Source organism: Malus domestica, chromosome 05 (assembly GCF_042453785.1).
Source record: "Malus domestica chromosome 05, GDT2T_hap1".
NCBI classification, from domain to species: domain Eukaryota; kingdom Viridiplantae; phylum Streptophyta; class Magnoliopsida; order Rosales; family Rosaceae; genus Malus; species Malus domestica.
The window spans coordinates 42,587,522-42,647,004 of record NC_091665.1 but is presented as its reverse complement, the minus strand read 5'-3'; the positions used below and the strand labels follow the sequence as shown (position 1 = coordinate 42,647,004).

At 39.6% G+C, this 59,483-nt stretch overlaps 7 protein-coding genes across 8 annotated transcripts; 4 read left to right on the top strand and 3 right to left on the bottom strand.

Moving 5' to 3' along the window:
• Positions 1 to 3,405: 3,405 nt before the first annotated feature.
• Positions 3,406 to 6,847, top strand: LOC103435090 (glutamate receptor 2.7-like). Its single transcript, XM_017332151.3, has 5 exons — positions 3,406 to 3,778; positions 3,919 to 5,177; positions 5,293 to 5,599; positions 5,860 to 6,254; positions 6,474 to 6,847. The coding sequence occupies exons 1-5, from the start codon at positions 3,484 to 3,486 to the stop codon at positions 6,741 to 6,743; spliced, it is 2,526 nt and encodes an 841-aa protein (XP_017187640.1). The 5' UTR covers positions 3,406 to 3,483; the 3' UTR covers positions 6,744 to 6,847.
• Positions 6,848 to 11,833: 4,986 nt separating this feature from the next.
• Positions 11,834 to 14,490, top strand: LOC103434854 (uncharacterized). Of its 2 annotated transcripts, none has more exons than XM_008373217.4 (4): positions 11,834 to 12,481; positions 13,378 to 13,457; positions 13,542 to 13,600; positions 14,013 to 14,490. In XM_008373217.4, the coding sequence occupies exons 1-4, from the start codon at positions 12,182 to 12,184 to the stop codon at positions 14,315 to 14,317; spliced, it is 744 nt and encodes a 247-aa protein (XP_008371439.1). In that variant the 5' UTR covers positions 11,834 to 12,181; the 3' UTR covers positions 14,318 to 14,490. The 2 variants fall into 2 exon arrangements, with proteins under 2 accessions (XP_008371439.1, XP_008371441.1); XM_008373219.4 differs by having other exon boundaries at positions 11,891 to 12,481; positions 14,018 to 14,490.
• Positions 14,491 to 15,842: 1,352 nt separating this feature from the next.
• LOC103408862 (apoptosis inhibitor 5-like protein API5) lies at positions 15,843 to 22,473 on the top strand. The gene is made up of 17 exons (XM_029103167.2): positions 15,843 to 16,032; positions 16,134 to 16,253; positions 16,368 to 16,529; positions 16,763 to 16,862; positions 16,958 to 17,023; positions 17,271 to 17,368; positions 17,457 to 17,531; positions 17,708 to 17,857; positions 18,743 to 18,808; positions 18,904 to 18,969; positions 19,643 to 19,753; positions 20,236 to 20,325; positions 20,411 to 20,517; positions 20,812 to 20,926; positions 21,012 to 21,077; positions 21,167 to 21,270; positions 21,822 to 22,473. Exons 2-17 carry the CDS (start codon positions 16,167 to 16,169, stop codon positions 22,024 to 22,026), a joined length of 1,668 nt encoding a protein of 555 aa, XP_028959000.1. The 5' UTR covers positions 15,843 to 16,032; positions 16,134 to 16,166; the 3' UTR covers positions 22,027 to 22,473.
• An 831-nt stretch (positions 22,474 to 23,304) lies between these two features.
• Positions 23,305 to 26,190, top strand: LOC103408861 (E3 ubiquitin-protein ligase At1g63170-like). Its single transcript, XM_008347679.4, has 5 exons — positions 23,305 to 24,061; positions 24,340 to 24,459; positions 24,564 to 24,696; positions 25,368 to 25,532; positions 25,750 to 26,190. The coding sequence occupies exons 1-5, from the start codon at positions 23,514 to 23,516 to the stop codon at positions 25,924 to 25,926; spliced, it is 1,143 nt and encodes a 380-aa protein (XP_008345901.1). The 5' UTR covers positions 23,305 to 23,513; the 3' UTR covers positions 25,927 to 26,190.
• Positions 26,191 to 27,172: 982 nt separating this feature from the next.
• Positions 27,173 to 30,948, bottom strand: LOC103408934 (glutamate receptor 2.7-like). Its single transcript, XM_008347748.4, has 5 exons — positions 30,526 to 30,948; positions 29,164 to 30,413; positions 28,762 to 29,068; positions 28,109 to 28,488; positions 27,173 to 27,932 (listed from the first exon to the last, which is right to left on the bottom strand). Exons 1-5 carry the CDS (start codon positions 30,809 to 30,811, stop codon positions 27,372 to 27,374), a joined length of 2,784 nt encoding a protein of 927 aa, XP_008345970.2. The 5' UTR covers positions 30,812 to 30,948; the 3' UTR covers positions 27,173 to 27,371.
• Positions 30,949 to 47,220: 16,272 nt separating this feature from the next.
• Positions 47,221 to 48,148, bottom strand: LOC103435091 (glutamate receptor 2.7-like). The gene is made up of 2 exons (XM_029103592.2): positions 47,776 to 48,148; positions 47,221 to 47,680 (listed from the first exon to the last, which is right to left on the bottom strand). Exons 1-2 carry the CDS (start codon positions 48,001 to 48,003, stop codon positions 47,327 to 47,329), a joined length of 582 nt encoding a protein of 193 aa, XP_028959425.2. The 5' UTR covers positions 48,004 to 48,148; the 3' UTR covers positions 47,221 to 47,326.
• A 2,280-nt stretch (positions 48,149 to 50,428) lies between these two features.
• Positions 50,429 to 54,120, bottom strand: LOC114825185 (glutamate receptor 2.7-like). Its single transcript, XM_070822794.1, has 5 exons — positions 53,741 to 54,120; positions 52,397 to 53,634; positions 51,995 to 52,301; positions 51,341 to 51,720; positions 50,429 to 51,166 (listed from the first exon to the last, which is right to left on the bottom strand). The coding sequence occupies exons 1-5, from the start codon at positions 54,093 to 54,095 to the stop codon at positions 50,651 to 50,653; spliced, it is 2,796 nt and encodes a 931-aa protein (XP_070678895.1). The 5' UTR covers positions 54,096 to 54,120; the 3' UTR covers positions 50,429 to 50,650.
• Between the last annotated feature and the right edge of the window lie 5,363 nt (positions 54,121 to 59,483).

Genomic DNA, 59,483 nt, shown 5'->3' with positions numbered 1-59,483 from the left:
AAACACTTGAATAGATCTCATGTCCATTGTTGTTCAAAGTGCAAGGCTTGGAGGGGAGTTGGTAATATCTAACTTGTGCAAGTTAGTTTCTGATTAATTTGTAACTCATTGAACATGGAGGGTCAATGGAATTTTTGTGGGAGTTGTATGGAAGCAGCTTAACCGCTCCAAACTTGGAACTCTTCTTACTCCAAGAAGAATATAATTGCAAAAGAGTTCATAAAGCAAATGAAAACTCCTATAAAATTCTTGAACATAACTGACTGGTCCGAATATAGAATCGATGGTCATCCATCCATATAAGTAGCAAATTACATTTAGAAGGGAAAAATTGCCTATTTGATAATATAATGCAAGTGACTAGATGATTTTTTTTTATGAACAACTCACATTCAACAATATTATTCCCAATCAACAACTCACATATCAAAGTCTATCAGATGATCTTTGTTTGTTGAATTATTTGTGTTTTCCTATATAGCTAGGCAATTGATACATCATAGACAAGCGTCTGCAAATTCTCATTGATCTCCATTTCATTGACTTTTTGTTGAGGTAAAGTACCATATTCTTTCATAGATAATAGGAATACACGTGTAAACATGAGGATAGGGTGTAATTACATGGGCCTTGATAAAAACCTTGTCAGGGATTTCAACCTGGACAAAGGGAAAAAGAGCGTCTGACACCAAAATTAAATATGAATTCTATCCTAAAAAAGAATGTCACAAATCATATCGGGTGATTCTTCAAACCATGCTCGTTCCGCCTCCAAAAGCAATCCGAACCGTGCTAATTGATGAGCCACCCAATTTGCCCCTCTCCATGTATGCAAAATCTTCAAAATTGGGAGTGATCGTAGATAATAATGCACCTCGTTAATTACTGTACCAAAATGGGAGTTATCATCACGGTCCTTCTGGTTTATGGCAGCAAGTACACTGGAAGAGTCCCCTTCAAATTAAATCGCCTCAACTCCCAGTTCCCTGGCCAATTCTGTCACTATACATGCAGCAAGCACCTCTGCGAGTGGTGGCGAAGTCACACCCTCCACCTTCTGAGTTCGAGCAGCAATAAATTCTTCCACATCATTTAAAAAAATCTACGTAGTTATGAAGAGGCAGCAGCTGAGAATTTTTTTCCGTTACACTACCAACTACATCCTTATGTTTATTTGGTTTTAATTTTGAGGATATTTAAGTCTATTTAAGTGGACTTTCTGTTATTTTTGAAAGATTTTATAAAAAGTGACATTTATGAAATTGAGCCATAAATTTTGGCTATTATTGATAAAACTTGTAGCGGCTGCCTAATAAGACTCTGAATTTCACATCAAAGTATAATATATCTAGGATTTGTTCGAGGAGTATTTATTCAACTTTCCATTGCGTACTCTTAAACTCTCGTACTTGTAGCTCGATCAATCGCATTTGCTCTCTCTCTCTCTCTCTCTCTCGTTAAGGATGGCTGATCATCAAGAGCTCATGCAGCAGTTCCACACCGTCAAGCTCAAACTGACTTTTGAGTACTGTGAATGTAAAGGCTGTGAAGGGAAAGTAAGGAAGCAGATGAAGAAAGTTGATGGTATCTATGAAAAAAGTCTAACCATAGATAAAGAGCAAGGAGCAGGGACGTTGATTGTGAGTGGCAGGTTTGACAAAGACAAACTCATCATGAAACTTTTGCGGTCAAAGAAATTACGGGAGGTAGACAACATGTCTGTTGAGAATGAAACTCATATTTTTGGTAAGTGTAACAAACGTAATGGGAAAAGTACTGAAAAGCGCAAAAAAGTTGTCGAGTCTAACTCGTCCGATGAGGGGGGAACTTGATGCAAGTGATGGTGACGACCAAGCCGGAGGAGTTGAACCGTCCGATGATGATGATCGTGGCCGTGGACGACCTGGGGCCTAGAGGAATGAAAGTAAAGGGACCGAATAAAAAACAAGATGGCAAAAAAGACAAGGGAGGAGAATATACATCTAATGCCAAAACAACAGGGGTGCCCATGGGTGGCTATCCAATGCATCCAACAGTACCAGAAACGATGGGGTTCGGGAATCCATATAACCAACAACAGCCGTACATGCCGGCGATGATGATGGGTGAACGTGTAGCATATTGGAATTGTATTTACCTGCCACCGCCACCGCCGCCACATTACATGTATGCTAGACCACCTCCGCCCATGAATATGTAACAAACAGTGATAATCACCTGCACCAATCGGTCAACTTAATTTAGTGTTATTTTAAGTAGGGTTTTTATTTTTTTATTTTTTTATTTTTTATTTTTTATGGTCGAAAAAATTGCATTTTTGTTAGGGTTCTTGTGTCCCCGTACGCATATTGTTGTTTGAATTATAGGATTTTTATTTTTTATTTTTTCAGCTCCAATGTTAACGGATTTTTGCTAATTATCTTATTAATTTGGTGGTTGGTGGTAAATTTGAATTATGTTACTTTTCTCTTTATCTTGTCACCCCTATACGATTGTGATGCAGCAGAGCTCTTGCGTTATTTTGACGTCTCTGCTATATTAGCCGGTTTTATGTATTCCTTTCATACCTAGAAGACTAGTAGCAACGTTGTTAAATTCTAAATACTTCCAAAAGCTAATGGGGTCATACTCAGAAAGATATGTGTAACTTAATAAATACCAATAGGTCAACTTTGTCTACACGGAAAGGATCTACGAAATTTTAAAAAAAATATAAGATGGGCCAGTTGATTAGATCGGTGTGTGTCCCTCCACATCCTAACTCAAATCTTCTTCCCGTAAATTAGAGTAGTTTAGAATCAATACCAAAAAATTGAGAGGCTATATGCATCATGATAGGTCTACATCCAAGTGAAATGTTCCATTACGGAAAGAATATTCCCACATCCAAGTGCTGTAATGTTTGACAAATCATATCCAAACAAGAGCTGCCATTTTTGTGAATAGTTATGTTGACTCATTCTGAAAGGCTCGTTCCCCCATATCTCAGTAGTCTTCTTTTCTAGCAGACCAATTCCGAAAACTCTTACTCTTGCCCCGTTTGAGGAAAACTCGTCCAGAGCCGGAATCTTCCTCTACAGATTGAGGCTGAGGTCTCTTGTCAAAAGCCTAGTCTTTGTGCAGTAAACCCTCCGGCCGAAGACCCACCTTCGTCAATATGAATAAGCATAGGAGAATGACCTGAAAGCTAAACACTCGAGTGACATCATTCAGCTCATAGTCATAGAGATTTCGACAAAAAATAAAAAATTGCAAGTTTGAAAAGTACAAAATAGTTCTGTTGATTCATTCTAAAAGACTTTGTTCCCCCATATCTCAATAGTCTTCTTTTCTGGCAGACCAATTCAAATATACAAATCCACACGCACATTTTCCGGGAATATACCGCGTTTTCTCTTACATACAATCGGAATTTTACCTAGCACAAAAGAAAAAAAAAATCTTGTGCAAGAGTGCAAGACAGAGATCGTATATAAACAAAACATGTGGGGAAGGTTAGATCAGAACAAAATGTCTTTTCCTTTCCCTAAACTTGGGACCTTCGCTCCTGTGCTCATCGTCTACTTGCTAATTGTTATCTCCCATGGAGTTGGAGCTAACAATAGTAGCAATGTCACCAACATTGGAGCAATCATTAATGCTAATGGCCGTATCGGGAAAGAACAGAAAACTGCCATGGAAATTGCAGCTGAAAACTTCAATAACCATTCGAAGACTCATAAGCTAATCCTTCATTTTCGAGACTCTGGCAGAGACCCCTTTCGTGCTGCTTATGCCGGTTAGTATACGCATGGGTCATTATAATATTCATCGTTATGCAATTAATTTGTACATATAAGTACTTAACTCTACATACATACATACATATATATATATATATATATATATATATATATATATTATTTTTTATGGTTGCAGCTAAAGAATTGATAAAGAAGAAGGTAGACGTGATAGTTGGCATGGAGACATGGCAGGAAGCAGCTCAAGTAGCTGATCATGGAAACCAATCGAATGTTACGGTGATTTCATTCGCATCGCCAACTATCACCCCGCCCCTAATCCAGCGCCGCTGGCCATATCTAATACGAATGGCAACAGACGGTTCTGCTCAATTAAAAGGCATAGCGGATATAGTTTCTGCGTACCATTGGAAAAGGGTGGTTGTAGTATACGAAGATGATGGTTACGGTGGAGCTGTTGGGATGCTAGCTGTTTTATCTGAGGCTCTTCGAGATGTTGGTTCGGTGATTGAGCACCGTTTGATTCTCCCGCGAGTTTCTTCGATACATAATCCAAACGGGGATGGGTTTGAAGAGATGCTGAACCTTACCACCATAAAATCCCGTGTGTTTATTGTTATTCAGTCATCTTTGCCTACAGTGACTCGTCTGTTTCAGGTAGCGAAGGAGACGGGACTTGTAGGAAGAGACTCAGCTTGGATAATCACAGAGGCTGTCATTAGTAATTTGCCTGACTCTCTTGACAACTCTGATATGGAAGGCACTCTCGGAATGAAGACTGACTATGCTAAAAATACTAGTTCTTATATGAAGTTCCTAAAGGAGTTCGAAAAAAAGTTTTCAGATGAAGATAACATTGTGCCAACGCCAGGAATTTATGCACTTCGAGCCTATGATATGATGACAATCATTACACAAGCCATAGAAAGAATGACTAGTAACAACAGTTCTACTACTACTAGTAGTAGCCTTCAGGTATTGTTAAACACATTGTTGAACAATTATACCGGTCTAAGTGGGGAAATGTACTGCAAAGGAGGTGAGGTACTTTTTCGTTCTCCGACATTCAGGATCATAAATGTTGTTGATGGGAAGAGACAAAGAGATGTAGGGTCTTTAGAAAGCATTGTCAGCCAAGGCACAGACGGAAGTAATGATGTTGGTATAATTTGGCCCGGGAAAGACATTAGTGCCCCGAAAGGTTGGGCTATGCCTACTAAAGAGAGCCCAATGAAAATTTTGGTTCCTGGTATAACACCCTTCAACGCATTTGTAAAGGTTGATTGGTCGCGGAACAATTCAGACGAGAAGAAATTCGATGGTTTCTGCATTGAACTTTTCAGATGGATACTACCAAATTTGACTTATACTCTGCATCATGAAATTGAAGCCTTAAATTGTACTTACGATTCTCTGATAGAACTGGTCCAAAACAAGGTAACAACTTAAATTTCTATTTCTTTTGCTATATATCTTTCTGCGGCATTTGATTTGTATCTGACAGAGAGAACGTATGCTTTTCATGTTCATCAAAACATTGGTAAAATGGAAGACATATGATGCTGTGATCGGTGATATGACTGTGCTAGCTGATCGGTTGGACAAGGTGGACTTCACTCAGCCATATATCGAGTCTGGTTTGTCGATGATTGTTCCTGAAAAAGATGAGGAGTCGACATGGCTATTTTTGAAGCCTTTCACTTGGCAAATGTGGGCGGTGTCTGGTGGCATTTTACTCTACACAACGCTAATAGTCTGGCTCCTCGAAGGCCCGTCAAATCCAGAATTTGGTGATGGGTTGAAGAATCAAATCAGGACAGCAACTTGGTTCACTTTCTCCTCTTTGTTCTTTGCTCAGAGTAAGTAAAAAAAATTCAAATAGGGAAGTGATTTCCGTACAACAATTTTATCCATTGCAAACCCTTGTTTTTTTATGACATTTATGTTCAGTATATCAGAGGAGAATCAAGGGGGATATAAATAAACAAGGCGTTTAGAAGGAGAAAAGGAGTTTGCAGAAATCATTTCTCTTTCAGACATTAGTACAAGACTAACTATGAAAAGGGTCAGTCCAAATTCTTAAACAAATAAGATTAATGCATGAATTTTCATCTTGCAGGAGAGAAAATCTCTAGCAACTTTACTAAAGTAGTTGTTATAGAGTGGCTGTTTGTTGTATTGATCCTAAGCTCAAGCTACACTGCTAATCTTTCCTCAATGCTTACCATCAAACGGCTGCAACCAAACGTAACGGACATTGAAATGCTGAAGAGAACCGAAGCAAAAGTTGGTTCGGATAAAGATACATTTGTCAGGAACTACATGCAGCGTGTTATTGGATTCAATGACTCGAACGTCATGGAAATAGGCCCCCTTTACAACGTGGACGAGTTCAAGAGCAAACGTATATCTGCTGCCTTTCTTGAACTCCCATATGCAAAAGTATTCATGAATCAGAACTGTAAAGGATATACTCAAACCGCGCCAACCTACAGATTCGGAGGATTCAGCTTTGTGAGTAGCAACTACATTAAATACAGCACACCATCTAACGATTCAACATAAGGGCACCAGTTTGTGCACACCGTTGGTTGTTTGTTCCTATTGATTCTCTTTTGATTTATTAAATCCAAAGGACAAAAAAACAAACAAATAAGGGTGTGCATAAATCACTTCCCTCAACTTAAGTAGTTTTTCGAAACTAACAGAATTGATTTCGTATTCACCATGCAGGCATTCCGGAAAGGTTCTCCAATAGCGAGGGATTTCACTAGGGTCATTCTAGAGCTATTGGAAAATGGAAAACTGAAGGAGCTAGAAAATAAGTGGTTGACTACAAGGGAAGAGTGTTCAAGAAATGCGACTTCAGATACCCCGAAGAGCTTGAACCTCAAGAATTTCACCGGCCTCTATATAATAACCGGCGTTACTTCTACATTTTGTTTTCTAATCTCTCTTTTTATCTTGCTGAGGAAGTTGTGTTGGCGTGAGTCAAACTTGTAGGTGGAATAATAATGTTTGTATTTCCTAGTTTGATTATAATTCTTTGTAATATTCCTTGTATCACAAGGTATAGATGTATATATATATATATATTTCCTCCTAAAGGAGAGGAATAATAGAAAAACAAATTGAAATCTAAAGATAATTTCAACTTGGTATCAGAGCAGGTTTCGCCTGTCTCTAAACCCTAACCCCCGTTCACTGCTGACTAGAGTGCTTCTCTGTTGGCTGCCTAACAACCGTTTGAAATCCCAAACCCAGGTCTTGAAACAAGAGTCCAGACATCTGTTAAAACCCAAACCCAGAAAAATAAAAAACTTAAAACACAACCTGCTTCTACTATGGCAGACGACAGACGTACGGCACAAGTAAAGGTCGCTGAGGCAACATCTGGGGTAGCGGCCCTAACTACCAACGCGGAAAGACTTGGGCCTGCCAAGTTTGGAGCCCACAATCTACTCGAGAAAGGTGATGATGCTGGTGCTGCCAACAAGGCTGTCACGGACTCAGTCGGTCCACCAGCTGATAGAAAACAGGAACGGAGCCCAAACCTGGAGCCCACGATCTGAATGTGCAGTACGCAGGTAAGGGCAGCAACTTGGGCATGGGCCCGCTAAGCTCACTAGCAGGCATCCATCATAATTTGGGCAGTACAAGTGATCCGGACCCAAACAGTTTGGGCCAACGACTTTCATTATTAAATTTCCTTGCTTCCCAAGAACAATATGATAATCCAAGTAACACGAGCAATGCTTTAATTGCATCTGTTAATTATGATATAGGTTAGATTATCGACTCCAAAGCTACTAATCATATGACTTTTGACCATACTCTTTTGACCTCCACTACAACACCTAACGGGATAGCATTATCACTGCAAATGGAGTTGAGGCCCCAGTCACAGCAGTGGGTTCAATAACACTCACTTCTATTCTCTCTTTACACAATTGCTTATTTGTTCCCACACTCTCTAGTCATTTATTATTTGTGAGACAAGTCACCGAGCAATTAAATTGTGCAATGCTAATGTTTCCGTCTTTTTATTTACTTCAGGATATCAGGACTCAGGTGATCATTGGGCGTGGTACTAAGAAGAGAGGGTTGTACTATGTTGATGATGTTGCACAAGGTCATGCTTGTCAAATTCAAAGTTCTGATAATGGCAAGTTGAAGACTGTTCAATCGTGGCATCGTCGACTAGGTCATGTTTCCTTTGTTTATCTTGGAAAATTACTTCTATTTTTATTTAGTATTGTCTCATATTCTTCATTAAAGTGTAAAGTTTGCCCTTTAGCTAAAATTTATCAAGCTTCTTATTCTCCGAGTTTGAATAAATAAACAGTTCCTTTTGAGTTAATCCACTCTGATGTGTGGGGCCATATCCAGTTACTACTAAGCATGAGGTGCGTTGGTATGTAACATTTGTTGATGACTGCACTAGAATGACTTGGTTGTACCTCATGAAAAATAAAAGCGATGTGGGTGAAATCTTCAAATTGTTTTATCACATGGTCTATACTCAATACTCACTCCCTATTAAAGTGCTTTGGTTCGACAACGGTTATGAATATCTTAAATTAAGATACTTTCTTAGTTTTTCACAGAAAAATGATGACTACACTAGAATGACTTGGTTGTACTTCATGAAAAATAAAAGCGATGTGGGTGGAATCTTCAAATTGTTTTATCACATGGTCTATACTTAATACTCACTCCCTATTAAAGTGCTTCAGTTCGACAACGGATATGAATATCTTAAATTAAGATACTTTCTTAGTTTTTCACAGAAAAAAAGATATTCTCCATGAAACTACGTCCCTCATTCACCACAACAAAACGGAGTCGAACGAAAAAATCGCTACATACTTGAGATTAATCGCGCCCTTCTTATTGGTAGTTGTGCACCCAAAACATACTGGGTTGATGTCGTGACCTATGCTATATATCTCATGAACTGATTGCCATCACGTGTTCTGTCTTTTAGAACACATTTGGATGTGCTAGTCGATCATGTTTCGCTCCCCTCTACTCTTCATTTAGAACCACGAGTCTTTGGTTGTGTGGCATACATTCCATCTTCACAAAAATCAAAGAAGCAAATTGGATCTATGTGTGTTGTGGTGTGTGTTTGTTGGCTTTAGTTCAGAACAAAAGGGTTATTGATGTTATCATCCATCCTTGCCGTACTCCTCAGGGGGAGATAACCTAATTGACGATTATTGCAGATTCGGTATAGATGAATTTGAACTTCCTTTTGCTAGCCCAAGTGGGCCCATTGATCATGCTGCACCACCGAGAGACAAAGCCCAAATGGGCAGAGCCCAAGAAGGTAGCCCCCATGCACTGAGAAATGGCATTCTTGGAATGACGTTTGAAAATCCTAACCACGAGCCATGTGAGTGCCCAAACATTGACATCCCAAGTTGGCGTGTAACTGTCCAGCTGTTAACAACCCAAGTAGGCATAACCAATCAACCACTGTTGCTGCACCGAATACCCAAGTGTCTGAAATTAATGTTGAGCCAAGTGGTCTTGATTTAATAATGGCAGTTGCAGGCCCAAGTGATTGGCATCCAGAAACATGTCAACAGATGAGCATCAACTTCAGTGAAAAAGAACACGTCAACCTCCATTATACTCCTCTAGTACGCGACCATGATCTAATGGGTATCCTTGAGGTAAGTTTTCACTTAGATATTATCAAACCATCTTATGTGTTGCCTCGTCGAAAAAATCGAGGAAAACCACCAGACATGTACTATTTAGAAGGAAAGGTGCGGTATCCCATTGCAAACTATGTATTCGATCATTGACTTTCATCGAAATACTGTGCACTTGTTCAACCAATAGAGACTATCAAAATACCTATCGATGGAATAAACTTTGAATGATCCGAAGTTGACAAAGGCAATGCAAATTGAGATGGAGGTGTTACAAAAGAACAAAACATGGAGTGTGGTTACACTCCCCAAGGGAAAGAAATTCGTGGGATACAAATGGGTATTTACCATTAAACATAAAGCGGATAGGACGATCAATAGATACAAGGCGAGATTGATAGCCAAAAGGTATACACAAACCTTTGGTGTTGACTATCAAGAAACATTTGATCCGGTTGCAAAATGAATAAATCAGAGTTCTACTCTCTCTTGTTGCTAACCTTGATTGGCCATTGAGACAGTTTGATGTGAAAATTGCGTTTTTACATGGGATTTAGGGGTGGTTTGGGAGTGAGGTGCTTAAAAAAAAAGCACCCATAAAAAAAAAGCTGTGAGGGTTTTAGGTGTTTGGTAAACTAAAAAAAAAAGGCTTATTTTGGAAGCTGCTGTGAGAATAAGCTGAAGTAGCTATTTGCAGCTTTGGAAAACTGTTTTTTTTTTTTTCAAAGCACACGGAGCTACAGTGCTCCTTTAATGAAAAGACCCACTATCAGACTGTTTTTTTTTTTTCCAAAAGCACTTTTACAAAAAAGTTTACCAAACACTCTGCTGATTTATTTCACAGCCGCTTATTCTCACAACACAACCGCTTATTCTCACAACAGTTTTTTTTCAAAGCACAGCAATACCAAACCAGCCTTTAGAGGAAGAGGTATATATAGATTTTCCACCAGGATATGGCATTGAGAATTCTAGTGGAAAAGTATGCAGACTTTGAAAGACATTGTATGGGCTGAAACGGTCGCCGAGAGCTTGGTTTGGGCGATTCACTCAAGCTATGAACAAGCATGGATACCGACAAGGGAACTCATATTATACATTGTTCATCAAGCGTATGGATGGTAAAATGACCTTACTCATTATATATGTGGATGGTATGATTGTCACTGGTGATGATACAATTGAGATTGAACGGTTGCAGGGATACTTGTCTTCCGAGTTTTAGATGAAAGATCTTGGGGGACTTAAATACTTCCTAGGGATTGAAGTTGTACTATGATAATCAAGCAGTGTAAGAGATAGCAAACAATCTGGTGCAGTATAATATGACTAAATATGTTGAGGTGGATACACACTTCATAAAAGAGAAACTGGATGTTAAGTTGGTTGACATTCCGTTTGTAAATACAGCTAAACAATTGGCATATATTTTGACCCATGCAGTCTCGACTAGATGGTTTCAGGACTCACTTGACAAATTGGGCCTAGGAGATATCTATGCTCCAACTCGAGAGGGAGTGTTGGCGTGAGTTAAGGTTGTAGGTGGAATGAGAATGTAATTGTATTCCTAGTTTGATTATAATTATCTTTAATATTCATTGTATCACAAGGTATAGATGTATATGTATATTTCCTCCTAAAGGAGAAGAATAATAGAGAAACATATTGAAATCCTAAAGATAATTTTGACTGTTTGAACACCAAAAACTGATGGGGGCAATGCAAGTCCAAGTCCGAGTGATGAAAGTATTTGGAAGAGAACAGTTAAAAGTAGCAGGATTCATTAATCAAAGTCTTGTTATTCCAAAGGAAGCTTCACCTTTTGCCAATACAGAAGAATGTAGTTCTTCGTTAAGGTGGAACTAAGCGATTGCTTCCAACACTCCCGATGATCATCCACATGCCTTGATGCCGCCACTGGAAATTGAATCCGTAACGCCGCGGGAAGCTGAATGCATTTCAGATTTTTGATAACACCTTTAGGCCAGATTTTGGATATGTCCATAGCATGGCTATTGTATCGTCCCGTTTCTTGTTTCTTAAGAAATGGGGAGTTTCTAAGTGCTTCTTTTTCATTGTAATATGCACATTAGTTCAATGGAAAAAAAAAAGTTATTTATAAAATCAAACGTGATTCATGAATAACTAGCCTAAGCTCCTCAACGAGTGAGCGAAAAATGACTTAAAATGCGTTTATCTAGTCATTTAGTGGAGAAAATTTTAGATAAAAACGTCTAATCACGTAGCATGCCTGACTACCTAATATGAAAAAACATATTAACATATTATCAGCTATTCACATATTGTCTCTACTATAAAACTATTAGTACTTTAAATAGATAATCGTCAAAATACTCAAGAAAAGTTAAACTAAAAATAAATAACAATGCGACAACATTTTATTAAACAATCTGACAAAACACGTAAAATGCAATTTCTTGAGCTTTAGTTGGGCTTACGCATAGAAACCATCCATTGCCACTTCGTTCAGCTTTAGCCCCTCCATACTCTTTGGGACTTTTGAAATCTCTTTATTTTCTGTGTAGGAAGAGATATTTTTTAATATAATCGAAATATGAGATGATACATTACTTATTTTTATATAAATAAAGAAATTTTTATGTTAAAATATTAATAATATAAAAATAAAATTTCGCAATACTTATGTTACGAAAATTTCCCGAAGGTGTTTGATAAAATTCCTGAATGTGTCCAGCTCTCCAGCAGCGATCACAATCCCATTAACCCTCCACTCCGAACACTTCAGAATCTTCTAAAATGCGAAGAGCCTCCAGAATCATTACGCTTCCAGCTTCGATCCTCATCGGCCATTCTTCTTCTGCTGGTGCTGTGCACAACCACTCCTTCACATCTCTGACCCTGCTACAAAATCGCCGCAACTCGCAACAACAATCGTTCCCGGGAGATTTTCTGAAATGGGGTTCGCTAGGTTTCTTCAGGGCTTCGAGCTTCGCTACTGGATTCAATCCCTTGAAGGCTAAGCCGTTGGATTCAATCATTGATGTTGAGAGGGTGAAAGATCGCTCGGCCGAGGACATCGCTTCCGCTTGGGACGATGTAAGCCTCAGTTTTCTTACTTTTCCTCTCCTCCAATTGCATACTTTTCCTCTCCTCCAATTGCACATTTCACTGTAGAATTTTATTTACCTGTGATTTTTTGAATTGGGTTTTGCTTTATTTTGCTTAATTTGATTAAATTGCTGCTTTTCTTTCGATTAATTTGATTGTTTCAGAAGCTTGTCTTATTTGCTATAGTATTCTGTGATTTGATCGAATTGGTAAAAAAATATATCGACTTTAAGCTGCGCAGTACTTGTTGCTGTAAAAGTTCTAGCTTTGTCATAGCTTTAAAGCTTCGTTCTTGAAAATTTGAAGCTCACATTTTTGTGCTGGTTGAGCCATTGTTTTTAATTTTTTCGGACAATGTGATATTTATTCTAAACTACTCTAACTTACGGAAGGGGGATCCGAAGACGGGTGCAAGGGAATTCTTGCCACTGCATTTTATCTACTTGTCCGGTAATATGAGTTCGCAATGTGTCAAATCTAAAGCTGTCTGCTGCTTGAGGCCACTGTGTAGAGTATTTTTCTAACCCAATTTTCATGATATCCTCATGAACTAAAATTTGTGTTTACCATGCATCATGCGAATGTAGGAGCCTTTTTAACTCCTCAGGCTAAAGTTTGAAACTTGTTTTGCGGAATGAGCCAAAAATTTCTTTACAGCAGATGGAATAAGTCCATGTGAAGACATTCTTTCCTCTGCCGGTCTCTATGATCCCTTTGAATATCTTTGGCCTGAACTGTCATTTAATCTGGAAATTTGTATCTGAAGCGTTTTTTCATGTGGATTGATCTTGCGTATCATTTCATTAGTGTCCCGCTAAATGAGGCTTCAGTTGCAAGATTGTTTTCTAATATCATTAATGTTTGGATGGGTTATCTTATGTCAGTTTCACCTGGGAAGAGGTCATATTGGTGCATCCATGAAAGCAAAACTATATAACCTGTTGGAGCATAGAGCGGTAGATTGGTAATCAATTTACGTAATGCTTGTCTTCCTTTATATTCTTTCCTCTTCTCGTTATTTTAACCATCAACTTGTCTATCCTGGCAGCCGGTATTTTGTCATTCCCTTGTGGAGAGGAAATGGTTATACCACAATGTTTGCTCAAGGTTTGCCCTCTAGTCACTTTATTTACGACTCTTTTTAGTGATCACTTTAGCACATCTTACCAATGCTGAACAGTGTAATTGTTGTGTAGAAGCGAAAATTCGCAAATATAGGACCCCAAATGTGGTGGCAAACAATACTTAAACTTTGCTTTTGTTAGTTTATATCAAGAGTTATCTATGTCCTTCTTCGATGTTGTTATTTTGCAATGTTGAGTGGCAGCATCAAGGAACTTGCTCATTAGATGGGACCTCTCGAGACGAGTGACATTTTGTAATGTTACATATCAGTAGAGAACTTGCTCATTAGAGTATAAAATTAAAGAGTTTCAACAAACTTTTTTCTGGTCATAATAACTAAACAGTTGGATAACGCCTTGTCGTATCAAGTTTTTGATTTACAACTCTCTTGCAGTACAGATGCCACACATGATTTTCACCGGTCTTGAAGATTACAAGGCGAGGGGAACTCAAGCTTCTCCCTACTTCGCTGTAACTTACTACAACGAATTTGCAGAAAGCAAGGACATGGTGCTTATCCGAGGGGATGTCGTACTCCCAAGCAAACTCACTGACTCGGAGGCAAAATGGCTCGTGGAGACCACCCAATCATTTTATTTGAACGACATGAGGTATAAGCTGGTCGAACGGTTCAACAAACAAACACACGATTTTGAGTTCAAGGATGTCCTGCAAGCTTTAGAAATGCCGAATCTGTGATTTCTCCAACGGAAACGAAGCTGTCTTACTTGGAGTGATAGAAGGAGATTTGTCAATAAAGGAGAATTAACTTAATTGGTTTTTGCAAAATGGGTGTTGTATGTTTGAGAAAGCCCCATATTGGGATACCATGTTTCATTCTGATTGGTCAAAAGAGTGATTTCCGCACACAATTTTTCTTCCGTTGTACACCCATGTTTATTTGTATCATGGTTATCTTATGAGTTATTCAATTTAAAAGTCAAAAATAGGTATGAGAGTGCAAAAAGAGAAAAAAAATGTTCGGAGATTATTTTTCTAGTTAATACTATAGGTTCTTTTAGAAGTGCTTTTAAAATGATTGAAAATGTTTTTAGCATTTTGGGTTCTAAATGCATTTAAAAGTGCTTCCTGCAAGCAGCACATAAGCGGTGCTTTTTGTGAGAAGCATATTAAGTGTTTATTTTTTAAGATTCACTTATATTTTTATTAAGGATTAGTTTAAAAAACATTTTTACCGGAAGTGTTTTCAGCATTTTAGAAACACTTCCAAACGAGCTCTATTGCATGTTGTAGGAAACAAAATTGCAATGAATCATGCAATTAGAAAAGTTCAATAGCTATGTCGATTGGATGAAGAAAATAAACTTGAAATTTGGACAAACTCAATTTATTAAAACATATATAAGTTTTCAACTCGAGTGCAAGAAAATGAACACACTGCCCCAATCTTCAAGTGCATCTTTTTAAATTCCAACATTAAGGGACGAGGATTGTCTGCCTTGCTATTTTCCATGCCCTTCTGTTTGTGTGGTTACGGTTAAGACACGTCAACATTTTATATTACTATTCATTTTTGTCATATTATCTTTATTAAAAAAATAATATAAAATGTTAACACGATTTAACCGTGACCAGACAAAATAGAAGCGCATTTAATGGTAGGGGCAAGACAATCCTTGTCCAACATTAAGAGGTAAGACGGTGCTTGTCTACGCCGGTAGGAACGTTTTATTTTATTTTATTTCTTTTGCGGTGAGAAAAAAGCCTAAAGGCCCGGTGGGACGACGTCGTATTAATACGGAAGAGTAAACTGTCGATTTGCCCCATGAACTATCACCCAACTTTTAATTTCCCCCCTGAACTTTTTAATTGGAAAATTAAGGACTTAAACTAATTTTTTTTGGCCAATTTCCCCCTACAGTTAGTTTTTCATAGATTTCATCCAAATTAACGTTAACTCTTATCATGTGCAAACCACGTAACTCTCATTTGTGGACAAAAGTGTCATTTCACTAGACCTTTAGATACAAAAGCTATAGAATCACACATATTTGCATAGGTTTATATTTTAGAAATCTAAGGTTTTCAATTATTTTAAAGAATGAAACGACCGAACTACTCACACATGTTGTGCATATGCTTCCATTTAACAAAAATTTGGATGGAATGAATGAAAAATTGACAGCAGGGCAAATCGGCCAAAAAAATTAGTTTAACTCCTTAATTTTCCAATTAAAAAGTTCAGGGAAATCGAAAGTTTGGTGATAGTTCAGGGCCAAATCGGCAGTATACTCTAATACGGAAAACGATAAAGTGAAAGGCAAAGAGAAGAAGCTCCGCTTCGTCTTTTTCCCTTCCCCATCAAACCCTCGTCTTCGTCTTCGTCTTCGTCTTCCTCAGTCACTCTCTCTCTCTCTCTACTTTCTCTCTCTACACTCCAGAGCCAATAACCAGTAAGCCCTCTTTCGAATTCCAGAATAATAACTATGAAATTTTTTCGAAAACCTTTGCGTTATAATAATAATTCAATTTTTTGTTCCAAATTTCGCCTCAGCTTCCTCCGAGGGCCAGAAGAAGAAGAGCTCCAATGGCCGACCCCTCCGACGAGGCTAAGCATATCGAGAAGCTTTACGAGTTTGGCGAACGCCTCAACGAGTCCAAGGACAAGTCCCAGGTACCCCTCGCCCCGCCAATTTTCTCTTGCACCCTTTTGGTGTTTTCTATTTTTTAAAATTTGATTTCTAGGGTTTTAATTTTGGGCATTTTTTTTGTTTGTTTGTGAATTCAGAATGTCAAGGACTACCAGGGGATTATCAATGCGGCCAAGACGAGTGTCAAGGCCAAGCAGCTGGCTGCCCAGCTTATTCCGAGGTTCTTCAAGTTCTTCCCCGAACTTTCGCAGCCCGCCATCGATACCCACCTCGATTTGATTGAAGAAGAAGAGCTCGGGGTCAGTTCGTATCTATACCCCACTCATAATTACTTGCACTCATTGCATTTTTTATGCCCTGCCTATATTTGGTAACTGGAAAATTGTGGGATTTTTTCTATGGCGAAAAGTTTGTGTTTTAAATTTGTTGTTGTGACATAAGTGAAGTAATTGACAGCATGCCTTATATCTTATTCTTATTCGGGGTCTTGGTGGGTTTAAAATTTTGTTTCGATCATCAATGAAATGTGCAGGTACGAGTACAAGCTATTCGGGGCCTTCCCCTTTTTTGCAAGGATACGCCTGAACACATTGCGAAAATTGTAGACATTCTTGTGCAACTCCTTGCATCTGGTACTTATTTTCCATTCTTTGTTGGGAACTTGGATTCTGGGAGTATGGTAGGTATGTTATATGAGTCTGATGTTGGGCTTTGTTGATGCTTTTAGAGGAATTTGTGGAGCGTGATGCTGTGCATAAAGCACTTATGGCCCTTTTGAGGCAAGATGTTAAAGGTATATTTGTGATCTTCAAATTAGCTGATAGTGCACGATTACAGATTATATGTTTATTACAAATTAACTGATGTATCAACATCAGATTTTAAGTTGGCATTTTTATTTATAAGTAAATTGTATATATGTACAAATGTATACACATTTTATGTATTTTTCTTACTAGCCTTAAGTTCAACACCTGATACATCTTGGATCATTGAAATCTCTCTCTTTCATAATGTACCTCATCTTCTTGTATGTACAGCTTCTTTGACAGCATTATTCAAGCACATTGGGAGTGTTGATGAACCAAGCACAGATGAGTTCATTCGCGAGAAGGTTTTAAGCTTCATTAGAGATAAGGTGAGAAGACCACTTTTTCAAATGTCCAATATGATTGATATCATGTATCTCTTTAAGATAACTGGATGTTAAATGATCAAAATTGTAGGTATTTCCTATTAAAGCTGAACTTTTGAAGCCTCAGGAGGAAATGGAAAGGCATATTACTGATTTAATAAAAAAGGTATGTACATGAATGCTGTGTCAATTGTCTTCATGCGCATGTTTAGATTTAGAGTGGCATGATCGCCTCTAATTAGTAAATTTATATGTTGTTCTCTTCCCCTCATGTTGCCTTTAGTTAAAAGAAAAACCGTGGACATTTATAATTATGATCTCTTTAATTTTATTGTATTGTAGAGCTTGGAAGATGTAACTGGTGCAGAGTTTAGAATGTTTATGGACTTCTTAAAAAGTTTGAGCATATTTGGGGAGAAAGCTCCTGCCGAACGCATGAAAGAACTTATTGGAATTATTGAAGGACAAGCTGATTTGGATGCCCAATTCAATGTAAGCACTTGTTTTATTGTGTTGATTTAAGGATAAAGAATAGCAGTTTCTGACCAAGCCCAATATGCCAAATGTACTCACAATGAATAATGCTGAAATAAGCCTTTTTGATATTACTCTGTTATTCCATAAGATGGCTTGCATTTATTTTGTCATCCCTAGATGTGATGCATTGACTTTGTATTTTGATTACTAATTGCATGTATGGTTGCATGACTCTGGCATGGGCTTAGGGTTTAGGGTTAATGATAATCATACCTGGACCAATATCAGTCATAGTGATTATATTAATCCTTGTATGTAGTACTTATTCATGACTTCTTACCAGCTTTCTCATCATAATATTGACTGCATGCTGTAGATTTGTTAAGCGATAAATTTGTTTACTTTTCCGTTTTTTGTTGGGATGATCAACAAATCTGTCAATTGTTTACAGGTGAAGCTCTACTTAGTTATTTACTATTCCCAGGATCCCAATTAGACCTGTAATCAAACCAGTATATGAGCAGGTTGTTTTTGGTGCTGGGATAGTCTAGTTGGATTGTTTTTCAAGATATGTAGATTCATTGGAAGCTTGATATTCATCAATTTCTTAAAGTATCAGGGCATCTATAACTATGCATGTCTGTAGGGTTGAAAGTTTGATTTAGAAAATTATTTCAAATTATAATGACCACCAGTGTCTTGTTAATGTCATTTAATATAAGCCACCCTTCTATATGATATTGTCCTTTTAGGCTAGAAGGAAACAAAAGTGATCATATTGGAAAAGATGCTTCTACAGTGTATATTCTGCTTCCTTTTTTTAAGATCGTAGTATTAATGTATTCTTTTTAATCACTTTGGTTTTATCGATAACTTAATGCCAAAATGGTTGGGATGCAGGTTTCAGATGCTGATCATATTGACAGGTTGATATCCTGCCTATTCATGGCTCTACCATTTGTTGTGGTATACCCTCTAATATCGTAGATTTTTCCTTGTGCTTTTGATGTGTGTATTTCTGGGAATCAAAGACCAACCCTGTTAATTCATATTTGATACAGAGGGGTGCATCAAGCAGCAAGTTCCTAAACTATCTGGACAAACACATCCTTCCTGTTTCGGATAAGGTAACATCATCACTTCCGCCGACTTGGTATATTATTCTATATGTGCGCAAGTTTCTTGGTAATCTGAAAGTTTTAATTCTATATTCTTCCATCAGTGTTGGCCCAAAAAAATGAAAATGTTTACATTTTCTAGTAAACAAGCTGATATATAATTCAACACTGGGATATAATTTTTTTCTATATTTGTTTGCTTTATTTGTTTTTGTGTGAAATGTTCCATCAGAATTTGGGATGATATATCCTTTCTGCTATTGGTCTTCTAATCTTGCTTTATTTCTTTTCTTGAGTCAACTACTCCAATACTACAGCAGTGTTTAGATCAAATAGTTGATTCCTTTATTTCCATATGAATCCAGAAGTTTTTATTGGCTGTAAGTAGTCATACTGTTTCATACTTGTCTACATTGTTAAGAGGACTCTTGAGAAATGATCATTAGGTTCTGAAATGAAAAAAAGGAAGATATGGAATATAGAATTAAGTAAATAGCTTGGGGATTGCGGTACTTGCAAGCCTTTAGTGATGATAAATAAAATTTTAATTCCATTTCAATTTATCATTATCTTTTTATGACTATTTGACAATTTTATCCTCTGATGTGCCGTCTTTATAGCGTTTTGGTGTAATGGGCAAGCTCGTCAAGCATTTTTATTTAAACAATTTTTTCTTTGTCAGCTTCCTGATGAAAGAAGGCTAGATTTGCTAAAAGCCCTTGCAGAAGTTTCACCTTTCACAGCACCACAAGATTCTCGTCAGATTCTTCCTTCTGTTGTTCAGCTGTTGAAGGTACAATATTTTTAATCGGTAATGCCATCAGTTTATATATTCAAAATTATTAGATGTTTGGACTATGTGCGTGAAGATCCAACCTGTAAATACTCTCGACTATTAGAATCAGTGTTTATAAATGTAAATGCATAATGTGAGTCATTTTAATTCTGGCAAGACGAAGAATAAGCCTTTGAGACTCAAGTTATTCAATTAAAAAGATTTAAATATATGTATTATTGTACTAATTATCATTCAACCGTAATATTCAATCCCTGAACTTATAATATTAATTTGTCACTCAAGGCGCATTGCTATGAGGTGAACCTCAATTGTGCCTTTAAAAACTTATTAGAATCAATATATTCACATCCAGTCTTTGGGCAGTATCGGCTTTTTTGTTTGTTCCATGGCTGGATAACAAACCATTTTTGGAGTCATTTTTTTGTTTATTCTCGTCGCAAAATAATTCTCATTTTTATTCTATTTTTTCCTTGCAGAAAAACATGCCTCGGAGAAAGACTGGAGAGGAGTTTAACTTCACTTACGTAGAATGCTTGTTGTACACTTTTCACCATCTTGCTCACAAGGTATTTTGAATTCCATTCAACCTCTTGTCAATACTACTGCGAATAAACATTTTTTTTGTGCTTACTTGATTTCTTTATCATATAGGTTCCTAATGCTACTAACAGTCTATGCGGTTACAAGATAGTGACTGGGCAACCATCAGATAGGCTTGGCGAGGACTTTTCGGAGCAATATAAGGAGTTTACTGAGAGGTTGGTCTTTCTTTTTCCCTGTTTTACTCCTTGTATATATGATTACTTATTCTAGTCTATACTATCCTACTTTCTTGTCAATGTATATATTATCAAAAGCCCAGCCTTTTGTCCAAAAAAAAAAGAAAAAAAAGCCTAGCTTTCAAGCCACAGGATAGCTAAAGTTATTAGTAATTTTCAAAAGATAAATTTTTTCATGTTACTGATATCTCAGCAAATACTTTGAAAAGTGGATAATCAAGTGGCCACACCTCTATAAGACTATAACTGGAACTATTATGATTGATTGTGCAGGTTGAGCTATGTTGAGGAGCTAACTAGGGCCACCATGAAGAAGTTAACACAGGGAATGGCTGAAAAGAACAAAGCGATGGCAGCTGCAAAGTCTGAAGAAGCAAAGAATACCATTGTGAGTTAATTTTATGAACATTTCAGATTGTCTTGTGGACCTTTTCTACTGGCAATTATCTTGAAAACAATAATTTGATGTGCAGAAAACTGAAAAGCAGAATACTACAACTGGGTTGCGAACCTGCAATAACATATTGACAATGACAAAGGTGAGGGCAACTGTTTGATTATTTTGAATGGATGATCATTTATTCATGATCTGTAAGAACTTATGTTTAAATGATTTGAAACAATGCAGACTCTGCATTCAAAAACACCCTCGTTCATTGGAGATAAGAGCATCAATCTGTCTTGGAAAGAAGCAACAAAACCTGCTGTGCCCTCTAGCTCGCCGACCACAGGGTAAGAGGAATCCTCTCGATCCCCTTTTTTATTACATTCTCATTGGTTTGAAGAATAAATGTTGATTTATGTTATGCTAGACTTTTGGATTCGTTAGTTTTACACAAGTTGGGATAATACAGTTTCTTGAATTGCTTGTGCAAACAATAGGATTATTACAGTCCATTGGTTTCAGTTGTCTTGGCTAGGAGAAAAAAAATATCAAACGACTAATTTTCTATCTTTTATCGTATTCTTTTAGTCATAGTTATGGGTTACTGATGGCACGAGCATCTCTTGGAGTTTCATTAAATGATGCATGTTTTCTTGTAATTTTCCTTCTTTTCCTGATTTTTGACAGACGTCTATATTTTTCCATGTTTTTGCAATTACTGACCATTTAGATACATAGACATCGACATTTAATAGTTTAGTCTTTATCTATACGAGATGCACTTTGAATCTTGAAGGGGGAGATATAAAAATAATATGCTGTGAAAGCAACATTTTTATTCTTTTGAAATTATATTTAAAACGATCTATTCTTATGTGGTTTAAACCTACTGGTGCAGAGCAAAACGACCTGCTAATTTTTCCAATGGATCTGGAAATATGCCTTCAAAAAAGAGCCGTGGAGGTGGCGGTTTACAAAACCAGCTTGTTAATAGAGCATTTGAAGGTCTATCTCAAGGTGGAAGAAGCGGGGGAAGGAGCGGTGGAGGAAGGAGCAGAGGCAGAGGGTGGGGTGGACGTGGAAGGGGAAGGGGTTACAGATAGCTGCACCGTGAGCCAATTTCGGAAGATCATGATGGTAAGATATGGATGCACCCCAGGAATATGCATATGAGTGCGCGATGTGCTGAATTATTTCTCGTCTTAAAAACGAGTTTGAAACAAGTTTTGTTTCATCGAGCAAGCTGATTATAATCTGGATTCATTGTTGATTAACACTAATTATGTTCTGGAGCTTTGTCTAACAAGAACCTCTCGAGTATTTCCCTCCGTCGTCGAAAAAATACGCAGCTTCCCGAGACAGCTCCAGGGATCTATCCGTGCGTTAGTATGACCGTTATGTTCGAATATTATGACTTTCTCTTGCCATTTTCTAGTTGTACTAATTACCTCTTTACTTTTTACTTTGTCATTAAAGTTTGTACAACTACGCCGTAAATTGTGGATACAAAGTGTGACAAATGTGATGGATCCAAAGGTTGAAGCTTTAAAGGGTTTTTGCAAACTTGGGCCTACCCAAAGTTGGTTAGGAACAATGTGCTCCGATCTCTGCATTTAAGTTTGAATTGTTGAGCAGACATGCGCTAAAGTATCCCTTGAGGGGATGAGTGTACATGCATCTAAAAATTTTATTATGTTTCGGCGTATGATATGCATTCAGTGAGTGGAACTTTGGATGTGTAGTAAGGAACGAATGTCCATGTATGTCAATGTATACTAGAGAAACCTTAAAATATCACTTTTTTATTTTTTTTATTTTTTAGGGAGAGAGTTCAAAATTATTACAATAATTTACAAGAGGAAGAAACGCATGTATAAAAATCAAATATGTTATTCACTAGGATATTGGATCATATATTCCTAAAATCACTTGAACAAAAATAATTATGCCAAGGGTCCCCGCCACCATATTCTTTATCTTTTTAACTTATATGTATAGTGACTATAGTCCCTTTGCCTCTCCAAATAACAAAGAATTATTCTTCTACAAAAATAAAGCAAAGAGCTTGTAACTCAATCGATAGAGAATATTTATTTTTTGTATCTGAACAAAAATCGACCATTAATAGACAATATTAGACAAAAATCGAATATTTATTTTCCTATATTAATAGAAATTATATAAACAGAAAATAATAGACGATTCTTTTTGCCACATTCAGGAGGACTGTTAATTTGTTTTTGGTAAAAAAAAAAAAAATCAAATTTTGTAATTTTGGTAAATATCCAAAATTAATTTTCTTTTCTCTTTCCTATTTAAAATAAAAGAAAATATAGTTGGTAGTCCCGCGCGTGTCAACTCCGTTGTATTTAACCGTTGACGAAACCCCATTTCATTGTCTTAAAAAGTGTGTTCTTCCTTAACCACGATACAAAAAGCTCACCAAATATTCCGATCAAATCATCCCCAAAACCCAATCTTTCAATTCAACCCCCCACTCTCAAACCCTAAAGTTCACTTCTTTCAGATCAAAAGGAAAACCCCAATTCAATTAGTTTCAAAATTTCAGTAAAATTCAAACCGAAAGACGATGTTGAACTCAAACCACCACCAACCCCCGTCTCCCTCCGACGCTTCGTCGCCGCTTTTAGGCCAATCGATGGCCGACAACCTCGTCCGCAGCCGGCTGCTCATGCGTCAGCCGCCGCGCCCTCTTCGCGGCGCGGCTCGCTTCCTGCGTCGCGCCAGCAGCCGACGCATGATGCTGCGCGAGCCGTCGGTCCGGGTACGGGAGGCGGCGGCGGAGCAGCTGGAGGAGCGCCAGAGTGACTGGGCCTACTCTCGGCCGATTATCGTGTTGGACCTCTTGTGGAACGCCGGGCTCCTTGGGATTGCCGTCGGGGTGCTGTCGATGAGCTGGAAAGAGGCGCCTTCGGTGCCTTTGAGGACTTGGATTGGCGGGTACGCGTTTCAGTGCCTGGTCCATATGGTCTGCGTGGGGGTGGAGTGCAAGCGGCGGAGGCGCGGAGGTCAAGCGGCGGCGGAAGCGAGTTCCGGGTGGGAAAATTCATCTGCGTCTGGGAGTGATGATGGTGAGGACTATGGAGTTGAGCAGAGCGCCGACTACACTGTCACCAGGTTTTTCAATTTTTTTTTAAATGATTTAACTTTTTTTTGTGGTGTTATTGAGGATTTGAACTGGGGTTTTGAGTATTAATTTTTACTATTTGTAGTATTGTAGCTGTTGCAATATCTATTTTTGGTGAAAATTTGTTTTGTTGATTAAATTTGGGAGTTTTGGACTGGATTTGAGCCTCTAGGAAAGTACCCATTTTCCATTTGAAGAATTTGTTTTGACTGAGATTGATTGATGTGGTGTGTATGTAGAAGAATATTCTGATGGTTTGATGTGGCAGTGTTGCAAAGCATTTGGAGTCTGCAAATACGGTGTTTTCGTTTATCTGGTGGCTTCTTGGGTTCTACTGGGTGACTGCTGGCGGTGAAAGTTTGACACGAGATTCCCCACAGTTATACTGGTTTGTTTGAACTAACTGTCCCTTTTTGCTACTGTTTTCGTTCAAGACATTTCTGTGCATGATGTGATCATCTTTGGCTTATAAAATGTGGGTTGTTTATGCAGGATTTGTATCACTTTTCTTGCTTTGGATGTTGTCTTCGTAGTCATCTGCGTTGCTGTCGTGTCTCTCATTGGTATTGCCGTTTGCTTCTGTCTCCCCTGCATCATTGCCATATTGTATGTTGTGACAGATCAGGTATGTGCTTGTAGGAAATGTTTGAGTTGATTCCATACGTTAAGAAGCTTGATATTCAGTGATACTACGATGCCACTCGAAAAAATATTTACTATGTCACTTTTCTTATAGACACAAGCTCTAGTTTGATTGGTGAACGTTAGTATCGCACAACATAAAGCCTCTGATATTCTCAAGCTTCAAAGCTATATATGAGGCAAACTAAGAATATATCGCACAACATAAAGCCTCTGATATTTACTATGTCACTTTTCTTATAGACACAAGCTCTAGTTTGATTGGTGAACGTTAGCCGACCCCACTTAGTTAGCCGACCCCACTTAGTGGGAAAAGGCTTTGTTGTTGTTGTTCCCATTGTCTAGTACAATTGAATGCAGATGGTCCAATCGCCACTAGGATTGTGAGCTAAGATCTAAACATGCCATGTGAAGACATTGTCTAGAGTTCATTTCTGCTCTTGGAGATTTATAGTGACTTTGTTTTTATTTGTCCAATTTGACTACCATATGTTGCATGGTTTCTAACTTTCTATGTATGAGCCGTTTACTTTAGTTCACTTTAGGAGAATTTTTGAATTTCATCAGAACCTGTGTGATTTTTATACCTTACTTCCATTTATATGCTGTTAAATACTGTCCCTAATTTCCTGGTCATTTTTGGTTTCTGAACAGGAAGGAGCAACAAAGGAAGAGATCGATCATTTGCCAAAGTACAAGTTCCACAAGATACCTGATTTTGACAAAGTTAATGGTGAGATCCTAGAATCTTCTGGAGGAGTAATGACGGAAAGCGACACTACTACACCTACTGAACATGTTCTTTCTGCAGAGGATGCTGTAAGTTCCATGATACATTCTTGATTTCTTTTTACTTGGAAGTCTCATAACATAGTTATTTATTATTATTTTTAAATGGAATATGCTGAAATCGGTTTTTGTATTACCAACCGGAAATCATACCATGTACTTGTTCAGCAATTAAGCCTTTCAAGCAAGTGAGCCTACGCTACATGACTTGTGTACTTATTACCTGAGTTTTTGTGTTAAATCTCAGGAATGTTGCATCTGCCTTTGTGCCTACGAGGATGGAACTGAACTGCGTGAACTTCCATGCTGTCACCACTTTCACTGCACCTGCATAGACAAATGGTTACAGATCAATGCCACCTGCCCACTCTGCAAGTTCAACATTTTGAAGTCCGTTAGCCAAAGCGGTAGTGAAGAAGTATAAAAAGCAAGTTCCGCATAACAGTAATGAGGAGATTGTATGCCGTGCTCCTATGTATATATAGTAGACCATGAAACATTCCACCATCTGCCGGGAACCATTCTGCCGGAATCCAGATGCAACTTCAAGGTCAGGTTTGTTGCGAGAACATCTTCTCCTCCTAGAATGTTAGTTTGTATATTGAGTTTTTTTCTACGAGTCATTTATGTGATGTCTAATAAACAAAATGTTTAACTACATATGAGTTCCTTACAAAGTATTGGCTTACATATGAGTTCCTTACACCTGGACGCCACCATGGTGTCCCAAACCAATGGTACAGTCCTATGTCGGAAGTTAAAACACATAGCTTGCATCATTTGGTATGGGACGCCATACTGGCATCTCAGGGACGGATGTAGGCAAGTCCTTCGCCATGTACACGAGTCACGAGCCTATGGTATAATTGTTTTATTTGTATTTTTCGGGACGCATGCTCTATGCTAATGATGTGTGATTACACAATAGATTGGGTGCCAACGAGAGGAAGTAGATACGCAAAAACAGAGGGTGAAAATGAGACAAAAAACCAAAACTGCACCAGCCGGCAATCGAACCCGGGTCTGTACCGTGGCAGGGTACTATTCTAGTACTAGACCACTGGTGATTGCTTGACTTTTATTTTCAATTTTATATTATTGTTCAACTGGGTTGATTTGCATCCTTAAGGAATTTGTCTTTCTTTGAAAGCTTTTATGTCTAGTTTGCATGCAAGAATGGTTGCCCCCTTTAATCGCATAGTTTTCCAAAGGGAAACGGGAAAGGAATAAACAAAGTGATCATTAATTTGAAAGAATGTTGGGCGTTCAAAAATCAACAAACAAAAAATGAATGCAGCGGAGATGAGAGAAAATCGAAGGTAAAGTAGGAGTGGCTACACGAGAAATGATATGATTAAGAGCGAGGATATCGGATGTAAAGTAGGAGTGGCCGCAGTTGAGATAAGAGTAGAGGAAATCAGGTAAGGTGGTATAGACACATGAACCGAAGACCTATAGAAGCAATTATGAGACGAATGCTAACATCAAAAGGGGTAGAGGAAGACTTGGAAAGAGATCACAGTAAGAAAATGTATGGAGTATTTGGAGCTAACAGAACACATGACGCAAAATCGAGCGTAATCGCATTCTAAAATCCATACAACCCACTTAATGAGATTAGCCTTGGCTGCTGTTGTTGGAAACCATTATCTGTAAAAGACTACACGACATGATTCAATGTTCACACTACTTCTGGTAAAAATAAGACGATACAGTATTCATCTCTTAATGAGGTATTCTATACAAATTACATGAATTAATCAAATGTATGAAAGAAACAGAAAGCAAAGACAACTGCCTAAACATTAGTCTAAAACTATATGCGCAATTTATCAGCATATACAATCTGGAAGAATATAAAAAAATGTACTAAAATGATGATCTATGGTTCAAAGGAATTGAACCAGTTGGGTTGATTTCGGTAGGCGGATTGGATTGGATTGGAATGCATTCGATTTCTGTTGGATTGTAGGTGTGATGAGGATGCTGAGTAGTGGAAGTGGTGGAGTACTCCCACATTGGAGAACTCCATTCTTCTGCGAAAAAAGTAAAAAATGGAGCTCTGGTTGGAACGTCAATCTGTCGAGTGTAAATTTTTTTTGCCATTCTAACTGCCTTGTTCGAAAGCGTTTCTCTGGTCGGGCTCGGACTTGCACTGCCTTGTTGTGCTGCCTCTTGATGCTGAAACCTCCTCAGCCTGATGGTAAAAGAGAGCAGAAAGCATAAGGTGGAAGTAGCAGCTGATATTACATAGAGGCCTGTAAAACTGTTGAGGGTCAAGCTTTCTGGTTCGTTCGAAGTTGCATTTCTTGGACACTCCTTTTTGGGAGTCAACCATTCATTTTGTAGCTTCTTCACTTCCCCATTCTCCAACAGCTCTAGAATCACCTTCGAGAAATCACGCACTATCGGAGAACCTCTCTGGAATATCTGCAAGGTGAACACGAAAACAATTTTATTAGCTTCGCTATGTTGGTCAGAAATATGGTTAACTTTAATTGAGATATTTTCGACCAAAAAGTTTGTAACCAGTTCTATTTGTGCATATTTTCGTATTTTGTACGCGCGGAGAGAAATAGAATGTGAACAATTTAGTCATTACTCACAAAGCTCAAGCCTCCAAATCTATAGGTGGGTGCAGTGGCAGTATATCCTTCGCAGTACTCATTCATGAAGACTTCTGCATATGGGAGTTCAAGAAAGGCGGCCTCTATAGTTTTTTTTTTGAATTCATTCGGGTAGTTGTATTCGCTTTTGACTTTGATGATGTTTTTGAATCCAAGGACATTCTGCAGGTACTCAATGACAAATGAGTCCCCGTCGCAACCAACTTTCGAGTTGGTGTCGATGTATGTTGCATTCGGTTTCAGTCGTTGGACGGTGAGCATTGAAGAGAGATTAGCGGTGTAGCTTGAGGTCAGGCTCAATACAACAAACAGCCACACTATGACCACCACTCGCGTTAAGTTGCTGTAGATTTTCTCTTCTGTGAGATAAAAACATAGGTTTACAATGAGGGTAAGAATAGTTCTCAAACAATTCTGGACCGACTATTTTCATAGTTAGGCTTGTACTAAAAATTTTAGATTATCATTGGTTATCATACATTACGAAGAAGGAAAAAGCGGTAGGGGCATTTAAAATGGTCACTACAAAACCAAATAGGGTGTATTTCAGGGAAAATCCGCCCCTCGCCTCTAAAAGAAGCGCTTCTAATACTCACTTTTTTGGTAGTGAAATGTACAAAATTGGTACTTACTGTGAGCAAAGAACAAAGAGGAGAAGGTGAACCAAGTTGCTGTGCCAATCTGATTCTTCAAGGGGCCACCGAATGCTGGATTCAACGGACGCTCCAGGAACCATATGATGAACACTGTGTAGATGAAGATGGAACCAGTCACCACCCACATTTGCAATGTGAAAGGTTTCATAAACATCCATGTTGATTTTTCGGGTTTTGCTGGAACTATCATTGACAAACCAGACTCCATATATGGCTGAGTGAATTCCACCTTGTCCAGCCGATCAGCTAGCACGGTTATGTCAGCAACCACAGCATCATAAACCTGCAAGCGTACAGTCGAATCAAAACCAATGAAAGAGAGAAACAGTATTCGAATTCATCTTTATGAAAAAATAGAAAAATAAATGATGGTTTTACCTTTTTATGGACTCGTTCCACAAGATCATCGTGCAAGCCATCGAAAACTTCGAATTCATACGGGAGAGAATAGTTCAAACGATTTATGACCATATCAAAAATTGCAATGCAGAAACCGACATACTTCTTCTTATCTGAGTCTTGCCTGGACAGATCAACCTTCACAAATTTGCTGAAGTAAGTATTACCCGGCACCCCAATTCTCATCGGCTTGTCAACAGTAGGCATTGCCCAGCCTTTCGGGGCACCAGTTAGGTTCCCAGGCCAGATTACTCCACCAACATCACTGAATTTGTTTTCCCCTGCTTCATCCGATGAGAACCCAAGTTCCGGTGCCCAATAGTTCAATTCTTGGAATCTATTCTCATCCAAAATATTTACAATCCTGAAAACTGGAGAGGACAGTACCTCACCGCTGTTTAACCGCATGTTCGCACTCAAACCTGTATAACTGCTCAATACGGTTTTCAACACCTCAAGGCTAATTGTGTTGTCAGTCATTTTTCCGATGGCCTGTGTAATGATTCCAATAGCATCATATGCTCGAAGAGCGTAAATTTCTGGCTGCGCGCTATTTCCTTCTGAATACTTCGTTTGGAATTTCTTCCGGAAATTTGTATAAGAACTAGTATTATTGGCATAGAAGGTCCTGATTCCCAGGGTGCCTTTCATGTCAGAGGTGTGTTGAGGTTCAAGCAAACTTGCAATACTCTCGGTGATGATCCAAGCTGACTCTTTTCCAACAAGTCCCATCTTCCCAGCCAATCGAAATAGATTAGTCACCGTAGGCAACGATGACTGGAGAATGATAAACACCCGAGACTGCATGGTGGGAAGCCTCAACATCTCTTCTAGCTCAACCCAGTTTGGATTAGACAGCGAAGAAATCTGCGGAAGAACCAAACGGTGCTCAATCTTTGAACCGACATCTTGGAGCGCCTCGGTCAAAAGAGCTAGCATCCCAACATCGCCGCCATAACCATCATCTTCGTATACCACAACCACCGTTTTCCAATGGTAAGCTGAAACTATATCCGCAATGCATTTCATCTGAGCATAACCATCTGTTGCTATTCTTATCAAAAATGGCCATCGGTGTTGCATTAGTGGTGGGGTTATAGAGGGCGCTGCAAACGAAATCACCGGAATTTGAGTTTGGTTTCCGACAAGATCAGCTACTTGAGCTGCTTCCTCCCATGTGTCCATGCCAACTATTACTTCTACTTTCTTCTCCTTTATCAATTCTTCAGCTGCAACAAAAATTGAAACGAAACATACATAAACTCCATCAGTACTAATACATGTCCAAACTAGTTAACTATTATAAATACCGTCATGTCATGTGTTTACTGCTTTACTCACCAGCAGAAGCAGCAAGAAAGGGGTCTCTGCCGGAGTCGCGAAAATGAAGGATGAGCTTATGAGTCTTTGAAAGGTTGTTAAAGCTCTCAGCTGCGATCTCCATGGCGGTTTTCTGCTCTTTCCCAATACGTGAACTAAAGTTAATGATAGCACCGACGTTGGTGACATTGGTGCTACTGTCGGCTTCAACTCCATAGGGGAGAATGATGAGAAGGTAGATGATGACCATGGGAAACAGAAGCCAGAGTCTTTGGACACGATTCGCGCTGGTTTTAGAGACAGACATTTCGGTATTGATTTTGAAGCAAGAAATAATGACAGAACATTTTCCATATATCTTGTTTATATGATGACATTATACGTATGTGATACGGAAAATATAAGGTCGTGTGTAAGAAAATACGCGGTGTTAATTGTTCCTGGAAAATTTGTCCGTGACTTGGTCTGGAATATTGACAAATGGCTTATCGATATATGTGACTTGGTCTTCTATGAAACAGAAATTCAATCTCTAAGTTTTCTCTTCAAGTTTAGGAATTAGGGTTTAGGTTTAGAGGCGATCGCCAAGGCTCCCAGCAACATGCAAACGTCTCTTTTTATCTTTTAGCTAATTACAAAAGGTGCGATCACTTAGTACTATGGTCTAGTGGTATCTTTTTTCATTTGTAAGTGAGAGGTCTTAAGTTTGATTCTCGCCAAAGACGAATTTGAACCACATTATTGCTAGTTTATTGTGAGGCTAATATCGTTTATTAAAAAAAAAAATTACAAAAGGTGCTAAAAATTATGAAAGGTGCTATTTGGATTGGGTCAAACCGAATCTGTTTGTGTCTAACTTGACTTTCAATTCGATTGGTCGGGTTAGGATTTGGTCGACCTACCAACCTGCTTGCATTGCACACACAAATATACTCGTGAGGATTGAGTTCATTCTTGTATGTAACTAATTGTCCAGGCCTCCATTAGTAGTTTACGCATTAAAAGTGGGCTCGCTTCTAAAAGATGATTAGAATACAAGAATGATTTCAATTGTTAATTAAACTTTTGATACTTAATTTAGTAATCTAAGAATTGATGGTCTTTTTCTTTCTTTCTAAGTAGCTCCAAATTTCATGGAGATATTTTGCCAGTGGTTCTTAATTTTTTCTTTTATTTTCTGAATTGTTAAATGATGTCATTGTCCATACCATACTATTATAGTTGACGTATTTTATTGAATGTACGTGTCCCTATTTCTGCCTCAGTAACTTTCCGAATGCAAACATTAGACTTGGATCTCAACCTCACTTATTGTCTTGTCTAGCCCCCATTGCAGACCGTTCTTTTTAAACCCTTGAAAATGACTGCATTAGCGTGAATGAATTTCATAATTTTTTGTTACAATTTAGTAAATCTGAGATTGAAACTTAAAATGGAAGCGATTAACCAATTCAAAATTAGAGAAATTGCTAATATTGAATAGTAAAAAAATCACTTTAAAATAATCAATAATGAGATTAATAAAAAGGGTAATGTTAGGAAGACTAAATATGTAGATAGAATTTTGTAAACTAAATGACATGAAAGTTGATGATTGAATTATTACTTAACTGTTGATTAACGTGTTTATTTTTTATTGATGCCACATCATTTAGCTTGTAAATTTAGTATTCCTAACATAACTTTTAATAAGAAAATATTTATCCACACATCCATGGACAGACGTCTCGAGAGAATAATTAAAAATTATAATTATGTAAACCATACTTTTGCTTCTGGGTATGAAAGGTATCTGTAGACATCGAAATTTCAGTGAAATAAATGTTGACCAATAATTACAATTTCAACGCTCTCGTGTCACATAAATTTTTACACGTAGTGTGTGACTAAACGAAAACTCAAAATAAATCGGAAAAGTCATCAAATAAAGACACTGTGAACACGGAAAATTCCTGAAACGAAAGAGACAAGAACAACGCGCACAAACAAATATTTGTATTTGATGATTTTGGGTTACAATCTCTCTCTATTTTGATCCTCTGATTCGATCTCCGTAAGGTGTGTATTTGTGGATGTGTGATTAATCCAAAGGGCCGTTGGGCTTGATCTAAGGATGAACGTTCTTCAAGGGCTTTTGACTTGATCTTGAAGGTGGATTTGAGCGGATCTTCAAAGGGGGCTTTTGGGTTTGATCTTTGAAGAACAGTGACGAACGGATCTCCAAGGGCTTTTGGGCTTGATCTTGAAGAACAGTGATGAACGGATCTTCAAGGGCTTTTGGGCTTGATCTTGAAGAATGGTTGGATGTGTGGATTTGTCGACGTTGTTGATCCAAAGGGCCGTTGGGGCTTAATCTTGGATGAACGGATGATGAACGATGGTGCTTTCTTCAAGGGCCGTCGGGGCTTGATCTTGAATTGGTGGATGGTTGATCCAAGGGCCGTCGGGGCTTGATCTTGGAAGAACGATGAACGAAGAACGAAGAACACTTTCTTCAAGGGCCGTCGGGGCTTGATCTTGAATTGGTGGATGATTGTTGATCCAAAGGGCCGTTGGGGCTTGATCTTGGAAGAACGATGAACGAAGAACACTTTCTTCAAGGGCCGTCGGGGCTTGATCTTGGAAGAACGATGAACGAAGAACGAAGAAGGCTTTCTTGATTCTTCGGGAACCTGGATGCTTGAGAGCTTCAGAGTTTCAGAGCTTCAAGGTGTAATATGAATTGGTTTCTTTCTTCCCAAAATGAATGAAATGGGCTTGTATTTATAGAATTTTCCAAGGCCTAATTTTGAATATAATATCCCAGATGAAATAAGTCGTTTCTGCCAGGTGTTGACACGTGTCCTGTTTGATGACTTTTCCAACTTATTTCGATTTTTTGTTTAGACACACGCTACGTGTAAAATTTATGTAATACATGAGCGTTGAAACTCTGATTTATCGGTCAACATTTATTTACCGAAATTTCGATGTCTACAGATGCCCCCACTTTAAGGCGCGTCGTATACATGTGCTTGTCATGTGTAGGAGATGTGTTTTGAAGTCCCTTATTGTAGATGTCGATCCAAAGGCCATCGAGGCTTGATCTTGAATTGGGCTGGAGCTTTCTTCAAGGGCCGTTGAGGCTTGTTCTTGAACTTTTGTTTGAAATTTCTTCAAGGGCCGTTGAGGCTTGTTCTTGAACTTTTGTTTGAAATTTCTTCAAGGGCCGTCGAGGCTTGATCTTGAAGGTTGAAATTGGACCACAAGAAACTTCATGTGGTAGATGATCTTTGGCTTTGGTAGTGGATGAATCGGCACGTATTTTGTTGCACTTGTTGACTTTCCACAGCTTTGATCTTGAACTGGATTGGAGGACTTTCTGGATTCCTCCAATTGTTGACTTTCCACAGCTTATTCTTGAACTGGGTTGGAGGATTTTCTGGTTTCCTCCAATTGTTGACTTTCCACAGCTTATTCTTGAACTGGATTTGATTCAAGGGTGGTAAACACTTGATCTTGAATCGGATTTGTGATTTCTTCAAGGGCCGTTGAGGCTTGATCTTGAACTTTGGCTGGAAGCTTCTTCAAGGGCCTTTGAGGCTCGATCTCGAAGGTTGATTCGAACACATGGCGAGCAGGCACGAGGTAAAGGTGACAGCCTGTTTCTTTGTTCAATCTTTCTAATTCACACCTGAACAGTTTGGTCAATGGTATGATCTTCAAGATTGAGGGGTTCTTCTTCCAGTTGCTGACTTGATCTTTAAGGATTTGATCCAAGGGTGGTGAAACGGCACATGCAGCCCACAACGCCTAGCAAGTCGACCCAAGAATTTGAGGGTCAAAACGAGTCCTCCACCCAGAGTGATTGCAAACCTGATGATATGAGATACTTTTGATTTTGAAGAAGTAGCGGATGACTCAGCACGTGCTTGTTGCACTTGTCTCCCCATGCTTCAAGGTATCATCTTCATTTCCTTTAACTGTTCCTCAGGCATATGCGGCATCTTCTCGAGTTCTTCATCTCAGACTCCTTCTGCTGAGTTGACTGTGCATGCTGCATTCTTCTCTGCTTGTTTCTTCAGGCAGATGTGGCAGCTTCTCGAGTTCCTCAGTTCGGACTCCTTCTGCTGAGTTGACTGTGCAGACCGCATTCTTCTCTGCTTGTTTCTTCTGCACGTTGTCTCCACATGCTGCAAGGTATCATTTTCACTTACCTTATCCGTTCTTCAGGCAGATGTGGCAGCTTCTTTGGAAGTACAGCAGCAGTGGGAGACGAGTACTCGAGAGCAGTGCTAAGTAGGCAATCAGGGAAGGGTTCCAAGCAGTCGGTTCCTTACCCGAGTTTGAGTGGAGGTTCCGGCATATTGTTTTCTTTATCCTTGTCTTTGTAGGTAAGAACAAGGACAGAGGAAAGGATAGGGAGAACGCATGATATGACATACTCTTGCTTTCTACCCTGGTGATATGAGATACTTTTGCTTTGGAGTCATTGGCTTGCAGAGGTACCCCAAGGAATAAGGAACACTGAGTGACCCGAGAGGCTTCGTTGGGAAGGCATTCTCAGAGATGAAGAAAGGTTCTATATGTCTGCCTTGCTATGAAGGGTGAAGGTGGACAGTTATAGGAATTTCTTTAGTACCTGTAGAGGTACTATTCTTTTACTCGTGTCGGTAACCAATGCGTGATTGATCAGTATGGCTTCACGTGTTTTCTTCTTTATCAGAAATCTTCGACAAATTGTCCGTAATTTTCGTCAAGTTGAGTGTGCATGTGATAGGTGTTGACGAGGCTGAAAAAGACTGGCGCTTCTTCGATATCTGGGATCGGCGCTTCGACAAATTGCTCGTAATTTTCGCAAAGCTGAGTTTACGCGTGACGGGTGCTGACGAGGCTGAAAAAGACTGGCGCCTCTTCGATACCTGGGATTGGCGCTTTAACAAATTGCCCGTGATTTCCGCAAAGTTGAGCTTGCTTGTGACGGGTGCTAACGCGTCTGGAAAAGCAAAATGCTTCTCCGATTTCTGAGCTTGCCTCTTCGATTTTTGAATCGACATTTTCGAACTCTGAGCTCACCTCTTCGATCTCTGAAATCCCGTCGAGTGCTGATTTTTATAGAGGCACGCAGTTCGTTTCAAAGCACACTTGAATTTTCGCTTGTAGAAACTCCCTTCTTGCATTTCTAAGATCTTGATTTGTCCGACCTCTTCTTTCTTCAACACCTTTGAAAATGTATGGACCCTCCGACCGTCGTTTTGATTTGAACCTTGGTGAAGAGGTAGTCCCGTCTTCTCCAGATAACATATGGCGCCCATCCTTCATATCCCCTACTGGTCCTCTTACTGTTGGGGATTCGGTGATGAAGAATGATATGACCGCTGCGGTGGTGGCCCGGAACCTTGTCACTCCCAAAGATAACAGACTACTTTCCAGGCGGTCTGATGAGTTGGCTGTTAAGGAGTCTCTGGCTCTTAGTGTGCAGTGTGCGGGTTCTGTGTCCAACATGGCCCAACGCCTATTTGCTCGAACCCGTCAAGTTGAATCGTTGGCGGCTGAAGTGATGAGTCTCAAACAGGAGATTAGAGGGCTCAAGCATGAGAATAAACAGTTGCACAAGCTCGCACACAACTATGCCACAAACATGAAGAGGAAAATTGACCAGATGCAGGAATCTGATGGTCAGATTTTACTTGATCATCAGAGGTTTGTGGGTTTGTTCCAGCAGCATTTGCCTTCTTCTTCTGGGGTTGTACCGCGTAATGAAGCCTCAAATGATCAACCTTCAGTGCCTCCTTCTCCTGGGGTTCCGCCGAGTACTGATGCGCCACCTGATCGTCCTTGAAGATCCCCTCTTGTAAATTTGATTTGATTTTTTTTTAAATGTATGTATAATGCAAATTTATGTAAAATTTCCAGAAAAATAAATAAAATGGACCTTCTATTTCTCTCTATGCAAATTTTTTTTTTAATTTTTAATTATTTATTATTATATTTTTTTTATTATTTATTTATTTATTTATTTTTTCTTTTTTTTCTTTTGGTGCTGGATGCACCCACCACTTCCTTTTTTTTTTAAATTTAATTAAATTTAATTTTTTTTATAGCACATGGTGCCTGATGCACCTCTTTTTTTTTTTTTACGTGGTGGCAGCACCACTTTGCTCCACCATCCCTTTTTTTATTATATATTTTTCTGTATAAATTTGGGTGGTGGGTAGAGGAATTTGCAGGGAGCGGAGCTCGAGTTTGAGGAAGGGCTTCTCGGCCGGCTAGTCATTTGACAGCGGTCCTTGAAGTTGTTGGCAGCTGCGAGGCAAGAGACGGAGGAGGTGGAGGTGATCTTGACATCAGATCCAGCTAGAACCCAGAGCACAGCCACTGAGCCCAACCACTGAGCATAGCCGCTGCACACCCGTTGTACTGCCACCGAGCACCGCCACTGCGCATCCGTTGCACTGCCAATCGCTGCAAAGGATTATGTTTAATGGCGGAGATGCTGTCCTATTTGCCATGTTATGCCGACGTGCTTCATACAATTAACCATCCAAAATTGTTAAACATTCCATCTGGGTTTATCACAAAACAGAAGAAAAACCAAGATCCATCCATGCCAAACACCAATTTGCCATCTTTTCGGGATTTGTCACGACATCATCAGCCAAAACCTGCTTGGTCTGCTCGCAGATTGGGGGAGAGGAAGAGTTGGCGGAGAAATCAGGGGCGGAATGGAAAATATTCCCGAGCTGCATCAACAAGGAGATAACACCGCTAAGTTATTCATCTGGTTTGCTTTAGTCAAATGGATCAATCTGCGGGTCATGCTCGCTTGCCATCATCATCCCTTTATTGAAGAACCTTTGCATGAACTCTGAAAGCGTAAACTGCCGGTAAGGCGCTGGTTTCTCCGGGGAGACCAGCTCCGGCAATGGCCCGTATGGGTCATCCCTTCTACTCACATTGAAAAAACACAGTGATTGACACACGGGGTTCATGGGATGAGTTCGCCAACACACGATGATCTACACTTCGGTATTCACCATTGGACACAATCTGAAGAAAATCCCCAACGTTGATGACGAGGGCACCGGGAACAGGTTTCACTTCCACCCAACCGTCACCGTACTTAACTTGTAGCCCACCCATGCGGTCTTGAAGCACCACGGCCAGCACTCCCGTTGTCAGAATGAGATGTAAGCCCAACCGACAGATCAGGTTGTGGGCAGTACGGGTAGTAATGGCCTGCCATCACCCTCCCTTCCAGACACGTCATCTCCTGCAACCTCTTCGGGTTCAATCCCAGGCCTTCGCTCGCCAGCTTCATCAGCACCTCAAGCGCAGACTGGGTCTCCTGCGCTTCTGCTGAATCTGCTGTCGCTGCTTCTCGGCGAGCTCATCTATCGCCGACTGCACCGCATCATGATCGCCGATGAGTAGTCGCGTTATAACTTCCGGATCCATCTCGAATCGGGCCTCCTCGAACTTCTTCCTCGCGTTCTCCCTCAGCACATCTCGCCAGATCTGCGGAAATCGGAGCTCCTGAGCTTCAAAATTAGGGTTTGCGGGAGAAGAAGAATTGGGAACTGATACGAGAAGCGGATGGTGGTCTCAAAGAGAAGAGGAAATTATTGCCCTTTATTCTGACCAAGAATTGTATGAGGAGAATGGAGCAGATGGCATCGGTGATGAACAACATCACGGTGGGCTTGGTTTCAAGGTCTTCGGGGCCTGTTTGAGGAATAGCACCGGTGGGCCTGGTGTTGTTGGGAGGCGGTTGAGAGCCACATTGAAGCAGAGCTCGAGAGCTCGACATTGGCGTAGGTGAAGGTGTAATCGACCAAGTAAACAGGTCTGGCTCGGGTCATGATGTAGACGGTCAACCCGAAGACGAGGACGGCGGAGCAGATGATGACGGGACGATATTGTATTGAGATTAACGCTCTGGAGGAAATCGGGGAGCCATCGGGTTTGGTGAATCCGGACCCCGACCTCACCGCTTTCGTCGCTCTTTGTGCTTTGGAGGGAAGCCTGGGCTTGGAGGCTGTCACTTGGGCCTGGATAGCTTCCTTTTGAGTTTGGATGACCCTTTTTTGATGGACTGGCTGGATAGAGGTCATATATATATATATGTATATAAAAGGAATCTGTATTTATTTATTTATTATTATTATTTTTTTTAATACATAAAACATATGTATTTTATTTTATTTTATTTTTCTTTTCTGTAATAAAATTGACTCTATTTAATAAAACATTTTTTTTATTTTTTTATTTTTATTTATTTATTTATTTTTTTGATGTGACTGAACTTGAAATTGAATATTCAAGCTGCCTACGTACCCTTCCAAAGAAAGAGATCAAGTCAAAATGTAGTTCAAAATACTTGTTTTTTTTTTCTTGGAATTTTTTTTTTGTGCCGTTTGCAATTTTAACTCATGCAGGCAAGGAGTGTTGGTGTCGTTTGCAGTTTTAACTTGTGCAGACAAGGAGCATTTGGTGCCGTGTTGCAGTTTCAGCTCGTGCAGACAAGGAGCGTTGGTGTTGCCTTTTATGCTCGTGCAGACCAGGAGCGTTGTGCCATGCAGTTTAGGCTCGTGCCGGCGAGGAGCTTTGGTTCGTGCAGTTTAGGCTCGTGCGAACAAGGAGCATTGTGTCCTACAGTTTAGGCTCGTGCGGACAAGGAGCTTTGATGTTGCCTTTTATGCTCGTGCAGACCAGGAGCTTTGTGCCATGCAATTTAGACTCGTGCGGGCAAAGAGCTTTGTGAATTTTGTCAAGCAATTTTGGAGAGGCGTTCCTCACAATCTTCATAGCAAGGAGCCTTGACCGAGTGATTGAAAAAGTCTTCAGGAAAGAAATCGCGCATCGTGATGGGGATGGACGATCTATGTGTTGAAATTTCATCATTTTCAACACGATCACGTTGCTTTGAAGGTTGACAAGAGCTGCTTTGCCCCCTTTCCGATTGGCGGACTTGTGGAGGAGACGTATGCTTCTTGTGCAATTTCTTAGGAGTGACTTGAGTCCATCCTTCAACTTTGCTTGTCTTGGAGGATGCCCCTAGTGGTTGAGGTGAAAACTTTGAGTCGGAAGAGCCAGAAGTGAAGGTGGTATAGTTTGACTGCACCACATCGTCAAGATCTAGCTCGATGATTCCTTTCTGAGCCAGCTTCATGATGAATCTTTCAGCACGAAACATTTTTCTGTCGGATGACTGATGAAGCGGTGGAATTTACAGTACCTTGGATTGTCAGTGCGATTCATCTCTTCTGGCCGTTTGCACTCAGGCAAACTAATCACCTTCTTTTCCAGCAAGTCTTCTAATATGGCAACCACATCAGAGTCGGGGAATGGATAATTTTTCTCCTCAAGCTCCTTCAAAGTGCGTCTACGCATCTCTTGATCACGAAAGCCTTTGGCTTGAATCGCCTTGCCTCGTGTAGGGATTTTGACGGGAGCTGTGTTGACTGTCATTGCTTCCTTGGTGGATTTCCACGCAGTCTTCTCCAACTTTGGCCCAAGAACTTTGTCGTTCTTATAGTCGGCGATCGGTTCTTTCTTCCCATGATGGGCGATGCTCAACTCCATGTCATGGGCGCGGGTGGCTAGCTCTTCGAAGGTCCGTGGTTTAATGCCTTGAAGGATGTATTGCAAACCCCATTGCATACCTTGGACGCACATCTCGATTGAAGAGGTCTCCGAGAGCCTGTCTTTGTAGTCGAGGCTTAGAGTGCGCCATCTGTTGATGTAGTCAATGACTGGCTCGTCCTTCCACTGCTTTGTGCTCGTTAGCTCTAGCATGCTCACAGTGCGGCGGGTGCTGTAGAAGCGGTTGAGGAATTCCCGCTCTAATTGCTCCCAGCTGTTGATGGACTCAGGCTCTAGGTCCGTGTACCACTCAAAGGCATTTCCTTTCAGCGAGCGCATAAACTGCTTGGCGAGGAAGTCTCCCTCCGTCCCCGCGTTGTTGCAAGTTTCGACGAAATGTGCAACGTGCTGCTTTGGGTTTCCTTTTCCATCAAACTGCATGAACTTTGGTGGTTGATAACCCCTTGGCATCCTTAGGGCATCAATCTTCTTGGAATAGGGCTTCGAGTAGAATAAGGAGGTATGTGAGTTCCCTTCGTACTGTGCCTTGATGGTGTTGGTGATCATCTCCTGCAGCTGCTGGATAGAAAGAGATCCCATGAGTGACGCTGCTTGGTCTGGCTCCGGCTTCCCATCGATTTTCTTCACCGGGGGTTCTTCGTCTCCGCCAGCTCCTCCCTTTAGTGGATCATCCTCTGGGTCGGGTTTATCGTCGTCCTGCGCCTCCAGTCGGTTGACTAGTGCTGCAATTTGCAAGTCTTTTTCTTCCACAGTTCGGGTTAGCCTTGCGATTGCTTTATTCATTTGAGCCAGCTGCTCATCGATTGAAGTTGCTCCAATGGTCATGACTTGCATGGCTGAACTGTCGCTTGAATCGGCATCGGAGAACATGGATTCGGAGTATTTCCTTGGGCTTTCCCCCCTTGGTGCCCTTAGTGAGGCTAAGGTGATCAAAGGCTCGTGCCTTGGGTGCTTTTGTTCCCTTGGCAGAGTTGATGCAAAAGTGAAAGAGGCGACAGAAGTAGCTCTTGCCATGCTTCGAGTCGTGATGCCCAAAGTGACACCAGTTGCGACGATGACGCTTTTGTTCTTTGCGCCGGTTGCGGGAACAGTTTGAGCCTTCCTTGATGCCATTAATTTTGGAAGTGCGCTTGAATTTCTTGAACGGAGAAAGAGATGAGAGGTAGAGATTGTCCCACTGGGCGTGCCAATTTGTGAACACGGAAAATTCCTGAAACGAAAGAGACAAGAACAACGCGCACAAACAAATATTTGTATTTGATGATTTTGGGTTACAATCTCTCTCTATTTTGATCATCTGATTCGATCTCCGTAAGGTGTGTATTTGTGGATGTGTGATTGATCCAAAGGGCCGTTGGGCTTGATCTAAGGATGAACGTTCTTCAAGGGCTTTTGACTTGATCTTGAAGGTGGATTTGAGCGGATCTTCAAAGGGGGCTTTTGGGTTTGATCTTTGAAGAACAGTGACGAACGGATCTCCAAGGGCTTTTGGGCTTGATCTTGAAGAACAGTGATGAACGGATCTTCAAGGGCTTTTGGGCTTGATCTTGAAGAATGGTTGGATGTGTGGATTTGTCGACGTTGTTGATCCAAAGGGCCGTTGGGGCTTGATCTTGGATGAATGGATGATGAACGATGGTGCTTTCTTCAACGGCCGTCGGGACTTGATCTTGAATTGGTGGATGGTTGATCCAAGGGCCGTCGGGGCTTGATCTTGAATTGGTGGATGATTGTTGATCCAAAGGGCCGTTGGGGCTTGATCTTGGAAGAACGATGAACGAAGAACACTTTCTTCAAGGGCCGTCGGGGCTTGATCTTGGAAGAACGATGAACGAAGAACGAAGAAGGCTTTCTTGATTCTTCGGGAACCTGGATGCTTGAGAGCTTCGGAGTTTCAGAGCTTCAAAGCTTCAAGGTGTAATATGAATTGGTTTCTTTCTTCCTAAAATGAATGAAATGGGCTTGTATTTATAGAATTTTCCAAGGCCTAATTTTGAATATAATATCCCAGATGAAATAAGTCGTTTCTGCCAGGTGTTGACACGTGTCCTGTTTGATGACTTTTCCAACTTATTTCGATTTTTTGTTTAGACACACGCTACGTGTAAAATTTATGTAATACATGAGCGTTGAAACTTTGATTTATCGGTCAACATTTATTTACCGAAATTTCGATGTCTACAGACACGTGTCAACACCTAACAGAAATGATTTATTTCATCTTAATATTATATTCAAAATTAGGCCTTGAAAAAATTCTATAAATACAAGACCATTTCATTCATTTTAGGACACCAATTCATAACAAATTCACATCACACCAAAACCTTGAAGCTTTGAAACTTTAAAGCTCCCAAGCCAATCCTGAAGGATCAAGAAAGCTCTCTTCGTTCTTCGTCAAATCCTCCTTCAAAATCAAGCCCCAACGGCCCTTAAAGAACTTCCACCAATTCAAGATCAAGCCCCGACGACTCTTGAAGAAAGTGTTCATCGTTCATCGTCCGTTCATCCTAAGATCAAGCCCCAACGACCCTTTGGATCAACAACATCAACAAATCCACACATCTAACCATTCTTCAAGATCAAGTCTAAAAACCCTTGAAGATCCGTTCACCCATCAACCTTCAAGATTAAGCCCAAAAGCCTTTGAAGAAATCCGCACAACCGTTCTTCAAAATCAAGCCCAAAAGCCCCTTGAAGACCCGTTTGTCAACCTTCAAGATCAAGCCCCAACGACCCTTGGATTAATAGCACAATCCACAAATCTATGCATTACAAAGATCGAATCAGAGGCTAAATTTGTAGAAGAGATTGTAACCCCTAAATTATTAATACAAATATTATTTTGTACACGTATTCTTGTCTCATTCATTGCAGGAATATTCGTGTTTACAGCATCATTCCTCATTTTTCATTGAAACTTGTTTGTTTACAAAGTCAATTGTCATGGATGAAAGAATAGTAAGTCAAGAACGTTTAATTTGAAAATTTTGCCCATTAAAAGTAATAAGCAAAAATCCAATAACACTAACTAAAAAGTAAAATAAAATCTCGCAACTCAAACAAAAATATGAATACAACCACCAGGGGGGTGTTCTATGGTTGAAGATGTATTCTAAGCCTGTTTTTCACACGAAATGTCCTGATTCGATTCTTGATGCTGGTGAATCACACGATGGTGGTCAGAGAAGACTGAAATGCCTTTGTAAATCTTTCCAACCCCTAGAAGAATGGACTAGCATGGCGAATCCACCAGCTAGTCCTCTTTTGAAGAAACAAAAATATGAATCCTAGAGGACATAACAATCCAATGAGATAAATTTAATCGACCCAAAAAATAGACAAAAATCTAGCAATTTTACAAAATAACGCAACTATGAACATTGTCATCACTGAATAAAGTGAAAGGATCAATTGCTATGTTTTCATCCATCATCAGCATGGCCACCGTATCCTGCTGTTGCGGCGGTTGGTTATTGGGAGAAATTCTAAGGTCCGTCCATGTGGTCCGACCACACCCACACACAGAGGAAGTATTCTGTATTCTCTCCCCACCACCCCAAGGGCAGGAGGATAGAAGATCCTCTAGGTTGTCAGGATTGCTTACTTTGCCTCCTTTGGCGCCGTCTTTCCCTTCTTTGCTATGATTCAAAGCATCAGTGTCATGTTCCGTGTTATTCATCAGTTGCTTATTTTCATGTTTATTGCCATAATGTTTGACTGCATTCCCAAATAAAGACTTACATAAACCGATGACGATTTAAAGTGGTCGTGTCCTAAATCAATCACCCGACAGCACGTAGAAAATTTAAAACATGCAGCAACGCGTGATAAGCATCCCCAGCAAATCCTCCAACACCATGTGGAGAAGTCAAAACACGTAACAACACTCGATAGGTTTGGACACCACCACCTGGACAATATTCTTGCTTATCATGCAAATCCTTGAACTAGCAGCACCATTGTGTCGTCTCCTCACCACCTTGACATTCCTGTTTCATGCAATCCAGTCTTTTACTTATATTTGTGCCAACCCATCCTCACCCACTTCTTCATCAGACAAATCGAGGTCGACAAATTTTTTGCCTTTGCCACCACTTTGCTACTTTCACCAATGACCATGTCCTTGAACTGGTTTTCGAGTTGAATCCGCTAGTTTTTCGAACCCTTTTGACTTCTCCAGAGCTTCGCATGTTTAATCGCCGTGATGAGTTGCTTTTTATCAAGGGTTCTTTCTTGTCACAACCAACTTCCCTTGCTCCACATCAACAATATAGTACACCATCAATTTCAGATACAAATTTGGTTAATTTATCTCCACGCCATTCCCATGGACACTTGAAAGTCACTTTCAGAAAATACGTACGAATCCGCGTGAGCTTAAGGAAAGAGAGTGTGTGCACGCACGAATGCAATTGCTTGAGGTACAAGAAACACAGTGTGACCGTATGCAACTGAAAATTTGACACACTGGCCTCAAACAATTGTTTATATAGTAGAGCCAATTAATAACTCTAATTGAAACAAGAATCCTAATTGAAATATAAAACCCAACTTAATGATCGGGAAAACTTAAAAATACGGAATTAGAAAATCATCGTTGTGTTTGACGTTGGTGAGTCGGGTGTCTTTGCCCATTTTTTATGTGTTTTCTTACAATTTATTAGCCGTTCCCTTTCCATAAAATTCCTCCCTTCGACCTTAATTAGTTGTGTGTACTATGAATGATAGAAAGATACGTCAAAGTAACATTTAGTTTGCTCTTCAAGTAACACATGACCAGATCCAAGGGCTGACCGTAGGTATATAAAGGGCTCCATGCTTCATGGCCTTGATATTATTAGGTTTGTTGTAATTAATATTTATTATGTAGTTGTTCACTTATAGGTCAGTATGTAATATTTGAATAGTTTAACACTTTTTTCATGTAAACTCTAAAACCTGTAAATAGACTATCTAATGACCTATAAACAGACTATCTAATGAGATAATAGATACTCTGATTTTTCTTCTCAATCTTCCTCTATTCTCTCTTTCTCTTTGTATTTTATTTCCAACAAGGTTAAGTCTTATCCCACTAAATGATGTCAGCTAAATGAATTATAAAACATCACTGCCTTCGGTTTTGCGCCAAGTCTTCTATTAGCTCCAAGTACTCTATGTCTTTTCTTAAAGCCTATTTCCGAGTCTTCCTTGGTCTTCCTCTACCATTTTGATCCTGAGCTTTTATCCCATAATCTCATTTTCTGACCGGAGCATATATAGCTCTTCGTTTCACATTTCCAAACCAAATTAACCGATTTTCTCTCATCTTATCTTCAATTGCGGCAACTCCTACATTATTTTCGATATCCTCGTTCTTAATCCCGTATTTCGTCGTGTGCCCATCCATCCAAGAATCATTCTAATTTATGCACACACATTTTTTGCATGTGTTGATGCTTGACTGCTTACTAGGCCCACCTATAGTAATTAATAAATTAATAATTAAAAACCTATTATTATTGGTTTTAGTTAGATATAGCCTTTAATGAAGATAAAAAGAGAGAAGAAGTATGAAGATCATTATGAAAAAAATATATGAGGGCTCAACTCGACTTGGCCAGCCCATGCAAGCCTGAGAAATCGATCTCTAATGGGCGGGCCAATCCAACTCGAATTGAAAAATCATTTTAAAATGTTTTTTTTTTCATTTGTTCCATATTACCATAAATGAGGATTCCATATTTGTCACAGCATCATTTAACGGTTAATTTAACAAATTTTCTAACGGAGGTATGAAATTGAAATGAAACAATAGGAAATGTATGAGATTAAAATGTTTTAAATATATTATAATTGCACATAAACATGAGGAGATAAAATAAAATTTACTCAATATATTTTTTTTTTTATATCTGGCTAACAAAAAGTCCATTAAATGAAACTCTCTTTAGCACTTGCAGAGAGATTAGTTTTTAGGGAACTTTAACAAAAAGCTCCCGTTACTGTTCACTTTAACGAAAAACGATATTTTTACACTAAAAAGTCAATCTTGGTACTATTCACTTTACATTTATTTTGTCCTTATTGTTAAAATTCAAAGTTTTCAAGTATTTATCATTAGTTTTCCTTAGTTGTTATTGTATGTCAGTGGGCTTAAGGTTAAGACCCAACTCTTCTATCTGTGTTTTGAGTGGACTTGGGGATTAGGCAAACGAACCAAACGGGGTGCTTGAAAGTCTAAACTTTAGGGCAAATGTATTTATGAATCACCTCTTTTTTTCGGTCAGAGATGCATGAAAGATGATATGAGGACTTGCGATGATGGAGTTGTATAGTTATTTTGCTGCATATATAGGAATGAGCAATCAAAGATGTGAGATTACATACTTTTGTACTACTTGGATCAATATTTGAAAAGTTGATTGGTCAACCAATCTGTTGTATTAAGGTTGCTAGAGTATTTTGAATAATAAGCATTTCATAATGTAGATGGAAAAATATGGATGATATTTGCACCTAGCTACTTTACTGGTTGCAGCATACCAAGAACCCTGTTCCTCTTGTTCAAATGGTACGTGTGTCCAAATGCATTTAAGTTTTTCTATATTTATTCAACACATTTTACATTTTGTGATCTCCAAATACACTTTAGATGATTTTTAGATTTTGATATGGATGTAAATAGATTTTAATATATTTCACACGTTTAACACAATTTTACAATCTGCGGCATCACGCATGCATTTTAGCTAGTAATGCTCTATGAGTCAAAGGAATTGAACCGGTTTGGTTGATTTTGGTTTAGGCGTGTTGGATTGGATTGGATTGTAAGGCATTCAATTTCTGGTGGATTTTTGTGTCTGATGAGGATGCTCGGGAGTAGTGGAACTTGGAAGTGGTGGAGTGCTCCCACCTTGGAGAACTCCATTCTTCTGCGTAATGTGCTAAAGTTGGAGCTCTGGTTGGAACGTTAATCTCTCTATTGTAAAAAAAAATTGCCGTTCTAACTGCCTTGTTCCAAAGCGTTTCTCCGCTCGTGCTCGGACTTGCACTGCCTTGTTCTGCTGCCTCTTGATGCTGAAACCTCCTGAGCCAGATAGCAAAAGAGAGCAGAAAACATAAGGTGGAAGTAGCAGCTGATATTACATAGAGGCCTTTAAAACTGTTGAGGGGCGTTTGGAATGGTCGCTACAAAGCCAAATAGGGGCGTATGTCAGGAACAATCCGCCCCTCGCCTCTAAGAGAAGCGCTTCTAATACTCACTTTTTTGGTAGTGAAATGTACAAAATTGGTACTTACTGTGAGCAAAGAACAAAGAGGAGAAGGTGAACCAAGTTGCTGTGCCAATCTGATTCTTCAAGGGGCCACCAAATTCTGGATTTGACGGGCGCTCCAGGAACCATACGATGAACACTGTGTAGATTAAGATGGAACCAGTCACCACCCACATTTGCCATGTGAAAGGTTTCATAAACATCCATGTTGATTTTTTGGGTTCTGCCGGAACTATCATTGACAAACCAGACTCCATATATGGCTGAGTGAATTCCACCTTGTCCAGCCGGTCAGCTAGCACAGTTATGTAACCAACCACAGCATCATAAACCTGCAAGCATACAGTCAAATCAAAACCAATGAAAGAGCGAAACAGTATTTAAATTCATCTTTATGAAAAAATAGAAAAATAAATGATGGTTTTACCTTTTTATGGACTTGTTCCACAAGATGATCGTACGAGCCATCGAAAACTTCAAATTGATACGGCAGAGAATAGTTCAAACGATTTATGACCATATCAAAAATTGCAATGCAGAAACCGACATACTTCTTCTTATCTGAGCCTTGCCTGGACCGATCAACCTTCACAAAGTTGCTGAAGGAAGTTTTACCCGGCACCCCAATTCTCATTGGCTTCTCAACAGTAGGCATTGCCCAGCCTTTCGGGGCACTAGCTAGGTTCCCGGGCCAGATTACTAAACCAACATCACTGAATCTGTATTTCCCTGCTTCATCCGATGAGAACCCAACTTCCGGTTTCCAATAGTTCAATTCTTGGAATCTATTCTCATCCAAAATAGTTCAATTCTTATTTGGTTTACCTCACCGCCGTTTAACCGCATGTTCGCACTCAAACCTGTATAACTGCTCAATACGGTTTTCAACACCTCAAGGCTAGTTGTGTTATCAGTCATTCTTCCTATGGCCTGTGAAATGATTCCAATAGCATCATATGCTCGAAGAGCGTAAATTCCTGGCTGGGCGCTATTTCCTTCTGAATACTTCGTTTGGAATTTCTTCCGGAAATTTGTATAAGAACTAGTATTATTGGCATAGTAGGTCTTGATTCCCAGAGTGCCTTTCATGTCAGAGGTGTGTTGAGGGTCAAGCAAACTTGCAATACTCTCGGTGATGATCCAAGCTGACTCTTTTCCAACAAGTCCCATCTTTCCAGCCAATCGAAATAGATTAGTCACCGTAGGCAACGATGACTGGAGAATGATAAACAACCGAGAATGCATGGTGGGAAGCCTCAACATCTCTTCTAGCTCGACCCCGTTTGGATTAGACAGCGAAGAAATCTGCGGAAGAACCAAACGGTGCTCAATCTTTGAACCGACATCTTGAAGGGCCTCGGTCAAAAGAGCTAGCATCCCAACATCGCCGCCATAGCCATCATCTTCGTATACCACAACTACCCTTTTCCAATGGTAGGCTGAAACTATATCCGCAATGCATTTTTATCGGAACAGAACCATATGTTGCCATTCGTATCAAAGATGGCCATCGGCGTTGTATTAGTGGTGGGGTTATAGAGGGTGCTGCAAATGAAATCACCGGAATTTGAGCCTTGTTTCCGACAAGATCAGCTACTTGAGCTGCTTCCTGCCATGTCTCCATCCCAACTATTACTTCTACATTCTTTTCCTTTATCAACTCTTCAGCTGCAACAGAAATTAAAACGAAAAATCAAAAATCTTCATCAATACTTATACATGTCCAAACTAATTAACTATTATAAATACCGTCATGTCATGTGTCAACTGCTTTACCCAATATTTTTTTATTTTTTATATCTGGCTAACAAAAAATCCATTAAACGAATGTGATCCGAGAGACAAACTATATTGTATGTGAGTGTGCTTAAGGTTAAGACCCAACTGTCCAACTCTTCTATGTTTTGAGTGGGCTTAGGGATTAGGCAAACGAACCAGGCGGGGGGGATTGAAAGTCTACTTTAAAATATATTTTTGAATCACTTTTTTCTTTTTCTTTTTTTTCTTTTTTTTGTCAGGGATGTAATGAAAGATGATATGAGTACTTGCAATGATGGAGTTGTATAGCTATTTTGCTGTATATATAGGGATGGGCAATCCTAGATGTGAGATTACATACTTTTGTACTACTCGGATCAATATTTGAAAAATTGATTGGTCAACCAATATGTTGTATAAAGGTTGCTAGAGTATTTTGAACAATAAGTATTTCATAATATAGATGGGAAAATATGGATGATATTTGCACCTAGCTACTTTACTGGTTGCAGCATACCAAGAACCCTATCCCTATTGTTCAAATGGTACGTGTGCCCAAATGCATTTAAGATTTTCTATATTTACTCAAGACATTTTATATTTTGTGATATGCAAATACACTTTGGATGATTTTTAGATTTTGATGAGAATACAAATAGATTTTAATATATTTCACACGTTTAACACAGTTTTACAACCCGCAGCATCGCGCGGGCATTTTAGCTAGTAAAGTCACGGGAATTGAACCGGTTGGGTTGATTTTGGTTTAGGCGTGTTGTATTGGATTGGATTGTAAGGCATTCAATTTCTGGTGGATTTTTGGTCTGATGAGGATGCTCGGGTAGTAGTGGAACTTGAAGTGGTAGAGTGCTCCCACTAGTGGCGAAGTCAGGAATTTTCGAGGGGAGGGGCGAAATTTAAAAGCATAATAGATTCCAAAAAAAATGTAGGCAATCAAATTCTTTTAGATAATAGACAATATTAATGTCGTTAATAATTTATCAATACAAACATCTTGCAATTGTTGCCGGCAATGCTTCATGTTCTGAAACGGTCGCATAATAGACTCATTATCAATAAAAGCATCTCAATATAAAAATCAAACTATCACACAATTGTTGTACATCTATTGCAATATAAACATTTCTCTCAATAAAAGCAAAAACATCTCTCACATAATAAGAACACTAATATCATTTTCCTCACAAAAGTTTTGTGTATCTGAATCAAGTTCTCAAAATCATCATTTCTCAAGAATTAAAGAACAAAATATAAAATAATTTTAAATACTATAAATAATAACAAGAATAGAGAAAAAACAATAACAAACATCAATCTTTTGTATTATAATTTTAAATACTAGAAGTAATAACAAGGATTGAAAAAGAACAATAACAAACATCAACCTTTTGTATTTCTATAGTCTAAACAAATGAGAGAGAGGGAAGAGAATTAAAATGGTGCGCTGGTAGTGCGTTTCTAAAAGAAGACCACATCAATAAAATTAAAACTCAGTAGCACAGCGCCCCCAGATTTCAGTAGGTTCAGAAAGATCGGAGGGGCCGAATTCTTGCTTTCATGGCGATTTCCGACGACCGGAGGGGCGGCCGCCCCTCCTTGCTCCTATGTAGCTTTGCCAGTGGCTCCCACCTTGGAGAACTCCATTCTTCTGCGTAATGTGCTAAAGTTGGAGCTCTGGTTGGAACATTAATCTCTCTATTGCAAAAAAATTTTGCCATTCTAACTGCCTTGTTCCAAAGCGTTTCTCCGCTCGCGCACGGACTTGCACTGCCTTGTTCTGCTGCCTCTTGATGCTGAAACCTCCTCAGCCGGATAGTAAAAGAGAGCAGAAAACATAAGGTGGAAGTAGCAGCTGATATTTCATAGAGGACTGAAAAACTGTTGAGGGTCAAGCTTTCTGGTTCGTTCAAAGTTGTATTTCTTGGACACTCCTTGGGAGTCAACCATTCATTTTGTAGCTTCTTCACATCTCCATTCTCCAACAGCTCTAGAATCGCCTTTGTGAAATCACGCGCTATTGGAGAACCTCTCTGGAATATCTGCGAGGTGAACACGAAAGCGATTTTTTTAGTTTCGCTATGTTGGTCAGAAATATGGTAACTTCTATTGAGATATTTTCGACCAAAAGTTTGTAACCAGTTCTATTTATGCATATTTTTGTATTTTGTACGTGCAGAAAGAAATAGAATGTGAACAATTTATTCATTACTCACAAAGCTCAAGCCTCCAAATCTATAGGTGGGTGCAGTGGCAGTATATCCTATGCAGTTCTCATTAATGAAGACTTCTGCATATGGGTGTTCAAGAAAGGCGACCTCTATAGTTTTGTTTTTGAATTCTTTCGGGTAGTCGTATTCACTTTTCACTTCGATGATTTTTTTGAATCCAAGGACATTCCGCAGGTACTCAATGACAAATGAGTCCCCGTCGCAACCAACTTTCGAGTCGGTGTCGATGTATGTTGCATTCGGTTTCAGTCGCTGAACGGTGAGCATTGAAGTGAGATTAGCGGTGTAGCTTGAGGTCAGGATCAGTACAACAAAGAGCCAAACTGCGACCACCACTCGCGTCAAGTTGCTGTAGATTTTCTCTTCTGTGAAATAAAAACATAGGTTTACAATGAGGATAAGATCAATTCTCAAACAATTTTGGACCCGACTATTTTCGTAGTTAGGCTTGTCCTGAAAATTTTAGATCGTCATTGGTTATCATACATTATGAAGAAGAAAAGAGTGGTAGGGGCGTTTAGAATGGCCGCTACAAAGCCAAATAGGGGCGTATGTCAGGGACAATCCACCCCTCGCCTCTAAAGAAGCGCTTCTAATACTCACTTTTTTGGTAGTGAAATGTACAAAATTGGTACTTACTGTGAGCAAAGAACAAAGAGGAGAAGGTGAACCAAGTTGCTGTGCCAATCTGATTCTTCAAGGGGCCATCAAATTCTGGATTTGACGGTTGCTCCAGGAACCATACGATGAACACTGTGTAGATTAAGATGGAAACAGTCACCACCCACATTTGCCATGTGAAAGGTTTCATAAACATCCATGTTGATTTTTTGGGTTCTGCCGGAACTATCATTGACAAACCAGACTCCATATATGGCTGAGTGAATTCCACCTTGTCCAGCCGGTCAGCTAGCACGGTTATGTCACCAACGACAGCATCATAAACCTGTAAGCATATAGTCAAATCAAAACCAATGAAAGAGCGAAACAGTATTTAAATTCATCTTTATGAAAAAATAGAAAAATAAATGATGGTTTTACCTTTTTATGGACTTGTTCCACAAGATGATCGTACGAGCCATTGAAAACTTCGAATTGATACGGCAGAAAATAGTTCAAACGATTTATGACCAAATCAAAAATTGCAATGCAGAAACCGTCGACAGACTTCTTCTTATCTGAGTCAACCTTCACAAATTTGCTGAAGGAAGTTTTACCCGGCACCCCAATTCTCATTGGCTTCTCAACAGTAGGCATTGCCCAGCCTTTCGGGGCACTAGTTAGGTTCCCAGGCCAGATTACTCCACCAACATCACTGAATTTGTTTTCCCCTGCTTCATCCGATGAGAACCCAAGTTCCGGTGTCCAATAGTTCAATTCTTGGAATCTATTCTCATCCAAAATATTTACAATCCTGAAAATTGGAGAGTACAGTACCTCACCGCTGTTTAACCGCATGTTCGCGCTCAAACCTGTATAACTGCTCAATACGGTTTTCAACACCTCAAGGCTAGTTGTGTTATCAGTCATTCTTCCTATAGCCTGTGAAATGATTCCAATAGCATCATATGCTCGAAGAGCATAAATTCCTGGCTGGGCGCTATTTCCTTCTGAATACTTCGTTTGGAATTTCTTCCGGAAATTTGTATAAGAACTAGTATTATTGGCATAGTAGGTCTTGATTCCCAGGGTGCCTTTCATGTCAGAGGCGTGTTGAGGGTCAAGCAGACTTGCAATACTCTCGGTGATGATCCAAGCTGACTCTTTTCCAACAAGTCCCATCTTCCCAGCCAATCGAAATAGATTAGTCACTGTAGGCAACGATGACTGGAGAATGATAAACACCCGAGACTGCATTTTGGGAAGCCTCAACATCTCTTCTAGCTCAACCCAGTTTGGATTAGACAGCGAAGAAATCTGCGGAAGAACCAAACGGTGCTCAATCTTTGAACCGACATCTTGAAGCGCCTCGGTCAAAAGAGCTAGCATCCCAACATCGCCGCCATAGCCGTCATCTTCGTATACCACAACCACCGTTTTCCAATGGTAGGCTGAAACTATATCCGCAATGCATTTCATCTGAGCAGAACCATTTGTTGCCATTCGTATCAAAGATGGCCATTGGCGTTGCATTAGTGGCGGGGTTATAGAGGGTGCTGCAAACGAAATCACCGGAATTTGAGCTTGGTTTCCGACAAGATCAGCTACTTGAGCTGCTTCCTGCCATGTCTCCATGCCAACTATTACTTCTACTTTCTTTTCCTTTATCAACTCTTCAGCTGTAACATAAAACGAAAAATAAAAAATCTTCATCAGCACTTATACATTTCCAAACTAATTAGCTATTATAAATACCATCATGTCATGTGTTAACTGCTTTCTCACCAGCAGAAGCAGCAAGAAAGGGGTCTCTGCCGGAGTCGGGAAAATGAAGGATGAGCTTATGAGTCTTTGAACGGTTGTTGAAGCTCTCAGCTGCGATCTCCATGGCGGTTTTCTGCTCTTTTCCAATACGAGAACTAACGTTAATGACTGCGCCAACGTTGGTGACATTGGTTCTACTGCCAGCTTCAACTCCATAGGAGAGAATGGTGAGAAAGTAGATGATGAGCCTGGGAAACAGAAGCCAGAACCTTTGGACGCGATTCGCGCTGGTGAGACAGACAGACATTTCCGTTTGCATTTTGAAGCAACAAATAATGACAGAACACGCTCTATGTAACTTGTTTATAGATGACATTTTACGTATGTCCTACGGCATATATAAGGTTGTGTGTTGGAAAAAACGCTTTAGTAAACTTTCCCGGAAAATTTGTCCTTGACTTCGTCTGGCATAGTGAGAACTTGGCATACGGTAAATTTTTAGTTGTGATGGGAATACGGATGATACACCACGTGTTTTTATGTAAGTGATGGAAAATTTTAATTTTTAAGTTATTAACATTTTAACACACATCTCACCATTTATATAGGGACATGTAGTGTACCACCTCGTGTGACGGTCACACTGAAAAATCTCTCTACCAATACATGTGACTTGATCTTCTATGAACAAAAATTTAATTTCCAACTTTACCCTTCAAGTTTAGGAATTAGGGTTTAGGTTTAGAGGCAATCGCCAAGGCTCCAAGCAACATGCATGCGTCTCTTTTTATTTTTTAGCTAATTACAAAAGGTGTTATTTGGGTTGGGTTAAACCGAACCTGCTCAGAGTTCAACTTGACTTTCAATTCGATTGGTAAGGTTAGAATTAGGAAAAAATTTAAATTCCCAATGAAGGGTTAACATTGGGTTCGCCTATCAACCTGCTCAACTTGTTTGCATTGCACACACAAATACACTGTTGAGGACTGAAGGCATTTCTCACTTATTGTCCAGGCTCCGTTAGTTGCTTACGCATCAAAAGTAGGAGATCTCTTCTAAAAAGCAATTAGGCCGGCTCTCAAATCAATTATTTTCTAACGATTTTGATATAGAATACAAGAATGACTTGAATTGTTAAACTTTAGATACTTTTTGTAGTTACGTAAAAATTAAAAGTGTTGTCTTTTTTCTTTTTTTTTTTCAAGTAGCTCCAAACTTCATGGTTATATTTTGCAACTAACTCTTTATTTTTCCTTTTTTCTGAATTGTCAATGATGTGACTTTCCAAATGCAAACGTTAGACTTGGATCTCAACCTCACGTATGGTCTTGTGCAGCCTCCATTGCAGACCATTCTTTAAACCCTTGAAAAGGACTGCATTAATTAGCCTTGATGAATAGTTGATGAATATATCAAACTTGAAAAATACGGAATTAGAAGGTTTTTGTTGTGTTCGACGTTGGTCAGTTGGGTGTCTTTCGCTTTTTTAATTTTTTTTGTTGGTGTGTGTGTGTGTTTTCCTAGAATTTATTAGATGCCCCTTTTCCATAAATTTCCTCCTTAACTTCGAGCTTAATCAGTTGTAAATTGTAATCTACCATGAATGATAGAAAGATACGTCAAAGTGACATTTAGCTTGCTCATTAAGTAACACATGACCAGATCCAAGGGTTGACCGTACGTAAGGCTCCATGCTTCTGTTAAAGATCAACACCAGCTCATTAAGAAAAGTCGGTGTAAAGGAACTAGACTATTCTAGTTCAAACATGCATGAGATTATTCTAGAAGATTTTATAATGGGAATATGCTAGAAAACTCTAGCCAAAGTGCAGCAATTGGTGTTTGAATGGAAAAGCCAAGTCCACCGACTTAGGCTAGAATAATCTAGAAAAATGGTTTTGTAGTAAAATCTAGAATAACTAAAGTTGTGGCTAGGATGAATTTAAGCCCATGTTAACCGATGTAGTAAGTTGGTTTAGCAAGCCTATAAATATGGGTGTAATGCTATGTAACAATAAACCAATCAAGAAAGTAGCCAAGAAGAGAGAGCTAAGTAAGAGAGTGAGAAGTAGGAGTAGTCTTGTGAAGAGTGTGAGTGGTCTAGAGTGTGTCTCTAGAAGTGAGTGAGTGTCGTAGCTTCTAAAGTGTGTCATTGAGGTGTGTTGAAATATTTTGTATTTGTAATACAAGTAATTTGTTTACTTGTATTGTTTCTCCAACACTTGTGTTAGAGTTGTGTACTCTAATTTTTCCTCAGCAATTGGTATCAGAGCCAGGTTCGATCAAGGACCGTCTCTATTGAAGCTTTTGAGAGTCATGAGAAGTTTAGTACTTCGCAAGATTATTGGTTAACCTTGTTCGGCATATCTAAGCTCTGCCGACACGATGGGAGACCTTCAAGTTGTTGGAGGAATCAAGAAGTTGAACAACAAAAATTACAACATATGGGCGACGTGTATGGAGTCTTACCTACAAGGCCAAGATCTTTGGGATGTTGTCGGCGGTAATGAAGTTACGCAGTTGGAAGAAGACACCAACGACACTTTGAGGAAGTGGAAGATCAAGGCAGGTAAGACCATGTTTGCCTTAAAAACTATAATTGAAGATGACATGTTGGAGCACATATAGAATGCCAAGACACCGAAAGAAGCATGAGACACCTTCGCCACACTTTTTTCAAAGAGGAACGATACAAGATTGCAACTTCTTGAGAACGAGTTGTTATCGATAGCTTAACGAGACATGACGATTGCCGAATATTTCCACAAGGTAAAGTCTATTTGCCGTGATTCTGAATTAGATCCTAGTGCTGCAATTGTAAAATCCAGGATAAAAAGAGTAATTATCCATGGATTGAGACCCGAATATAGAGGCTTCGTTGCTGTTGTACAAGGATGGTTGACCCAACCATCACTTGTTGAGTTTAAGAATTTGCTTGTCAATCAAGAAGGTTTTACAAAGCAAATGGGAAGGGTCTCGTCAAGAGGTGAGGAAGAAGCGCTCTACACAAAAAGTAAAGGCAGTTTTAAGCGGTGTGCTGGTGGTGGATCTAAAAGAAGTGGCGACAAGGAAAAAGGTCATCAAGGAGGAATGAGTTCTCGACTAGTGGGAGCTCCGAAGTATCACGACAACCGTGGTTAATCCCAAAATAATAAAAAGTTTGAGGAAAAATGTTACAATTGTGGAAAGAAGGGCCACATGGCAAAGAATTGCTGGTTCAAAAAGTTCGTAGAGAGTAATGTCGCCAGCTTAAAGGAGAAAATTGAAGATGATTTGGACGTCGTTGCGTCTCTGGCCCTGGAGGAAGAATGGGACGCTGAAGCATCCGTTGCTATGGAGAAGCAAGAGTAAACTCTCACATGAGCAAGTCCGGAGTCGATTGACTACCAGAATGATTGGATCGTGGATTCAGGCTGCTCAAACCACATGACGGGTGATGAGAAAAAGTTAAAAAATTTTGACTGAGTACAAGGGAGGTCGATTGGTGGTGACGGCCAATAAGTCGAGGTTATCGATTACTCATATCGGTAAGACAGTAATTATGCCCCAATACAACACTAACCAGGTGCACTTCAAGATGTCTACCATGTTCCAGGTATGAAGAAAAATTTGCTTTCAGTGCCTCAATTGACGTCATTGGGAAATTATGTTTTGTTTGGTCCCCAAAATGTGAAGGTGTATCGACACCTCAAGATCTTAGGGACGCTAACAATGGAGGGACGGCGACTGTAGTCAATCTATGTAATGTCAGCAGAAATTGCATACATAGACAAGACAAGGAAGAACGAGACAACAGATTTATGGCACATGAGATTGGGTCACGTTAGCTATCACAAGCTAAATGTGATGATGAAGAAGTCAATGCTTAAGGGGCTACCTCAGCTTGACGTGAGAACATACACAGTTTGTGCAGGATGCTAGTATGGTAAAGCACATAAACTACCATACGAAGAGTCAAAGTTTAAAACGAAAGAGCTGTTGGAGTTGGTTCATTCTGATGTGTTTAGGCCCGTCAAACAACCATCGATAAGTGGGATGCGATACATGGTGATGTTCATTGATGACTTTTCCAGGTATGTGTGGGTTTTCTTTATGAAAGAAAAATCTGAAACATTTTCAAAATTTAAAGAGTTTAATGAGACAGTTGAAGGAGAAGTGGGAAATAAGATATGTTGCATACGGACGGATAATGGAGGAGAATATACCTCGAATGAGTTTTCCCAGTATCTACGGGAATGTAGAATACGTCAGCAGTTCACATGTGCCAATACACCACAACAGAATGGTGTAGCGGAAAGAATGAATCGACATCTTGCAAAGATATGTCGAAGTATGCTCTATGCCAATAATGTACCAGGAAGGTTTTGGGCCGAATCAATGAGAACTACAGCTCATGTGATCAACAGGCTTCCTCAACCAAGGTTAGAATTCGTCTCACCATTTGAGAAACTGTGGGATATGAAACCTACATATAGTTACTTTCGAGTATTTGGCTGTGTGTGCTACGTATTTGTTCCAAGTCATTTACGTAGCAAGTTTGACAAGAATGCAATCAGATATATATTTGTGGGATACGATAGCCAAAGAAAATGGTGGAAATGTTATGATCCTAAGACTAGAAGGTGTTACACATCACGAGATGTGGTGTTTGATGAAGCATCTTCTTGGTGGTCCTCAGAAAAAGAGACATTGCCTAATTCGAGAGAGATTGAAGATAAGTTGCAGCAAAAGATAGGGGAGCAAATTGTTCGAATTCAGTCAAGACTAGATGAGTCTGAGGATTCACTTTGTTGATGCACAAAATCAGCGAGGACTTTGGTACAACAGAAAGTGTCAGGTTTGTGATCTTCGTTTGGTTGCTTCGATCACTAGTGAAGATAAGTACGTAAATGAATAGGGACAGGGAAGCAAACACAAGATGTACGTGGTTCACCCAGATCGGCTACGTCCACGGAGTAGAGGAGTTCTCATTAATTGTGAAGGGTTTACACAAATACATAGGTTCAAGCTCTCATTTTGTGAGTTCTAGTGAATAGTTTAGTACAAAATGACATTAGAGATTATTGTGGGAGAATGATCCCTATTTATAGAAGAGAGTTTCTAGTTTTGTTCTAACATTGACACGTGTCGTGTTGTGATTGGCTTCTGATGTTGACACGTGTCGTGCTGTGATTGGCTTCTGATGTCGACACGTGTCGCATTGTGATTGGCCTCCTGGTTGAAGGGAAGCTCTTCTGGGTCCTTGACGGTATAACGTTGATCGGTGCTCAGTAGTTTCGGGATTGGTCAAGTATGGTACAAACAGTGCTCCCCTAAGTTCCCAAGTGAGGGAAGCTCCTCGGTTGGGGACTTGCAAGATCCAAGCCATTGAGTAATCACGAAACTTCTAAGTACCGAAGTGTGGTATCATTTTCACGTGCCTTATCTGTCTCATATGTAGATGTGGCATCTTCTCTGGAAGTACTTTTCCTCCATCCATAGGTGGTATATTTAACCAATGAAGATGCACAAGGTAATGTATCAATTTCACTTGAAGCTTACTTGTAGTTTCGGGCTTGGTCAAGTGCGATACAAACCCTATAGTAGGAGTCCCCCAAGTCGCCGAGCTAGGAGATCTGCCGAAAGAGGTGACAGACAAGGTAAGCAGTCAAACTTCCAAGCAAGCAACCCAGGATCGGAGGTTCGACTTCGGCTTCCGGTTGATTGTTCTCCTTCTCCTTGTCTCTCATTCAGCTGCCAGGATAAGGAGAAGCAAATGGAGAAG

Excerpts from the sequence above, each read along its gene's own strand:
- LOC103435090 (XM_017332151.3), top strand. The coding sequence starts at position 3,484 with ATGTGGGGAAGGTTAGATCAGAACAAAATGTCTTTTCCTTTCCCTAAA. Across the intron at positions 5,178-5,292 it reads TAGAACTGGTCCAAAACAAG|ACATATGATGCTGTGATCGG; the intron begins GTAACAACTTAA and ends GTAAAATGGAAG. Across the intron at positions 6,255-6,473 it reads GATTCGGAGGATTCAGCTTT|GCATTCCGGAAAGGTTCTCC; the intron begins GTGAGTAGCAAC and ends TTCACCATGCAG.
- LOC103434854 (XM_008373217.4), top strand. The coding sequence starts at position 12,182 with ATGCGAAGAGCCTCCAGAATCATTACGCTTCCAGCTTCGATCCTCATC. Across the intron at positions 12,482-13,377 it reads TCGCTTCCGCTTGGGACGAT|TTTCACCTGGGAAGAGGTCA; the intron begins GTAAGCCTCAGT and ends ATCTTATGTCAG. Across the intron at positions 13,458-13,541 it reads GAGCATAGAGCGGTAGATTG|CCGGTATTTTGTCATTCCCT; the intron begins GTAATCAATTTA and ends CTATCCTGGCAG.
- LOC103408862 (XM_029103167.2), top strand. The coding sequence starts at position 16,167 with ATGGCCGACCCCTCCGACGAGGCTAAGCATATCGAGAAGCTTTACGAG. Across the intron at positions 17,024-17,270 it reads TTTGAGGCAAGATGTTAAAG|CTTCTTTGACAGCATTATTC; the intron begins GTATATTTGTGA and ends TTGTATGTACAG. Across the intron at positions 20,927-21,011 it reads AAGAAGCAAAGAATACCATT|AAAACTGAAAAGCAGAATAC; the intron begins GTGAGTTAATTT and ends TTTGATGTGCAG.
- LOC103408861 (XM_008347679.4), top strand. The coding sequence starts at position 23,514 with ATGTTGAACTCAAACCACCACCAACCCCCGTCTCCCTCCGACGCTTCG. Across the intron at positions 24,460-24,563 it reads GATTCCCCACAGTTATACTG|GATTTGTATCACTTTTCTTG; the intron begins GTTTGTTTGAAC and ends TTGTTTATGCAG. Across the intron at positions 24,697-25,367 it reads TGTATGTTGTGACAGATCAG|GAAGGAGCAACAAAGGAAGA; the intron begins GTATGTGCTTGT and ends GTTTCTGAACAG.
- LOC103408934 (XM_008347748.4), bottom strand. The coding sequence starts at position 30,811 with ATGTCTGTCTCTAAAACCAGCGCGAATCGTGTCCAAAGACTCTGGCTT. Across the intron at positions 30,414-30,525 it reads CTTTCTTGCTGCTTCTGCTG|CTGAAGAATTGATAAAGGAG; the intron begins GTGAGTAAAGCA and ends TTTTTGTTGCAG. Across the intron at positions 27,933-28,108 it reads GATTTGGAGGCTTGAGCTTT|ATATTCCAGAGAGGTTCTCC; the intron begins GTGAGTAATGAC and ends TTCACCTTGCAG.
- LOC103435091 (XM_029103592.2), bottom strand. The coding sequence starts at position 48,003 with ATGCCTACTGTTGAGAAGCCAATGAGAATTGGGGTGCCGGGTAAAACT. Across the intron at positions 47,681-47,775 it reads TGGAACAAGTCCATAAAAAG|GTTTATGATGCTGTGGTTGG; the intron begins GTAAAACCATCA and ends GTATGCTTGCAG.
- LOC114825185 (XM_070822794.1), bottom strand. The coding sequence starts at position 54,095 with ATGTCATCTATAAACAAGTTACATAGAGCGTGTTCTGTCATTATTTGT. Across the intron at positions 53,635-53,740 it reads CTTTCTTGCTGCTTCTGCTG|CTGAAGAGTTGATAAAGGAA; the intron begins GTGAGAAAGCAG and ends TTTATGTTACAG. Across the intron at positions 51,721-51,994 it reads CTCTTTGTTCTTTGCTCACA|AAGAGAAAATCTACAGCAAC; the intron begins GTAAGTACCAAT and ends TTTATTTCACAG.